Consider the following 60,948-nt stretch of genomic DNA (forward strand, 5'->3'; position numbering starts at 1 on the left):
GAAAAGAAAGAGCAAACTGATTTTTGGTCTGACAAGCAGCATCTGCAATTGCTCAGCCCATTCAGTAATGCCCCATGAGTCAGAATCACAGGTTGTCAAAATGGAACAGAAGCATGTCAGCGCAACGCATCAGGATGTAGCGGATGAAAGCAAAATCCGAGAAAACCGATGGGAGAATTCTATTCTGTATAGATTCTTGCACTGCAATCATCCCCGCAGTATATGAACACCTTCCGGTATTGCAGTTTGTGTTTTGAATTTTGTTTTTATACCTGCAGCTTTGTGTTTATATGGGAGAAGAAATGTACCATACAGTTGGAGCAAACTGTGGTGATGTTTGGGATGGTCTCTAGTTCCTGGAGGTGTTCATTCCACAGTCTCGGACCAGCCCCCAAGAAAGATCTATCTTCTGCACTTTTATTACAGAGAACACTCCTCTGGCACAGTGGCGTGAAGTCGTTGACTGTTGTCTATAGCTTTAGGAATCTCAGGCCCAGGCCATTTAGTGCCTTGAAAACAAGAACAGAGACCTTGAACTTTATGGGAAGCCAGCAGAGAGTGCATGAGAGGTCTTGTGCTCACGGTAGCCTGTGTTGCTGAGGAGACATGCTTCAGCCTTTAGTACTGGTTGAAGTTCCGTAAGTATTGCAGGTTTCATGCCCAGGTACATTGCTATAGTCCAGGCAAGAGGTGACAAAAAGGCATGAATAATTGAAGCCAGGTCTTCACACACCATGACAGGATGAAGTTTCCTGGTCGGCTGGAGGTAGTAGAAAATGATATTCGTGGATGCTGCTATGTTGCAGCCCCGCATCGGCAATGCAAGAGCACTCCTACACTACTGAACTGACTGACTGGGGGTGTGAACCTTCCACCAAAGGAGACTGCACTGTGGATGCAAGCTCATCAAGATGCTTTCCTCTGTCCACCAGCATCACTTCTGCCTTGCTCGAATTCAGCTTCGACCAGCTATTCTTCATCCATGAGCTGATCTCTTCCAAGCACTAGGCCATCTTGATGGTACTAGTGTAGTTGTATATGGTGAAGGATAGGGAGAGCCATGTGTCATCTGCATATTGCTGGCACTTGAGTCCATGTCATGTGACCTGTTCACCTAGTGGCTGCATGTGGATGTTGAAGAGGACCGGAGAAAAAATGGATCCTTGTGGAACCCCACAAGCAAGGGGTCTAGTGGTGAAGGTCAAGTTTCCCATCCAGGAAGGACTCAAAGCATTTTAGCATATTACTCTGGAAAAACTTGTGGCGATTGTGGGAGGTCCTGGACGATTGGAAAAAGGCTAATGTAGTGTCCATCTTTAAAAAAAGGAAGGAGGAGAATCCGGGGAAGTACAGACAAGTCAGCCTCACCACAGTCCCTGGAAAAAACCATGGAGCAGGTCCTCAAGGGAACCATTTTGAAGCACTTGGAGGAGAGGAAGTTGATCAGGAACAGTCAACATGGATTCACCAAGGGCAAGTCATGCCTGACCAACCTGATTGCCTTCTATGAGGCAATAACTGGCTCTGTGGATACAGGGAAAGCAGTGGATGTGATATATCTTGGCTTTAGCAAAGCTTTAGGTACGGTCTCCCACAGTATTCTTGCCAGCAAGTAAAAGACGTATGGGCTGGATGAATGGACTATAAGGTGGATAGAAAGCTGGCTGGATTGTCGGGCTCAACGGGTAGTGATCAACAGCCTGATGTCTAGTTGGCAGCCGGTATCAAGCAGAGTGTCCCAGTGGTCGGTTTTGTTCAATGTCTTCATTAATGATCGGGATGATGGGATTAATTGCACCCTCAGCAACTTCGCGGATGACACTAAGCTGTGGGGAGAGGTAGATATGTTGGAGGGTAGGGACAGGGTCCAGAGTGACCTAGACAAATTGGAGGATTGAACCAAAAAAAAAATCTGATGAGGTTTAACAAAGACAAGTGCAGAGTCCTGCACTTAGGACAGAAGAATCTCATGCACTGCTACAGGCTGAGGACCGACTGGCTAAGCAGCAGTTCTGCGGAAGAGGACTTGGGGATTACAGTGGATGAGAAGCTGGATATGAGTCAGCAGTGTGCCCTTGTTGCCAAGAAGGCTAACGCCATATTGGGCTGCATTAGTAAGAGCATTGCCAGCAGATCAAGGGAACTGATTATTCCCCTCTATTCAGCACTGGTTAGGCCACATCTGGAGTGTTGAGTCCAGTTTTGGGCCCCCCACTACAGAAAGGATGTGGGCAAATTAGAGAGTCCAGCGGAGCGCAATGAAAATGATTAGGGGGTTGGGGCACAGGACTTACAAGGAGAGGCTGAGGGACTGGGCTTGTTTAGGGAGGTGTGGGATTTGATAGCAGCCTTCAGCTACCTGAAGGGGGGTTTCAAAGAGGATGGAGCTAGGCAGTTCTCAGTGATAGCAGATGACAGAGCAAGGAACAATGGTCTCAAGTTGCAGTGGGGAAGGTCTAGGTGGGTTATTAGCAAACAATATTTCACTAGGAGGATGGTGAATACTGGAATGGGTTACCTAGGGAGATGGTGGAATCTCCATCCTTAGCAGTTTTTAAGGCCCGGTTTGACAAAGCCCTGGCTGGGATGATTTAGTTGGGGATTGGTCCTGCTTTGAGCAGGGGATTGGACTAGATGACCTCCTGAGGTTTCTTCCAACCCTAATCTTCTAGGATTCCCTGCCACCTCCTTTGCCCCCACACTTCCTTGTTTTGTCTCCCCACTGTGATACAGCATGGCCAGAGGGCAGCAGGAGAGTGTTAGAAGGGAGCCTTATTCCCTGTAGAGGGAAGAAAGTTTGCTATAAATTAAAGCACCTGAAGCCAGTCACATGATAAAACCCCTGCTTCAATCAGACAAGAGGAGGAGTTGAAGCAGAGTGGATTGGTGTTGGAGCAGAGAGCAGTTGGAGGGAAGCAGAGGAAAGTTTGGAGAAGTGCTGTGGTGGGCTAAGAAGACCAAGACCCTAGGTAAAGGGAAACCTGGTTTGTGCAGAGGGAGGGCAGGAAGCCCCACAAGCTGAAGGGAAGGAGAGGGAAGTAGCTCAGGGGAAGGAATCGCTAGTTCTAGAAGTTTACCGTTATCCCAGGGCCCGTGGCCTGGGTCCCTCCCTCTCCATGCCCCTCCTCTAGGACACTAGTGGGGCAGTTAATACCCTAGTTCAGGAGCAAGAAATCGTGCCCTGGAACCCTCCCTCAAAGAGGAGAAAGCGCGAGACCCATCATAGAAGTGCTGGCAATTTGCCACACCACTAATTCCCTACGTGTTGAGGATTGTTGCAAGATTTTGTCTCCTTCACAGGCATAGTTCCATGGACTCCACCCAACACCTCCCTAGTAGTGCTCTGCTAATCCAGGCCACCTCTTCCTCAAACCAAGTAGTAAGGGCAGGGACTGTACATTTTAAAACTAGATCTCAAATGAAAATACTAGTCTTGAAAACAGTAAAATGCACACGTTGTGCTCTTCCTGCACAGTTAATATTTACAAAACAGGGACAAGTGAGGACAAATGGCATCACCAGGGTGCTAGAAACGTGTGTCACTAGGCAGCCTGAAGAGTGTACGTTCCAGGGGGAAAACCCATTATTCAGACTTGAACTTAGGTGGACTAAAAAAGGAGCCAGAGTGGATGCAGGAGAGACACACACACAATGGGCATCCCTAAAGCAGACTGTAATGGATATACATCATAACAAACCTTGGAGCCACCAGGATTTCTAGGATGACTTGACTAAAGGGGCAAACCCCCAGAGACTTAGAGGTTTAGTTCAGATGCGATTCAAATGCTTCTCCAGAGTCAATCTGGAGTTGGAAATCTCTGCAGCACAGGGTGCCGTAACAGATTTCCAGGACCTCCTGCTTCTGTGCAAGCCAGAGATATGAGGAGATCAGGGTCTCTCACATGTTTTCTTATGCTCCTACTCCAGTCTGAAATCTGGAAATAGAGATGAAAAATAAATTGTTACCTCTATTGGCCTGAGAAATTAGCCAATATTCGGGATTCTGAAGGTTGTTTCCATAAGGAGAAATTGATAAGAGTCATGTATTTCTTTGATACAATCCTGTTTACAAAGAAAGCCCTATTTCTCAGAAGGAATCAAACGGAAGGCAGTTTCCTTGGTCATGGTTCCAAGACTCTCTTCATCCAGCACTCTGCCCAAAAAGCATGCTCTTGCTCTCCTTCATCAGTGCTACCCATGTCTCCCTTGCCTCTTTCGTTGGCTTTTCTGATGCCTTCTTTGTCTGCTTCTTTCTTCTTCTGCACGCACACACACACACGCAATCAAATCAGTCCCCCACCCCTGTGTTTGTTATCAGAGCCCCCACCCCGGAAACTCCTTGGACTGCATGCACAGCTATTGCCCACATTTGCCTGAGTTCTAGTGCTCGGGCAGTGGTTTTCCATAGTTTCAGCTATCACTAAACAAAGAGATATTTAAATTGTTTTCCCCCTTTCGCCTGAATAGAAAGCAGCCACAAGATTCCAATTTTGGATTTGTGTGATGCAGGAAAGCTTCAGGTAGGGGTGGCTTTTATTTTACTTTTACCAAATTACACATCAAGCCCTTTGCCACTGTTTGTGCAATTCTCATCCCGGTTTATGAAGCAGAATGTACAGTCCCTGTGGTACTTCCATGCATTTAATCAAAAAGGCATCAACTTATTTCAATTTCATGTAGTCAACAATAAAGGGAAAAAATTAGTATAATGAGGGGAATTGTCAAAAACAATGCGTGTTTCCTCCGTATGAAAGAGAAGCCTGCTAATTAAAAGAATGCCCTTGAAATATTCACCAAGGAAGAAGATGCACAAGACAGGGACGCTTAGTGACAGGTACCTTTGATGAATGATTTACTGTATTGTTTTATGAAAATTACCCTGGCACCATAGCAAGGAGACAAATTCAGTAGGCATGCTAGGTCGAATCTAGAGTAACATTTTCATCAAGAAACTTTTCATATTTCTATGATTGTGGCATCTAAGGCCCCAACCAAGAGTATGGCTCCATTGTACTAGGCACTGGACAGACACATAGTAAGAGAAAGTCCCTTCCCCAAAGAGCTTGAAGTCTAAATAATTAAGTCAGACAAAGGGTGGAGGGTAGCCAACTCTTGCAATTTTAGCATGAGTCTTGCAATATTTGATTTTTTACGAAGAGCCTTGAAGTCATGTGATGACACCAGAATCTCAGCTTTTGTTAAGAAAAAAATAAAATACCCCAATATGGACTTTAAAGAGATGGCTGTGGACATGATTAGATTTCAAACAGAGAGCCAGGGCTAGACAGCCACCCACTTGCTGGGACCAGGTTACCTGCACCTGACACTCGGGGCCCAGCCTGGGACTGTGGGACCATGAAGCCCCCTTAACTCTCCAGCCTTGGCTGGCTCTCACAATGCCTTGTGATTGACAAGCAGCAAACCCCTCCAGGACCTGTTATCACTCAGCACAACAGCATGTGGAGCCCCACACCCAGCTAGATTTCATGAGTGGCTCTGGGAGCATTCATGCATCACATAGAGAAAGGCATCAGCCAAATCCCCCCAGCTCCCAGCACTGTTCCTAAGGAATATACTGTCTTGCATTGCTCAAGATGAGCGATGCAAATGTATTAATTGGTTCACCACTTCATCAATGGAAAGTGAATATACATCAGCCTTTGTAACCTAAGCAGATTTACCACACACTTCAGGCAAACTCATCATCTCGGGCATTGGCACACTGACAGCAGGATTGTCTGGCTATGTAGACTCCCTGCTCAGGCCCTACGCTACCAGCACTCCCAGCTACCTTTGAGACACCACTGACTTCCTGAGGAAACTTCAATCCATCGGTGATCTTCCTGATAACACCATCCTGGCCACTATGGATGTAGAAGCCCATCACACCAACATTCCACACAAAGATGGACTACAAGCCGTCAAGAACACTATCCCCGATAATGTCACGGCTAACCTGGTGGCTGAACTTTGTGACTTTGTCCTTACCCATAACTATTTTACATTTGGGGACAATGTATACCTTCAGATCAGCGGCACTGCTATGGGTACCCGCATGGCCCCACAGTATGCCAACATTTTTATGGCTGATTTAGAACAACGCTTCCTCAGCTCTCATCCCCTAGAGCCCCCACTCTACTTGCGCTATATTGATGACATCATCATCTGGACCCATGGAAAAGAAGCCCTTGAGGAATTCCACCATGATTTCAACAATTTCCATCCCACCATCAACCTCAGCCTGGTCCAGTCCACACAAGAGATCCACTTCCTGGACACTACAGTGCTAATAAACAATGGTCACATAACCACCACCCTATACCGGAAACCTACTGACCGCTATTCCTCCCTGCATGCCTCCAGCTTTCACCCTGACCACACCACACGATCCATCGTCTACAGCCAAGCTCTGCGATACAACTGCATTTGCTCCAACCCCTCAGATAGAGACAAACATCTACAAGATCTCTATCAAGCTTTCTTACAACTACAATACCCACCTGCGGAAGTGAAGAAACAGATTGATAGAGCCAGAAGAGTTCCCAGAAGTCACCTACTACAGGACAGGCCTAACAAAGAAAATAACAGAACGCCACTAGCCGTCACCTTCAGCCCCCAACTAAAACCCCTCCAATGCATTATTAAGGATCTACAACCTATCCTGAAGGATGACCCAACACTCTCACAAATCTTGGGAGACAGGCCAGTCCTTGCCTACAGACAGCCCCGCAACCTGAAGCAAATACTCACCAACAACCACATACCACACAACAGAACCACTAACCCAGGAACCTATCCTTGCAACAGAGCCCGTTGCCAACTGTGCCCACATATCTATTCAGGGGACACCATCAAAGGGCCTAATAACATCAGCCACACAATCAGAGGCTTGTTCACCTGCACATCCACCAATGTGATATATGCCATCATGTGCCAGCAATGCCCCTCTGCCATTTACATTGGTCAAACTGGACAGTCTCTACGTAAAAGAATAAATGGACACAAATCAGATGTCAAGAATTATAACATTCATAAACCAGTCGGAGAACACTTCAATCTCTCTGGTCATGCAATCACAGACATGAAGGTCGCTATCTTACAACAAAAAAACTTCAAATCCAGACTCCAGCGAGAAACTGCTGAATTGGAATTCATTTGCAAATTGGATACTATTAATTTAGGCTTAGAATCATAGAATATAAGGGTTGGCAGGGACCCCAGAAGGTCATCTAGTCCAACCCCCTGCTCGAAGCAGGACCAATTCCCAGTTAAATCATCCCAGCCAGGGCTTTGTCAAGCCTGACCTTAAAAACCTCTAAGGAAGGAGATTCTACCACCTCCCTAGGTAACGCATTCCAGTGTTTCACCACCCTCTTAGTGAAAAAGTTTTTCCTAATATCCAATCTAAACCTCCCCCACTGCAGCTTGAGACCATTACTCCTCGTTCTGTCATCTGATACCATTGAGAACAGTCTAGAGCCATCCTCTTTGGAACCCCCTTTCAGGTAGTTGAAAGCAGCTATCAAATCCCCCCTCACTCTTCTCTTCTGCAGGCTAAACAATCCCAGCTCCCTCAGCCTCTCCTCATAACTCATGTGTTCCAGACCCCTAATCATTTTGGTTGCCCTTCGCTGGACTCTCTCCAATTTATCCACATCCTTCTTGAAGTGTGGGGCCCAAAACTGGACACAGTACTCCAGATGAGGCCTCACCAATGTCGAATAGAGGGGAACGATCACGTCCCTCGATCTGCTCGCTATGCCCCTACTTATACATCCCAAAATGCCATTGGCCTTCTTGGCAACAAGGGCACACTGCTGACTCATATCCAGCTTCTCGTCCACTGTCACCCCTAGGTCCTTTTCCGCAGAACTGCTGCCTAGCCATTCGGTCCCTAGTCTGTAGCTGTGCATTGGGTTCTTCTGTCCTAAGTGCAGGACCCTGCACTTATCCTTATTGAACCTCATCAGATTTCTTTTGGCCCAATCCTCCAATTTGTCTAGGTCCTTCTGTATCCTATCCCTCCCCTCCAGCGTATCTACCACTCCTCCCAGTTTAGTATCATTTAGTATTTAGCTTAAATAGAGACTGGGAGTGGCTAAGTCATTATGCAAGGTAGCCTATTTCCCCTTGTTTTTTCCTACCCCCCCCCCCCCAGACGTTCTGGTTAAACTTGGATTTAAACTTGGAGAGTGGTCAGTTTGGATGAGCTATTGCCAGCAGGAGAGTGAGTTTGTGTGTGTGTGTGTGTGTGTGTGTGTGTGTGTGTGTGTTTCCGGGGCGGGGTGAGAGCCTGGATTTGTGCTGGAAATGGCCCACCTTGATTACCATGCACATTGTAGGGAGAGTGGTCACTTTGGATAAGCTATTACCAGCAGGAGAGTGAGTTTGTGTGTGTGGGGGGGGCGGCGGCGGGTGAGAAAACCTGGATTTGTGCTGGAAATGGCCCAACTTGATGATCACTTTAGATAAGCTGTTACCAGCAGGACAGTGGGGTGGGAGGAGGTATTGTTTCATGGTCTCTGTGTGTATATAATGTCTTCTGCAGTTTCCACAGTATGCATCCGATGAAGTGAGCTGTAGCTCACGAAAGCTTATGCTCAAATAAATTGGTTAGTCTCTAAGGTGCCACAAGTACTCCTTTTCTTTTTGCGAATACAGATTAACACGGCTGTTACTCTGAAACCTGTCACTGGTAAAGATAAACAGTAACACAAATTTATTGATTACAAAATATAGCTTTAATGATTATAAGTGATAGGAAAAAAAAAAGTCAGAGTTTGTTACCAAAAGAAAATTAAATGTAAGCATGCAGTCTAAACACTCAACTCTATTAGACTATGCAACCTCTAGAGGCGTTACCATTTTTGGCCATCCTCACCAAAGTGGTCCAGGCAGCTGCCATCATCCCCTAGGCTTATGAGGAACCCCTGGAAGAGTCTGAAAAGGGGGAGGATCTCTGGGTTCACACCCAAGGCTGTGGCACTGTTATTCGGAGAGTATTGGTGATTATCCGGCAAGGCACTGGGCTTTCTGCCACAAATTTGAATGCTCTGCTCTCAGAAGTAACCCAGCTGCTGAAGCAGGGGGCCTATCTATGTGAGGAAGAGGGCACACTGGTATGCAAGACCTGAGATCTCAGGACTAATAAGGAAGTCACCCAGATGATGCTGCCCCAGATAGCTGCCAAGACAATGCTACAAGCCTACCATGATGCTTTGGGCCATGTTGGCCCCCAAAAGACGGAGATGAATGTCCACAGGAGGTTCTGCTGGGTGGAGATGGCCCAAGTCATGCAGGAGTGGTGCAACAGCTGCTCGGTCTGCACCTGCAGAAGAAACCCAGGGGTGGGGGACAGTGCCCCCCTCCAGCCAATAGAGACTAGCTCACCCTGGGAGCTGGTACCATCAGGCCACTTGAAGGTGGAACGAAGCCAAAGGACAGTTGCATACATTCTGACCATGGAGCATTACATCAAATTCCTGGTCACTACACCCCTCAGGGAGATCACAGCCAGAGCAACCACAGAAGCCTACTTTGTCCAGCCCTCTAGCTACCCTCCCTTTCCGCAAGGTGCTCATGGACCAAGGCACCCCCTTTGAGTGACAGATGTTTCAAGTGTTGTGCTCTATTTCTGGCAGGCATAAGCTTATGATGACAGCCTACTGCCCACAAGGCATCAGCCTCTGTGAGTGAGCCAGCTAGACATTGCTAGCGGGGCTGAGGACACATTCAGAGACACAGCAGAGAGACTGGCCTTCCAACCTGCCGGAGCTGACCTACATGTATAACATGGTGCACTCCTCCACAAAACACAAACCTATTTTCCAAGGTTCGGCAGGCATAGCCAGCTGCCAATAGACATGCTCCTAGGCATCTAACTGGGGACCCCAGAATGGGTCCATGAGCTTTGCCAATGCCTCCATGAGGCAGGCTGCGTTGTAGCCACTAACATGGGCCAAGCCCAAGACAGAGTGAAATGGAGCTATGACGCACATGCTGGTGCCAGCCCTGGGGAAATCGGGTCCTACTCAAGCAGCAGAGGTGCTCCAAATTGGATTCCGCCTAGGGCCCCCTAAAGTACATGGTCTGTTGGATCCTGTACCCCAAATGGCCAGTAAACAAGAGCCAAGCAGAGTCTGCGGACAGACTGGAGAAGGTGGTCCACCAGAGCATGCTCAGGCCTTGGCACTGAGCGTGAGCCGTGAAACAGTGTGGAAGAGGAGATCCTAATCCTAGGAGCCAGGAGGCATGGCCGAGAGGTGTCACTAGACTCCCATTAGTGGGTGGATAGTACTGGGGGGATCCCCTCTAGAAGCACCCGACCCTGGCACTGGCCCTGAGACAAGGGAAGAGCAGAGTGAGGAGGTTGAGGGACCCAGAGAGGAGGCACCCAAGTCTGGTCCTGAGGCAGGGGAGGAAGAACCTCAACATGGGGGTAGGGGGGAACAGAGCAACAAGGCAGGAGCACCCCAATGCTCTCAAAGGCCAAATAGGGGGACCCCCCCAACCTGACTGATACAGCAATGCTGAGAGTGGTCAAGCCCCAGAGCATGCCTGCTACCTGAGCACAGGTGTGTTGATGTGATGGTGTGCGTGGGGCTGAGCAGAAAGCTTCTCCCCCTCCCATCTTCCTGCTACTCTGCACAGACCTGATTGGCTGGGGGTGCGGGTGTTACTCCAAACCAAGGACACAGAATTAACTGTGACCCCTGGGAGGGTGTTTGAGCCAATGAGCAGATGAGGGTGGGACAGGGGATGAGCCTAGGAAAATTCAGAGAGGAAACAAGATGACACAGGTGCAGGAGCGCTGAGCTAGGGCAGAGACAGAAACTATACATATAAAATGATGGGGTCTAAATTAGCTGTATCTACTCAAAAAAGATCTTGGTGTCGTTGTGGATAGTTCTCTGAAAACATCCACTCAATGTGCAGCAGCAGTCAAAAAAGCAAACAGAATATTGGGATTCATTATGAAAGGGATAGATAATAAGACAGAAAATATCATATTTCCTCTATATAAATCCATGGTACGCTCACATAGAATATCAGGGTTGGAAGGGACCTCAGGAGGTCATCTAGTCCAACCCCCTGCTCAAAGCAGGGCCAATCCCCAACTAAATCATCCCAGCCAGGGCTTTCACAAGTCTGACCTTAAAAACCTCTAAGGAAGGAGATTCCACCACCTCCCTTGGTAGCCCATTTCAGTGCTTCTCCACTCTCCTAGTGAAAAAGTTTTTCCTAATATCCAACCTAAACCTCCCCCACTGCAACTTGAGACCATTACTCCTTGTTCTGTCATCTGCTACCCTGAGAACAGTCTAGATCAATCCTCTTTGGAACCCCCTTTCAGATAGTTGAAAGTAGCTATCAAATCTCCCCTCATTCTTCTCTTCTGCAGACTAAATAATCCCAGTTCCCTCAGCCTCTCCTCATAAGTCATGTGCTCCAACCCCCTGATCATTTGTTGCCCTCCACTGGACTCTCTCCAATTTTTCCACATCCTTCTTGTAGTGTGGCGCCCAAAACTGGACACACACTACTCCAGATGAGGCCTCACCAATGCCAAATAGAGGGGAATGATCACATCCCTTGATCTGCTGGCAATGCTCCTACTTATACAACCCAAAATGCCATTAGCCTTCTTGGCAACAAGGGCACACTGTTGACTCATATCCAGCTTCCCATCCACTGTAACCTGTAGGTCCTTTTCTGCAGAACTGCTGCCTAGCCACTCGGTCCCTAGTCTGTAGCTGTGCATGGGATTCTGCCTTCCTAAGTGCAGGACTCTGCACTTGTCTTTGTTGAACCTCATCAGATTTCTTTTGGCCCAGTCCTCTAATTTGTCTAGGGCCCTCTGTATCCTATCCCTACCCTCCAGCATACCTACCACTCCTCCCAGTTTAGTGTCATCAGCAAACTTGCTGAGGGTGCAATCCATGCCATCCTCCAGATCATTAATGAAGACATTGAACAAAACATCCTGAATACTATGTGTGGCTCTGGTCACCCCATCTCAAAAAAGATACATTGGAATTGGAAAAGTTACAGAAAAGAGCAACAAAAAATGATTAGGGGTATGGAACAGCTTCCTTAGGAGGAAAGATTAATAAGACTGGGACTTTTCAGCTTGGAAAAGAGACGATTCAGTGGGGATATGCTAGAGGTCTATAAAATCATGACTGGTGTGGAGAAAGTAAACAAGGAAGTGTTATTTACTCCTTCTCATAACACAACAACTAGGGGTCACCAAATTAAATCAATAGGCAGCAGGTTTAAAACAAACAAAAGGAAGTATTTCTTCACACAACACACTGTCAGTCTGTGGAATGCCTTGCCAGAGGGTGTTGTGAAGGCCAAGACTATAACAAGGTTCAAAAAGATCTAGATAAATTCATGGAGGATGGGTCCATCAATGGCTATTAGCCAGGATGGACAGGGATGGTGTCCCTAGCCTGTGTTTACTGGAAGCTGGGAATGGGCACCAGGGGATGGTTCACTTGATGATAACCTTTTCTGTTCATTCCCTCTGGGGCACCTGGCACTGGCCACCGTCGGAAGACAAGAGACTGGGCTAGATGGACGTTTGGTCTGACCCAGTCTGGCTGTTCTTATGTTCAGTGCTGCTTGGAGGAGAGCCAGCTGCTTGGAAAAGGGGGACTCTTGTAAATGCTTGGCCTGGAGCTGCAGGAGAGCTGAGACCGCACAACAGGACCCATCATTCTGAGATCACACTACACATCCACCTTGGAGTGCACACACAGGCTGGGCTGACCCAAAGGCAGGGAGGGGATTGCACTGGCATGGCGAAGAGAGTCAGTGTCTCTAGGCCAAGCATGGGGGGGGGGGCTGTGTGCTGTATGTTGCATCAAGGGAATGCGAGATTGCATAACCCCTGCTAGAGACCCTGACCTAGCTCTATCCTACCTGGGTTAGATAGAAGTATTGTTCTATAGTTAAGGGCGGTGCTTGTTTCAGGGGTTAACTCTGACACCCCTCTCCCCCTCAGAGGCAGGGTTGGTGTTTGTGCAGAGGTACATGGTTGGGACCCCACTCCCAGCCCTAGGAATCCCCCAGCTGCCATAAGGCAGAGAGGGGAAGTGACTTGCCCAAGATCATCCATCAAAAATGTGTTGAAGCTAGGAATGGAAGCCAGGTCCCCAGAGTGACAGTCCAGTACCTTTTCCACCAGACCAGCCTTCTTCTCGTAGTACAGAACATTCATTTACAGTTTGTTTTTTTTGGGGGGGAAGGGGTTTGCACATATTTACCTCCATTCCCAAGGTTTTATTCCAGATTTTAATATTGTTTTATTTTAATGCAAAAATATAATGGCATTTTTCTCCTGGAGTTGACAGTGAGCCAAAGGGAGAATAGTCCCATTTGTAGTCCTGTCTCTACTCCTAAATGCCATTAAGAAACAATATTTATGGGTTTTGAAATAAGTTCCTGTCCCAATCTGGCTTCAGGCCCATCCACTGCCTCAGTTTCTCCTCACAGGTTGGATCGCTGTACCTTCTAGTACAATGTGGTCACCACAGTGACTTGGCTCTCCACCTAAATCACATGGGGATGGATCAACATCAAGCCCAGCATCTTCTGCCCACCTTGCCAGGTACAGCTCTTCCCTCCTGAGCAGCTGTTTTCTCTTCCCTTGCCCTCAACTCATTCCCAGCCCATCCTTCCCAGCTCAAGTGCCAGCAACTCCTGGGCTTTAATCAGTGCAGCTTCCCCCTTATAAGAGGGATCACTACACCCCCGACCACAGGGTGGCAGTGTAAGGAGAATTCATGTACCTGTTCTGTGGGCTCCCAGCCCTGGCAACCCCAAAGAGTTGGGCTGTCTGCCCAAAACCATAGTTATTTTTAACAGCATATGCAGACAGAGTATTTTATGTTTTTATCCTTTCCAAAGGGTTGCAACATAACACTAGTTTATTTCTTAAAATCCAGTATCCTACACACAAGAACCAAAACCAGAGAGAGATAAAGAAGGCTGCTCCATGAGGCAGAGGCACACAACTCACCCCACCTTGTTCTAGGCTAGCACCAAGATTGCATGCTTCCTTACAGAGCCCCTTAGCCTGCAAGCAGAATCAGGAAAACCCTGATAAAATTATAAGCTATCACTTCAAATTAACAGAGTTTTCACACTAACCTGCCCTACGTCTCCTTCCCAGGGCCTCTTCCTAATTATCAGCCCTCCTGCTGTTTTATAGAGCATCAACATCCAGGGCTCCTCTCCCTAGAGCCATTCTCTGCTTGGCTCTCCCCCTCTGGAATCTCTCCCCTTTGGCTGATCCAACCTGCTCCTCATCACAGGGCCCATCACTTGACTTTACTCATTTCCTCCACTGGGGAGGTGAGCCAAGTTTGGCACAGGAGCAGTTGAGTCCCAACTCTCTTAAAGGGCCAGCTCATCCTGTGACAGTCCCAATCATAGATAGATTCATAGATCTCAAGGCCAGAAGCATTATCTAATCTGACCTCCTGTATAACCCAGGCCAGAGAACTTTCCCAAAATAACTTCTAGAGCAAATCTTTCAGAAAAACATCCAATCTTGATTTAAAAGATGTCACTGATGGAGAATCCACCACCCTCCTTGGTAAATTGTTCCAGTGGTTAATTACTCTCACCTAATAATGTATGCCTTATTTCCAGTCTGAATTTATGTAACTTCAGCTTCCACCCATTGGATTGTTGTAAAGGTGTGGGGCCATCTCTCACAGTCAGTCTCCGAGGGAGGCCACACCTCTTTGCTGTCACACCCCTGGAACAACAGTCTAAGACAAGCAGGAAAGTTAGAGTCTCAGGGCTCGATCCCTCCAGAGGGATAGAGCAGCGAATGAACCAGGGGCCCAAGCCCTCAGCCAGGGCAGGGTACCAAATAGTCTAAAGCCCAACCCTCAGGGAGGGTAAAGCCAGGTGTAGTCTGGGAAACCAGGCCCTCAGACTGGACAGGGTACCAAGCACAGGGCCCTGTGAACTATCTGGGGACCCCAGCCTGTAAGCAAGGGGGGGTATCAGCAGTCTAGGGCTCCAGCCCTCAGGCAGGGGCAAACACCCAACACAGTCGGGGGGGAGCAGAGAGCAGCAGTCAGTAGACTCCCACAGGCCTCCTGGCCAAAGGTGGAGAGGCTGCCACCCCAGGGGTGGCGGGGGACACAGGCCCACCCAACTCCCCCACATCCCAGTCCAGGCCCCTACCAGTGGGGGAGTCAGCAGGGGCACTGGGATCTAGCCACAACACACTGAACCGGTCTCAGGCAGCAACCCAGCCGGACCGTAGTTGGCTGTTCCTAGGCCACTTCCCAACCTTCCCTCTGGGTGTACCTGGATCTCTGGGATGTCCTCCGTCTCCCCTGGGTACATGGCAAGCGGCAATCCCAGCTACTCCCCAGCACCGGGTGCGTCTAGTAGCTCAGGCAGTTCGGCCAAGTCCTCGGGACAGCAAAAGTCCTCAGCGGGCTCTAGCTCCAGCAGCAGGGTGGAAGCATCTGCCTCCCTCAGCAGCTTCAGCCCAACTGAACTACAGGATCCACCTTTTATACTTCCTCTTCCTGCCCCGCCCCCTCTGCTTCCTGCATGGCTTTCCTGGTTCTGCCCACCAGGGGGCGTCTGGTCCTCCCTCGCTGTCCATCTCCGAGGGAAGCCACGCCTCTTTGCTACAATTGTGTTATACCTTTCTCTGCTAGACTGAGGAGTCCACTATTAAATATTTGTTCCCTGCGTAGATACTTACAGACCGTAACCAAGTGTGCCGTTAATCTTCTCTTTGTTAAGCTGAATAGATTGAGCTCTTTGAGTCTATCACTATAAGGCAGGTTTTCTAATCCTCTAATCATTCTTGTGGCTCTTCTCTGAACCTTCTCCAATGGATCAACATCATTCTAGAATTGTGGGCACCAGAACTGGACACAGCACTCCAGCAGTGGTCGCACCAGTGCCAAAGAACCTCTCTACTCTGACTCCATGTTCCCCCATTTATTAATCCAAGGATCACGTTAGCTCTGTGGTTAGATGTTCAGCTGCGTGTGTGTGTTCTGTGTTCTCCCTGTGTGCTGCCCAGCAGTGCTCAGACAGACAGCACAGCAGACCTTGAGCAAACTGTCCAATGACCAGGGGATCTGTTAAGGGACGAGGACACCCAGCCAGGTTTATTGTTGACGAAGCACGGTACTAGCATCCCGCAGACTCTATCAGACCACTAATACATAACAATGGACCTTTCCATTCCTCCCTAGGCTAGACATAAACACTCCCTCTGAGATACATCTTTATACCCTAATACAAACAAGTTATGTATTGTTCCTCTGACATAGTTAGTTATCACCCATCACCTTGTACATGTTGGTTCAATCAAAACATCTCTATTACATACTGTCATCCTGACCTTTTCTTTTAGGAGGAATCATCGTGTTCCTGTTATCCTTGGAGAATTTTTTTGTACCATCCTTGATATCAGGATGTGTTTGCATGAGTACTCTGTGCCTAGCACTTCTTAGGAATGTGTATTTCTGCAATATTAGCCCTGTTCTTGCCAGATTCTGTAAGCAGGTCCTGCCTCTTGCTCACAGCTTGTCTTTGCTTTAGATCAGTAAAGCTTTAACTACTACTTTAGCCCAGGCCTCAGGCCTCTGATACAAAAGCTTATGTCTCAGGCTCTCTTCCTACTACAAGCCCTTTAGCCACAGCGTTGCACTGGGAGCTCATGTTCAGCTGATCATCCACTGCCACCCCCAACCCTTTTTCACAGTCACTACTTCCTAGGAGAGAGACCCCCATCCTGTCAATATGGCCCACATTCATTGTTCCTAGATGTATACATTCAGGCATATTAAAACTCATATCATTTGCTTGTGGCCAGTTCAACAAGAGATCTGAATCACTCTGCATCAGTGTCCTGTCCTCTTCCTTATTTACCACACCCCCAATTTTTGCGCCATTTGCAAACTTTATCAGTGATAATTTTATATTTTCTTCCAGGTCATGAATAAAAAGGTTTAATAGTGGAAGGCCAAGAACCAATCCCTGCAGGACCCAACTGGAAACATACCCACTTGATGATGGTTCCATTTACAATTACCTTTTGAGACCTATCAGTTAGCCAGCTTTAAATCCTTTTAATGTGTGCCCTGTAAATTTTATATCTTTCTAGTTCTTTAGTCAAAATGTCATGCTTCTGTTAGAAATTCATCACCAGGACATGGGGAAAAGGGGGAGGAGGGAAGAGGAAAAATAGAGGAAACATTTGTAGGGATGCACAAGAAAAGGAGAAGGTTCCATATGAACTCTGCATAATAAGCTCTTCCATGGGCAAATCAGGATTATTTTCCTTTAGAAAACCATGACCCCATTACTTTCCCCACCTGCACAAATGTTTAATTCATTGATCAACCCACATGCCCAGTGTACTGTATATTTTCTAAGAACATTGCAGCTCAGAATAAAAATACCTGCACAGCAAGAAGCTATCCAATGCTATGATTTATTATCCGTATTGCAGTCACATCAACGAGCCCCAGTCATGGACCCGGGCCCATTTGGGCTAGGTGCTGTACAAACACAGAACAAAAATGGTCCCTGCTCCAAAGACCTTGCAATCCACACAAAAGGGCTGATTAATCTAGCAGACAAAAAAGTAGCAAGGTCCAATGGCTGGATGTTAAAGACAGAAAGCAGCAAATTGGAAATAAGGTACAAGTTTTTAACAGTAAGGATAGCTTAACTACTTGCACAGTTTACAATGGCTGTGGGACAGTGGTAGGCAACCTGCGGCACGCGAGCTGATTTTCAGTGGCACTCACGCTGCCCGGGTCCCGGCCACCAGTCCCGGGGGCTGTGCTGCTGGCCTGGGGTACTGGCCGCCTGCCCCCTTCCAGCCAGGGTTCCATCCGCCGGCCTCGCGCAGCCCGCTGCCGGCCCCAGGTCCTGGCCACCGATCCAGGCCACCGGTCCAGGGGGCTCTGCTGCCAGCCTGGGGTCCCAGCCGCCAGCCCGGGGCTCTGCAGCTGCCCCCAGCTATGGCCCACTGGCCCCAGCCTGGGGCAGTGAGGGGTGCAGACAGGGGCCAGAGGGGTCAGCTCAGCACCCCCACCTTAAAAATTGTTCCAGCACCACTGTGCTGGGATATTTTTAATTTGCTGCTTACATCACTATCACGCCACATGGAACAGCGTGCTGTGTTTGACATTGAGATTAGAATGAACGTGCAAGAACTGGAATCAGAATTTTCTGACAGATTTCAAGATTTCCAGCGATTTGCCCCAGTGCTTTCTTTTCTAATTAAACTTGAAAAGTTCAACAAACGTGACTTGGATTTGTCTGTATTTCAGTGGATGGGTGCTGAAGATTTCGAAATGCAGCTCATTCAGTTAAAAAGCTCAGAATTGCAGGCATCAAAGTTTGGAGATCTGCGGAGTGCAACTGAAGCAGCCGAGAGAGATCATGGGGCCTCTTTTCTGACCTACTGGACGTCCCTGCCAGTGAAATTTAACTGTTTGAAGAAAATTGCGTTTGCAATGCTTTCAGCATTTGGATCCACATACCTGTGTGAACAGGTATTTTCACACATGAAATCTGTCCCTCTTGGAGCTGGTTAACAACTGATCACTCAGAAGCCTGTGTGCAGCTTAAAGTATCCAAAGACGTGCCAGACGTTGGAAAACTCAGCAAGGAAAAGCAAGGGCAAGGATCACACTAAACTGATAAGATCTCCATTTTAATTTAATTTTAAATGAAGCTTCTTAAACATTTTAAAAACCTTATTCACTTTACATACCACAATAGTTTAGTTATAGATTATGGACTTATAGAAGGAGACCTTCTAAAAACGTTAAAATGTATTACTGGCACGCGAAACCTTAAATTAGAGTGAATAAATGAAGACTCGGCACACCTCTTCTGAAAGGTTGCCGACCCCGGCTGTGGGACATTTACTACCACTGGGAGTCTTTAATTGGAAACCAGATGCCTTGCTAAAAGAGATGCTCCAGGACAACCACAACTTGCTAGGCTTGTTGAAAGAACCATCAGGTGGAATTCTCTGTGTGCTGTGCTTGGAGGTCAGGCTAGATAGTCATGATAGAGGCTCCTGGGCCTTCAGATTTATCACTCTGGGGAAGTTAAGTGTACACTTAATTTGGAAAGTACAACTCTAGTCCAGGTAAAGGCATTTAAATGGACTATTTTAAAATATTTTCCCTGGCCTCATTTCTTGGATTCAACTTCACTTTCCAGGGAATTGGAATGGAAAGGCAGCCGACAGCCAATATCTAAGCTTGAGCAATTCTCCCTTGTCTCTTAATTTCTGGCTTCTTGCTGAGGGCTTTGTGAAAAAGCAGCTACACACTTCAGGAGCCAAGAGTGGCTGGAAGGGTTTCGCAATTAAAATAAATGAGTAAAAGAAATTAATGTGCCACATATTTTCCCCCTTGGAGGGGTTTAAAGTGCCTCCTGCACGGTTCTTGTAGGACACATTTGCTGCTGGTCACTGTCAGAGGCAGGACATTAGACTAGATGCATCACAGCTCTGATCCTGTCTGGCACTTCCTATGTTCCTAGTTGATTTCACTTCTGAAAACTCACATTTGACCTAGCCAGTTTAATGGGATGCCCGCATAGGTGGGCACTTGTAAGCCAGTTAGAATCCTCCTTTCATTATGCCCATTTCATTAGTACACATACGGCACATTTCAGATCACATCAACAGGAACTGTAACTGCAGTGGTTTGCTTTTCTCTGCAAGCAGAGCTTGGAAAACCTGGCTGGACAAAACAATATCCTGCTAGGGAATGATTTTGTGCTGGCAGAGGGATAGAGAAGATGCTCTAAGATTTATTCCTTTTACAGCCCTCTCCCCAGTTCAACTAGCACGGTAGGATATAGATATTCAGGCCTGTCTGTAAAGGCCTATACTCTAAGAATTTAGGTGTATTCTTATCACTTGGCTAGTTATAGAGGTATAAAAGAAAGAATCAAAATCACTGTCTGCCGGTGTAAGGTCCTTCTCCTACTGTGACAGTCTGAGGCCCTGTGCTTAAGCTAAGGCCTTTGGCTAAGCAGCAGAGGCAGCCATAAGCTGGGAAGCGACTGGTCACCTCCTCACATTCCAAACTAGTCACACTGAAATAAGGTGCTATTGGGCTGTTAGGAATACAAACCTGTCCTGATAATGCTATTGCCTCCAGAGAAAGGGAAGTGCCTAGAAAATGTAAAAGGAAACTTAGTTTGATAGCATCCTGTCTGGCAAGAACTCACTTATCAATAGCTGGGATGTGAAATCCTCATTTCTGTGTTTGTTCTATCACTGTAGGCCCCATTTCCCTATTGTTTGTCTGTATAATCTCTGTCTGGTTCTGGGATTGTTTCTGTCTGCTGTATAATTAGTTTTGCTGGGTGTAAACTAATTAAGGTGGTGGGATATAATTGGTTACATAATCATGTTACAATACATTAGGATGGGTTAGTTAAATTTCAGGAAAATGATTGGTTAAGGTATAGCAAAGCAGAACTCAAGTTTTACTATATAGTCGGCAGTCAATCAGGAAGTGTGTGTGGGGGGGGGAAATGGGAACAGGGAATGGGGGTGGGGAAATTGGAATCATGTTTGGCTAAGGGCAGGAATGGGAACAGGGACACAGGTAAGGCTCTGTGGTGTCAGAGCTGGGAAGGGGAACGCTAAGGAAGGAAACTGGAATCATGCTTGCTGGAAGTTCACCCCAATAAACATTGAATCGTTTGCACCTTTGGACTTCGGGTATTGTTGCTCTCTGTTCATGCGAGAAGGACCAGGGAAGTAAGTGGGTGAAGGAATAAACCCCTAACATAGCATAGACCCTGTGCAGAGCCCTGTGGATTTCTGCAGTGTCTAGGGGTCTATGCTAGTGTCATTAATGTTTGGAGGGATTGAAACTGTATTTTAGCCTCTGAAGGAATTCCACTCACTGCAGGTGCACCTCCTTGTCGCTGCGTCTGGGAATTAGCTTTGGCCTCCTCTGGCACCCCCTTCTGCCCGTCATTTGCACTGTAGCCCCTCTCTCCATAACTCAGGGTCCTCCCTTCTCACCATTTGGCCCTCCAGCCAGGTCACTATGTAATCCCCTTTTTCCAGGGTAACATCGTCCCACTGGACAAGCTGTCTAGATGCTATCTCAGATGGTCTCCAGGTCCTGTGCCACTTCCCAGTGCCTGGTAGGGGAACCTGGGTACATCCCCTATGCTGCGTTCCAGCCTAGGGACCCTGTGACTAGTAACCTACGTCTGCTCAGTCTCAGTCCTTCTTGCTGTTTCCCTGGGCTCCTTCCTAACCCAGCTCTCTATCTCCTTGCCTATCTCTGGATTTACTCCTGGAGATTCCTCTGCTCCCCATGGTTACTTCACCATTATCAGCCTCTTACCAGACTCCCCAGTCCAGGACAGGACCCCAGGATTCTCTTTCTTATTCCTGGCCAGCTCTCTTTTCCTCTCGGGAGTGACTGCAAATCTCATCTCTATGGCCTCTTTCTGCTCTCACTTCCTGGCTTATACTGTTAGCCCAGCTCCTTCCCCCATTAGGCCTTATCAAGCCCTGGTTCCCCTCCAGCTGCAGCATATAAGGTTAATTAATCCAGTCTGGCCCCCATTAACCCGCTCAGGGCTTGTGTAGGGTGGACGCCCCATCACGTAGCCATTGCATATTTAGCTGTCTCCCATGGGTCCAGCAACCTTCCCTTGCTAAATCCTTGGTGCAACGATCTGCTAACTGTGAAAGTTTCCTTTTTACTGACTTTCTGCAAATACAAAGTCACATCACTAATAATTTCATGTGCATTCTGCTCCGAGGTGCGTGTGCGCACAGCCCCTCCTTGCCACATGCATCCGAGGGCAGCATCAGAGCCTACATAAGTAGGAAGAGAAACACACAACAACCTGCCGCCTCAGTAAACCGTGATTTCATTACACAGGAAATCCAGAGCAGAACTGATTGACTAATATCCGTGGAAGCTTCTTTGACACATTTCTCTCATCAATTCCAAAACAATTTTTCCCCTTTTCAGCCAAGTTCTGCAATAGAGGGCTGGAAAATATTCTTCTAATGACATTTTTCCCATGCAGCTGGCCACTAAGATTTTCCTATTGTTTGACCACAGCTCTGATCAAGAAGATGCACGATATTTGCAGATGGAGTGAAGATGTGGACAAATTGGAGAGAGTCCAGCGGAGGGCAATGAAAATGATTAGGAGGCTGGGACACATGACTTACAAGGAGAGGCTGAGGGAACTGGGGTTATTTAGTCTGCAGAAGAGACAATTGAGTGGGTGGGGAGGGCTGGATTTGATAGCAGCCTTCAACTATCTGCAGGGGGGTTCCAAAGAGGATGGAGCTCGGCTGTTCTCTGTGGTAGATGACAGAACAAGGAGCAATGGTCTCAAGTTGCAGTGGGGGAGGTCTAGGTTGGATATTAGGAAATACTATTTCACTAGGGGGGTAGTGAAGCACTGGAATGGGTTCCCTAGAGAGGTGGTGGAGTCTCCATCCTCAAAGGGTTTTAAGGTCAGGCTTAACAAAGCCTTGGCTGGGATGATTTAGTTGGGGTTGGTGCTGCTTTGAGCAGGAGGTTGGACTAGATGACCTCCTGAGGTCTCTTCCAACCCTAATAGTCTGTGATTCTATGTGTGAACAGGAACAGGGGAAATTATGCCACGTAGGATATGCCTGCTGGCGCTGTAAATTTCAGCAACGGGAGACATACTTGTGCTAGCTCTGATCAAATTAGGATACTAAAATCAGAGTGTAGGCAGTGGGATGGGCTAGCAGCCCTGAGAACAGTCTTCTCTGAGACATGGGGTGTGTATTCAGGCAGCTAGCTACTCATGCTGCTGGGGCAAACCTATTTTTAGTGCACTAGCTCAATCAGAGCTAGCATGTGTGTGTCTCCTTGTGCTGGCAATTACACCTCCAGCTTTAAGTGTAGACCTAGCCTTAGTGAAAGACAGTTAGACAATAATACCAATAAAGCGTATCCATGCTCAGAGATGCCAGGGTGTCGTCCTGAGATAGTATTTGCATTACAATGGTACCTAGCAGCTCCAGTCATGTACCCCGTTGTGGTCAGCGCTGTACAAACACAGAACAGACAGACAGCCCCTTCTCCAAAGAACTAAGAATCTAAAGAGAAGTCATTTCACTCCCCACCTCTGGAACTGTTAGTCCTGCTGCTACAGTGGGTATTCTTGGCTGAACGCCCCTTCCCTGCAAGGAGCATGATGGGCTGGAATGAAACTAGGTCCCTCCCAGGGTGAGACTGCGATGACTTGAGGAAGATATAGGATTTGCAAACAAAGGCTGGGGGTAGGGGTGGGCGTTGGGGGTTGGGGGGAAGAAAAAGCAGCATGATCTTCATTTTCAAACCCCTGCCCCCCGGATAAAAACGAAACTCCCATCCATCCATTTTCTTTTTCTCCGCCCGAACGCGCCCCCACCACAGCCCACTTGTTTCTCCCCTTAGCGATTCTAAAGAGCTGGCTGGGGAGAGGAGGCAAACACTGCCTTTGCAGGTGCTGGCTGCTGCTGTGAAAAAGTACCTTCTCTCTCACACTAGAAGCGCTTTCTATATAAATATGGGTATAAACACGCTCTGGCCAATCGCTGTGCAGAACTCTCAGGCCCTCTGGAGTGCTCACAGCTTGCCCAGTGCCCGCCGTGTTCCCCAGTTCTTTGTAGTATTTTTAGCTCAGTTGGCACTGGCAAGGTGCAGACGAGAACAGCCCAGGCCTGATAAGAAGCATATAAAAGGGATCTGTGAACCACCAGCATTTGCCTGACCTTGGCAGACCGCAGCGAGACAGGGACACATAGCAACTAGGGAGGTAAGTAAAACCAACTATTGCTAAACCTCGGCTTCCACCTATGACTGCAGCACGCTTGCCCGTCCTCAGGGAGCAGGACGTGGCTATTTAGCACATAGTATTTGAAGAAAAACGGGCAGAGGCCAGACTTGGTCATGGTCATTGATTGAGCGTAAGGCTGGGCTCTCAGGCGCTGTTCTATATTTGTTTTCTAAGCTATGTTAGTCGGTGCTGTCATTCTGACACAAACTAATTCCCACGGCACAAGGGGCAGATGACTGCAGCTTGACGTTTCGCATTTCAGCTGCTTTCTTCATTGACCTATCACTCCACACACTAACCTCAAGTTCTCTGCATCCCAGTGGGTTTCTCTTCTGCTCACAGACTGGCCAAGGGCCTGCCCCATCCCAGAGCTCACCGGTACTCCACGGTCAGCCAGTCATCAAGAGATGGCAGGGGCTCTGCCTCCTTGCCTGAGCTATGGGAGTGTCTGAAGGTTTTTCCTTTGGCTATGTACATGTATAAGCTGTCTCAGCTATGACCCATTTTGTGACACAGAGCAAATACAGAAACAGCAAATACATCGAGTTGCCCCCTAGCTGCGAGGGGGTTGTTATAGGCTCTCTGAGTGATTTTCCAGGCATCGGACTGATTGTCCTGGGAACCGAGTCATAGAAATAGAAAAGATCTGTAGGTCCTCTCCCTTCTCCCTCAAGGTCCTGTTAACCCCCAGCTCAGGTACAGCGTGAGCAGCAGCAGTGCAAGCTTTCCCAGCAGGGCCCCAGGAACACAATTTGGTCCTGATTGCTGGGGGAAGAGTCATTGCTGTTTCCAGCCTCCTGGCAGGGCTGCCCGTAAGGGAGCCAGCTAGCGCTGCTTGGGGTGGTGAGTCTTTATGAGGTGGACAACTGTGCCCCTCCACACTGGCTAGATGCCCCAAGGCAAATCGCAAAGCCATTCTAGCTCTGTGATTCCTTTACCTACAAGCAAGGCTACTGCCTCCCCAGGCAGGAAACGGGAAAGCCCTGCCCGTGGTTTTTGAAGCTTCAAGACTGAGCCCCTGGCCATGAGCCAAAAGATAACGCAACCGGCTTTTCCTCCCTATTGAAGGGGAGGAGGTTTGCCAGAGTTATTTTTCAAATTCAAATAGCAGCCCATCCCCTTAGAACCCAGCCTTATCTCCAGAGCTGGGGACACGTCTCTATGCAACAGACTTCATATTCATACCAGTATTTCAGTGTTATTCCGTCCACAGCTGGAGCAGGAGAAAGGCCATTTGCAGTGACTGGTTAAACGGGCATCTGCAGTGGCTGGGTGTAGAAAGAGGTTATCCTGGAGAGAGTCCAGCGGAGGGCAACGAAAATAATTAGGGGGCTGGGGCACACGACTTTCGAGGAGAGGCTGAGGGAACTGGGCTTATTTAGTCCGCAGAAGAGAAAAGTGAGGGGGGATTTGATACAAAAGCCTTCAACTGCCTGAAAGGGGGGTTCCAAAGAGGATGGAGCTCGGCTGTTCTCAGTGGTAGCAGATGACGGAACAAGGAGCAATGGTCTCAAGTTGCAGTGGGGGAGGTCTAGGTTGGATATTAGGAAAAACTATTTCATTAGGAGGGTGGTGAAGCACTGGAATGGGTTACCTAGGAAGGTGGTGGAATCTCCATCCTTAGAGGTTTTTAAAGCCTGGCATGACAAAGCCCTGGCTGGGATGATTTAGTTGGGGTTGGTCCTGCTTTGAGCTGGGGATTGGACTAGATGACCTCCTGAGGTTTCTTCCAACCCTAATCCTCTATGATTCTATGGAGGCTGCCAGCCTGTCAAAGGCAACAGGGCTACAGCATGTCACTTGTCAAGAAGGAGGTTGCATGTCACTCTCCAACAGCCACTAACATAAATGATCCCACCACTGACAACAGTTTCTTGTATGTTGCTATGTGCTCGCTGGAACAAATGCTTTACGTGCAGCACATCACAGGCACCAGGACACTACATTCACCAGGAACCATGCTGAAGAATCAAAACAGCAGCTTGTCCCACTTCTGGGAACTCGAGCTGGCCTGGAATTTTTCAACTCAACTTTTTTTTTTTTATTATTTCGGTCAGAAAATGCAAATTTGTTGAAACCAAAACTTTTTGCAGAAATGTATCTGTTTGGGCGAAACTTTTGCTGGGAGAATTTCTGGTCAAAACAGAGAGACAGAGAGTGAGAGGGTTAGGGTACTTGCTGGGCTATTGTTGGATGAGAGGGTCTGTCTGTAGCTACAGAATTTTTGGTTCATAGGCTGAACTGAGGAATTGAAGGAAAAATTGGGGGGGTCAAACAAAACCTGTTTGGGGTTTTTTTTAAAACCTTTTTAAAATAAAAGTGAAGTTTGGAAAATTGGAACAAAGCGTTTGGCAACAATAATTTGAAAAGGGTTCAATTGAAATCTCTTCTCACTCTCACTTTTTTAAATTGAAACAATTAGTTACATTTGATTCAAATTTGTGAAATGGTTCAATCAATCTGAATCTGCCTTTTGGGGTGAATAAGTTCTGTTTAAAAATTTTGCAGCTCTAGGTCAATCTGTCAGTCTCTCGTGTTTTTTTCGCTTTTTTTTTGTTTTGTTTTTTTTAAAAGGTCTCATTTTTGTTCTGCATCGGAACAAAACCAAATTCTGAAATCTTCACATATTTTGCAAAACGGAATTCTTGTTTTCCAGCCGGCCCTATTGGGAACCGATGACAAAGCTGGTCCAAGACACAATTCACCTAACCATAAGGAATCCCCACAATTCTTGCTGCTGGCTCGCAGGCTGTACAAGTACAGAATGATATCATTTCACAATGACAGCACTCCAGCGTCTCCCAGGTCAGCCTAGTGACTGTACAAAGTAGATAAGAACAAGAGTGTTACTCATATAATTCTAATTCCCTCTTCTCAGGGGGAGTGATCTTGTGAAATGCTGAGTGTCCTCAGTGCCACCTGGTCTCAATGAGAGGTAAGGCTGCTCAGCACCTAATTGTTATTTATTATTTGTACTACCATAGCACCTAAAGGTCCCAACCCAAGATCAGGGCTCCATTGTTCCAAGCACCTCACAAATGCATAGTGAGAGAGAGAGAGAAAAAGACCTTGCTCTAAAGAGCTTATAGTCTAACCAGACAAGCCAAGATCATGCCGCAGGTCAGAGCTGGGATTGGAACCCAGTCTCCAGCTACCTAGGCCACTGCTTTACCCCCAAAACCACGCTGCCTCCTCTACCTTGTGGGAACTAGTACAGAGAGAGCAAGTTGAGAAAGATTGGGCTTATTTTGCTGTGAGTTCATTGCCAAGTTGACAACTGGTGATTGTCACTGTACCTGCTAGCTAGCCAAAGCCAAAGTTTCAGAACTGGACTCTCTGGCTCTCACTCATCAACCTGCATACCAACCTGTATTTCCAGGCGCTAGCTGGTGCATACAAACTGAACCACTAGCTGCTTCCGTTTACGCTACAAATGAGCGAACAGGTGGGCACGAAAAATTTGCCTGTGTACATTTAGAAGCTGGGCTGCAGCCAGCTTTAGATGCAGTCCTAAAGTAAATCTAGACCATGTGGTGTCTTCAGGCTGTGGGGTCAACCCATAAGCTGAATGGTTCTGCTCTTGGCAAACCCTCTATGAGAGGTTGCATCATAGAGAGCTCCTCAGAGCATCATACACTGAACCATTACTGTAAAGCACCTACATAGGGAAGAGTGCAACTAGCTAATAAAATGGCAGCTACTATGAAGGTAGTGGGGAAGTATCCTACTAACATGAAAGGGGATTCTCAATGGCTGAGATGCACATTGAAAAGGCTGAAAGAAGGTGTAAATCACACCCATTTGGGCTCCTCTGGGAGCTCACATTTGCTGCCCTTGGCCCAGTTCATGGGCAGGCAAATTAAGTGTAAGGGACAGCGTTGTATCCTTCAGGAGGGTATTAGATTATTATGTATATTGCACTAACACCTAGAACAGGTGTCTCTCATTCATGGTCTCCCCCATCTGGTGGTGGGATGCAGTCTGTGCACGCCCTGCGCACCAGAGCCGCAGAGTTCCAGACAGGGAGCATCCTGATTCTCTACCAGTGGAGCTAAGGGGAAGTCTCTCCTTGGCCAAACCAGCAGGAGCTGCACCATGCTTGTCTTGCATGCAAGACCCTCTTTGCAAGTCTTGCTGTGATGGCCAGCCACCTCACTCACCCACCAATGGAGCTGCCTCGGCAGGCCGGGGAAAGAATCACCCCTTTAAAGCAGACAGCAGGGTAGCACAGCGATGACTGCGTGCCATTTCATTGGAAGAGTCAGGCAAGAGTTCGAGTAGTTGCTGAAAATCCACTCTGCCTCTGCATGCAAGGAGCCGGAGGGATCCGGCGAGTGACACTTCTGGGCTGCACTGTGAGTGCTTCACAGCACGACATGCTTTTTGCATTTCACAAACAGTCACTTTGATATTAAAAACCAGAAACAAACCCAACCTAATAACAAGCAGCACTTGGCAGCCTTCCCCAGTCATGGAGGGAAGTAGAGCTGGGGCAAGAGGGGATTTTTCAGTTCACTGCCAAAGCCCCCCACACAAATGGTTTGGGGTCAAACTGGGAATGAAATTTTTCAGCAATTTTGGTGAATCGAAGAACTGGGAAAAAATAATGTGGGTCAAACTAAACCGTTGGATTCAGTTTTGTCAAAATGAAACCAGACAAAACATTTTGTTTCTATTCTGACCATTTTTAAAGGGTTTTGACGATTTTAATAAACCGGGAGGAAGGTTTGAAAGGGAAAGAATGGAAAAATCAAAAGGTTCCATTTCAAAAGTGTCAGAATTTGTTTCAGAATTTTTTTATTTTGTTTTTTTGTTGTTGTTTTGGTTGGGCTTTTTTTACACAAATTTGATGGACCTGACACGAAGTTGCAAAGTGTCTTGATGTCACTGCATGTTTCGCTGACACACACCCCCCCCAGCACCAGTGGGAAGGCTTAAAGCGCACAGGAACAAGTTCTGGGAGTGCTTTCCCATCTATGGGATTAACCCACTGTGACGAAGTGGGAATGTTCTTAATGGTTTCTCTGAACACTGTGTGGGTGCCTCAGTTTCCCCTAGGCATTTCTTCAGTATCTAGGTGGTGGGATAAGGGTGGTGTGATTGTTGCAGAGCCTGAGAGGGCCAGTGTGAAGCTGTCTGCACAGAGAATGGCTGACACCCTGTCTCCTGGCAACTGATGGTCTGGGCCCCTCCCCTGCAAAGGTGACAATTGAAGGGGTTGGAGAACAAAGAGATCAGGTGGCCTCCTGGACTGGGAAAGAGATAAAGGCCAGAGGAGGGGCTGGAGAGTTTCAGTTTGGAGCTGACTGGGGAAAGAGAGGGAGGTCCAGACCCGGTGTCTGGCCTCCCTGGCCCCAAGATAGACCTGACTGAGGGGTCCTGTTTCCCGTACCTACAAGCTCTGTTTTGGACTGTGTTCCTGTTGTCTAATAAACCTTCTGTTTTACTGGCTGGCTGAGAGTCATGTCTGTCTGCGGAGTTGGGGTGCAGGGCCCTCTGGCTTCCCCAGGAGCCCTGTCTGTGCAGACTCACAGCGGGAAGCGCACAGTGTAAAAAGCGGATGCTGAATGCTCCGAGGTCAGACCCAGGAAGGTCGAAGCCATGTAAGTTTCTTGCCCTGGAGACAGTCTTCTCACAGAGAGGAGGCATGCTCCCCCAGAGTCCTGACTGGCTTTGTATGGAGTAGTTCCAGAGCATTGCCCAGTGACTCCGTGACACCCACCAATCCTGTAAGTCTGGGGTCAGGCCTTTCATTCCACTCCCCAACCCACACCCCTGTCCCCCTTCCAGCCATAAGCAGTAACAGAAAACAAAACCGCTATATTAAACCAAAATGTGATGGAGCAAGAGGTAATGCTGTTCTACAGATACCAAGTAGCTTAATGAAACTGAAGGCATCAAATAAACTTTTGTGGGATAATTTTCACACCTGGGTGCCAAAATACCCATTTCAGGCACTCAAGTGTTAATTGCATGGAGTACTGGCTTGGCTCAGCCCGGCTCTAACATAGGGGGATGTACCAAATTGTTATTCTAATATTACAGAGGGGAAACTGAGACACGACTATGCCCAAGAACACATACGGAGGCACTGTTAGAGCCAAGAACAGATCCCAGCCCTGGATGGGAGCAACAACACCCAATAAGCTTAAATACCTCTATCAATTTCCCTTTGACTCTTTCTTCCCAGCTAAATTTCCCTGGTTTGACATCCTTAAAAATTCTCCTGTGCCTGGAAATGGCTTTGCAATAGACTGTGGGGTGATTCCAGCTCACCTTTGCTCTTCTCTTACCGGCGGGAACCTTCAGTGCTGTGGGTTGCAGCTCCAAAGCATCAAATACAGAGTGACTCTACTTACACAGGCTGGTGATGCAGAGTAAATATTTCCTTTGAACAGGAATCATAGAATCATAGAATATCAGGGTTGGAAGGGACCTCAGGAGGTCATCTAGTCCAACCCCCTGCTCAAAGCAGGACCGATCCCCAATTAAATCATCCCAGCCAGGGCTTTGTCAAGCCTGACTTTAAAAACTTCTATGGAAGGAGATTCCACCACCACCCTAGGTAACGCATTCCAGTGTTTCACCACCCTCCTAGTGAAAAAGTTTTTCCTAATATCCAACCTAAATCTCCCCCACTGCAACTTGAGACCATTACTCCTTGTCCTGTCATCCACTACCACTGAGAATAGTCTAGATCCATCCTCTTTGGAACCACCTTTCAGGTAGTTGAAAGCAGCTATCAAATCTCCCCTCATTCTTCTCTTCTGTAGACTAAACAATCCCAGTTCCCTCAGCCTCTCTTCGTAAGTCATGTGTTCCAGTCCCCTAATCATTTTTGTTTCTACCTTTTCTTCACAGACCTTCACAGTTACTCCACCGAACTGCCATCTGGACAAATGAAGATGGACTGCGACTCTGGCAAGTCATTCAAACCCCAGGGTGTCAAAGTGAGCAAATCTATGTCTACCATTTGCTCTTCCTCAAGTAATGCCAACTGCCATGAAAGCCACCCCATCCAAGGCCCTGCGAGGCAAGCTCAGGGTAGGAACCACAGTGAAAAACTGTCCCCGTCCCCAGATATCATGTCAGCTGCCGCTAGAGAGAGTCAAATATCAGACTTCTATAATGGCAATGTGGCCCTGGGGTGCCCCTCTGACACCTCGGAGAAGTTCCACCAAAGGGTTGCCAAGGAGAGCAGATGGAATGGGGAGACCACTCCGAAGGAAATCATGGCAACAAAGAGAATAGCCAATGCCCCCAAGGATTCTCCCATCAAGCATACTTTCCTGTTTGGGGAAAACAAAATTGACAACGGCAGCAAGATGTCCCTGAAGAAATCTACTGTCCATAAGCTGCCTGAGAAGGGTTGTTCTCCGCTAGCTGTTTCCAGAGAAGGGCCGGATGGCTTGAGAGGAGAGACACAGGCATGGTCCAGCGTGACCCAGAGAAAGAAAAGGCGAGACCTTTTCCCAGACTCAAAGGTTTTCAGCCACATAGACGCTCATGTTCTGCGTGTGAGCGAGCAGGTAGGTACTGTAGGCACAAGCTTCCTCCAAGGTCTATATTGATATTGTTAATGAGAAACCAGCCTTTTAATGCTTTGGCTAATGATGAGCCAGCTTTCTGCCTTATGAGTTGAGAGAAAAATCACAACGGGAGGCTGCTGTTGGCATGAACAAATGGCTTTCCTCGCCAGCAGAATTAAAAGAAGGGCCAAGGCGTGTGGCCTTGGGTCAGCCTAAGATGCAAACACACTTATTGTTCGTAACAGGTTCTTTTGCTGAGACAGCTACATAAGAAATTGTATTGAGTTGGTGAAGTATGCACAGATGTATGAGCTTTGATTAGTACAGACAAGTACAATTGAAATCGTAAGCAAAGATTACACAAAGAGTAGAATAAATATAACCCCCTGGATCATACATATGTACAGATAATTCCCCCCCAGTCGATATATTTACAGCCATGTGCATACTTACAACTTTATGGTGGCCATTAGAGACAAATGTGAACAAAATAGGAAATGGAGATCACCACAAGAGGGCTTGTTCGTATTCCGCCATTCAGTTGTCCCTGGTGTCCCAACCAGGTGTTGGTCTGACCGTCTTTTCCTTATATCCCTCCCACATCTGGGAGAATATTTGGTTTAGGTCTCAGCCCTTTGCCCAGGTTTAGTATTGCGGGACCATAATCAGGGATATGGCTGCTAACAAAAGCTATTTGTGTCACTTCATTTCCAACAGTTTTGATACGTGAATGTGGTTTCTCTGTGGTTACATGTACCAAAAAAAAAACCCCAAGAAACCCCTAGAGGTCTGTTATTTCAAGCTTAAGCTGCCCTTTTGTGGTTTACTTGATTATCACAAGATGCCTATTGCTAACTGTTATAATGCACTTCAAGCTAACTGTCTAGGCCTCATGCTTTGCAAATCCTTTCACAAAGCTTTTTACATTTGCTTTCCATGTTAAAATGGGTTAAGATAGTAAAATTAGTAGAGCTGTAATTTAATATGCATTAACACAGGCTATAATTTAAGTTTGCACCCTAAAATCAGGTCGGGGTTAGCAGTCAACAGGTGACTAGTTGGCTGGGGTGCCCACCTGAGACACCTCAGATGGGCCTATTCTCCAGAAAAAACACTGAGTACTCTAAAAACCAGGTCCCTTTTAAGGTGTCAGGTAAGGCACCCAAAACCAGCCACATCTGGAAATCTTGGTCCCAGTTGACTTGAGCTAAGAAGAGTCTCCATTAGAGACTTGTAGTCAGGCTCATACTGTATTGAGTAGTTCATGCCATGACTGTTAAGTCTGGGCCAAAGCTTAAGGAGATCCCATGTGATAAGATGAGGCAGCAAATAGTTGTGCTTAGGTAATTGGGGCTAGAGAGCCAGTGTCTTTCTTGTCCAGAAAAGAGAGAGCGAGAGAGAGCACCAGAAACAACCCCAGGTTTCAGAGGAACAGCCGTGTTAGTCTGTATTCGCAAAAAGAAAAGGAGTACTTGTGGCACCTTAGAGACTAACCAATTTATTTGAGCATGAGCTTTCGTGAGCTACAGCTCACTTCATCGGATGTATACCGTGGAAACTGCAGCAGACTTTATATATACACAGAGAATATGAAACAATACCTCCTCCCACCCCACTGTCCTGCTGGTAATAGCTTATTATCTAAGCTATTACCAGCAGGACAGTGGGGTGGGAGGAGGTATTGTTTCATATTCTCTGTGTATATATAAAGTCTGCTGCAGTTTCCACGGTATACATCCGATGAAGTGAGCTGTAGCTCACGAAAGCTCATGCTCAAATAAATTGGTTAGTCTCTAAGGTGCCACAAGTACTCCTTTTCTTTTTGAGAAACAACCCCAGGGTCTGTCTGTGTCCAGCAGCTGCAATACAGAATCCCTTTTCTATCCAATACACCTAAGTCCTGCTCATTCTCAACCATGAGGCATTCTACTGGATCCTCTTTCCAGGCCGACCACTGGACAGACAATCAGAAGCTCATAAACTCTAAACTGGGTGTAAGTTTCAAACCAGCTCCCTGACACATTTCACCACATGAGGTTTGGAGAATGGGGCTCCATAAGGTCTAAACTTTAACTGCAGTTGTGGAATGATACATGTTTGACTGTGTAAGAGGTCCAGGGATTGTCACACAAACAATTACCTACGCTAAACACCACCAGGTTAGCCTCAAGACCTCCATAATGTGTCAAAGATCCAACAGTTTAATTGGCAACCTTTTGTTACTTACGCACCAAATGTTAAGTAGAGAGAAGGCAAAAGTTCAATTATTTACTCGGCACTGAAAGTAATTGCTCTCCCTGTTCTGTAGAAATCTGTCATTCATACCCAGCCGCAGGCTAACATCGCTTGGGATTTGGAGGCAATTAGTTTTGTCTCCATGCAAGCTTTGCTTCAGGACCATGGAGATTACCTCATATGCTACAACGGAGCTTGGGAGAGACGGAGGCAACAGCAAAAAACACAGTAAAGGCACCCCTGGGAATAGAGAGCTGTACAAACCACCCACCTGCTTATTTAAAATACTGAATGTACTGCAATCTGGTGCACTTTGTCATTTTCCCCTCTCCGCAGTTATTATTGTGAATGCTGACAACAGTAAAGCAACTATCTGCATTGCAGATGTGCGTGGGTCCAGTGCATTCTGCCAGTGAGGGATCACCGCTGTTCAGTGGCCCAGGTCTTCTCTGGGGTCAGGAACTGCCTCCACCTCTCCCCACATGCCAACCTAGAGGACAGCTCTCCAGAACGAGCTTCTCTCCGCAAGAGACCCAACAGGGAGCCCTTGAACGTTAGACTCAAAGCTAAATCAGGCCTTAAGCCAGCTGGGAGCAGTGCCATTGACCTCAGTGGGGCTATTTGCATATAGGGTTTCTCCTGTGAGTCAGGCTTTGTGTGTGGAGGGGGGAGTTTGGGAGGAGGGAACCCAGTCACTCAATCCAGAGTGGTCAAGTGGAGCCACTGGACCTGTTTACCTAGCACCTAGAAACCGTGGCCCAGATTCTCAGCTGTGTCCAGTAACTACAGAAATGATCAGAAGCAGGGACTGCCTAGGAGCTGCTTGGAGATGCCCATTTCTGGGATCTGTTCTAGCCAGCTCTGGCCCAAGTGGAGTTTAGAGCAACCTTAGGGCTGCTCCATGCCGCATGATGACTCACTCATGCTGTGTGAATCCCCAGCTAGCAAGTTCTAGCCATGTTCTGACCCTTTTACACCAGGGGACGATGCAAAGGAACCAGCACTACAAGTGAGTCTGGCCCTACCGTGAGCACCATACAAAAGGACAGACATTAATGCATGTTGTGGCTCGTGATACACATTCAAGTTGCTCACATAAAATCCTGTCCTTGCCAGATAAAATCAAAGCCGGCTTTGCCGTCAGTCCAGACCATTGTTCAGCTGATTACTGATGAGGCCCAAAGCAAACTGGAGACCGTGCGAGCAATATGGATATGGCTATGTCACAATATCCGTGAGTACGTTTTTCATTTCAGCTCGACCCATAGTAGGGTGATTTGTCTAGATTGAGGAGGATGGTCATTAGGAACTAGCCTAGGCCTTGGGAGCCCCAGGCTTGATTCACCAGAAAATTTGCTAGTGGTACCCCAATTTACACCAGCTGAGGATCTGTCCCCAAGGCTCTTTACCAATTCTTCTTTCATTTGGGGAGTTGCCAGGGCCTCTGGATAATGGTTGTGGTTTCATTTCCTCCTCCTAGGATATGATGTGGATGGCTTCTTAGGGTTATCTCAGAAGATCCATACCCCAGAACAGGTCCGGCAAACTGGAAGAGGCGTGTGCTCCGGTTATGCCCATTTATGCCGAGAAATGTGCAGGTATAAATTAACCGTGGTCTTACCATCCCACCAACACAGTGAGAGTGGCTGGCACTGCTGGACAAAACATGTTATGTGTTTATTTCCATACTACATTACATCCGTTCACAGGGTGCCCTGCTCTCTCCTGGAGACTTGACTTTTGTTCTTTCTTGTTTTTGTCATGCTCTTATTCCAAAATAAAAGTCATTCTGTCTGAATGAACCGTGACCTACGCAAAGAACAAAGAAAGAATTGGGAAGGTCATTGCTGATCCTCAGAGCTAGCAAGCTCCACTAAGGGGCTATTAAAGCAATGGAGGTGCAGGCCCTGAGCTCAACAGCAACCATATGACCATAAACATCCTGGAAAGGAGACTACAGAAGTCTGAGCTATCATGTCATCTGAGTGGCCAGCAGTTAATTAAGCACCAACTCTGAGTGGTTTCCAGCCTAATCTGTGCTTTCCTACCATGAATGTTCCCATCCTTACAGGGAGGCAGGTGTGAGCTGCATTGAAGTGTCGGGCTACGGGAGAGGTACCGGATACCAACAAGGGCAAAATTGCCAACAAAAGAAATCCAACCACATGTGGAATGCAGTTCAGCTGGAAGGACAGTGGTACCTGCTGGATGCATGCTGGGGTGCAGGCACTGTGGATGCAGAGAAGAGATTGTTTATACCCAGGTGAGACACTGACCCCTCCATAACCTCTCGTTTCTCATTTCCAAACATAAAGAAAGCCACTTATTTTGGATGTGACTAAATTAGCCATTCTCAGCCTTTCCATACTGTGACTCCATGTTACAACAGAAAAAAGGTCCAGGGTCCCCACCCTCCCTCTCATCTAGTCCTCAAGAAAGGGATGGTAACTGCAAATCCCTGAAACCTGAACACAGACCTTACCCCCAGCGATCACCAGGCCCCCCCCGGTTGACACCCCATGGCCTAGAACACTGGAGAGACACTTTTATTTAATACTGTACATGTAAATCAGTAAGTCCTATACATCAACCACCTGGGCTCATTCTACGGTGATCTGTGGATCACAGCAGGAAATTAGGAATCAGTATTTCTGGATGCTATCCCTGCCTCACCCTGCCCATATAACTTCCCACAGCATTCCGCATAGAGAATCATGAGCTAGATCCCACAGCATTCAAAACAATGGATGTTTTGCAATTGACTTGAACAGAAGGAGAATCAAACCCTATATGGGGATGGACAGGGATGGCATATATAGAGGTGGATTCATTTTGGAATCCATCTCTAAGCCACTAAAGAAGATGAAGCTAGTTTCCTCCTTCCACCCACAAATCATTCTAAAATAGATGCTGCTATGTATGGATTTGCACTCCGTGGTTGGAGTGCCTTGTGGACCTAAAGATTTGATCCAAAGCCTATTAAAATTGCCACACTGATTTCAATGAGATTTGGATCAAGCCATAGGTGGGAACCTAACCAAATACTACAACCCACTTTGAAACACAATATTGGGTATCTGGCAGGTGAAAATCTGAAAAGTTAGGACCAGAATGCATGTTTTTATTTAAAATGCAGTTTTGAAAGTCATGCTTTTGTAAATACAGATTTTTAAAGAATAGTCAAATAATACCTTTTCTCCCACCCTGAGTTTTTGATTAAAAATGTGTCAGCATGTAAGTAATTAATCTCCAGTTCCACAGCCATTTTATTATTATGAGGCTCTAGACAGAATTGCTGGCGGTTTCTCAGCCCATTCTGACGAGGTAAATAATGACTGAGTCAAAATTATTTATCAAATCTGATAATATTCCATTAGACATTAGAAACTTGACTTTTTTTTTACTCTACTGCTGCATAATGAAAGCATTGGCCATTGGCAATTCTTTTCCTTGGAACAACTTCTGAATAGTATCAGCTTGTTTGGGTTGTTTTTGAAGAGTGGAGAGGGAAAGAGTGGAACAGACAGCTATTGTCTCAGGGAACAGGCAAATGATAACTGCTCCCTCTGGGTTCAGTCCAAAGCTCACTGGAAGTAGTAGGCATTGGTCCAGTTGGTTAAGTCCTGATGAACCTATCCTGTATGGTGATGAGTGCCCTCAACGCCTGTTGAAGTCAATGGAAGTAGAGGGCCCTCAGCAAATCACAGGATCAGACCCTAACTTGAGCGCTAGGCCCGCTCTGCTTTTTAATACTGATTCCAAATCTCCTGCCATGACTCAAAGGTCACAGTAGAATGAGTCAAGTTGGATGATGTACAGGCGTTATTTGTTCATTTGGTTCTGCTTCTACAAAGGCATAACAGTGAGGACGATCAACCGTTGGAGTGACTTAAAACCAAGCCGGGACGTCTTACTAAAATATCTGATCAAGCTCAACCATAAGTAGTGGGGCTTGTTGCAGGTATCAGTGGATAAAATTCAATGCCCTGTATTGTGCCGAAGGTCAGAATGGATGATCATAAATGGTCTCTTCTGGCCTTGGAATCTAGGCATTCTGCTTTCAGCACTAGGCATCTCAATATGCGTATAATTATCCATGAATAAATTTAGGCTGCAAGTCAGAAGAAGGTTTCTAACCATCAGAAGAGTGAGGTTCTGGAGCAGCCCCCCAGTAGGAGGAATGCAGGCAAGAAATCTAAGTGCTTAAAGATGGAGCTTGGTAAATTTATGAATGAGATAATGTGAAGGGATTGCTTGCATAGCAGGGGACTGGACTCAGTGGGCCAGGAGGTCCCTTCCAATCCCATGTTCTTAGTACTAGAAAGATACAGACAAAACTTGTGTTGGAAGAGCACTAAGCGGCCAGAAGAACTGGTTTGTGAGGAAAAATTAAAGGAACAAAACATATATAGTGTGGTTGAGTGACAACAATTAAGCAGGAGGATTAAGATAACTGCTTCAATACCTGAAGGGAGATAAAACCCTAAATGGAGAGGAATTGTTTAAGGTAGTTCATGGAGGTATGGGAAAAAAACTTCTGGACAGTGAGATCTTATGGATTGTGGAAGAAAATATCATAGAAGCCCCCCCAAGTCCCACTGTACTGTCCAAGGGAACTGAACAAGATGACTTCATGAGCCCATAGGTGACTCTCTCACATGTATGATTCCATGGTATTATACTTAGCCAAGGTACAAAAAAGATTTTATTGGGGGCCTGCAAAGATTTTTCAGAGTTAATGTACCAGATGGGTGTGAAAGGCAATCTGCAGCTGAGGCCGAAGGTCACAAATTCTAGTGGGGCCTCTGGAGAGAACTTATGGAGAAAATGGGTTCAGAATGATGAGGCGATGAAAGGCCAAAGCCCTGGATTCTGAATTTAAGCCCAGAAAGCAGCATGATCCTACACACGTTCCAAATGACGTTACATGTCTGTGCGCTAAACCTGAGGCCGCATTCACCCCTTGTTTAAGCAGATCCAACTCTGCTGAAGTCCATGGTGCTGTATCCTCAGACTTCAGTGCTGAAGGAGGGGGCTGGGATATGAACGTTTGCAGTGTCCTCATGCTGTGGCCTGGTTTCCCTACTCTTGCAGGTATGATGACTTCTTCTTTCTAACCGACCCTGAGCATTTCATTGAGACCCACTGGCCTGATGAGCCAGAATGGCAGCTTGTGCAGCCGCGTGTCTCGCTGGAAGACTTTGAACAGAGAGTTTTTAAAACGTCGGAGTTTTTTAAACTGCAGCTCTCCCTTCTTTCTCCAAACCACTCCCTTCTCAAAACAGGTAAATGCAAAGCAAGGACCTCCGTTTACAGCCATTGACTCCTAGGTCCTGATTATAAGGTGATATCTTTTTGCAGATATAGGCCCCAATTCAGGAACAGGGCTTAACTTTAAGCACATGCATGTGTCACATTGAAGCCAATGGGCCTTAAGCGTGGGCTTAAGTGCTTTCCTGAATCGGAGCCATTGTTCAGTACAGTGACTGGAGAACCAGGAGTGAAGATGCCTGAATTGTACTTAATCTGGGCAAGTCACTTAAGCCCTTCTGTGCCTCAGTTTCCCCATCCCTAAAGTAGGTACAATACTACTTCCCTATCTCACAGTACAAATAGCTGTAAGATCCCTGAAACATCTTTTCACAAAGCACTCTGCTAGAGGCAGCCGCATAACAAAAAAGTGGGACATGAGTTTTCTTTCTTCTAATATTGCTGGGATTGCAGCGAGATTACAATATAAAGCATGATTGAAACATTCCTGTCCTATTTCCTGAGGAAGAAGGGTTTTTCCCCAATCAGTGGTAGTTTTATAGCTTTCTGGGTCAGAAACAATATGACCTTTACCTGCTTGAGAATCATTTTTGCAGCTAGTTAGTTTCCCCAATGTTCATCCTCCTTGGCAGTCAGTCAGGTTTTTCTGCCATTTATTTTATCAGAAGGGAAGGCTTCTAGGGAAAAGTAATCTTATAAATTATTACAAGGCTTAAGAAACCGTTCTGAAGAATCAGTGGATTGCTAACAAAGCACAGCGGAAAGCTTTTGATAGAGAGGAGCCATTTAACCGGAAATCCAAGTCATGCCATATTTCAGGAGGTCTGGGCTTTGCTGATAGTGTTGAGCATATACCTTGACTCAAAGATGGAAGATATAGCCCTCCTCCCCCCAACCCTCACAGTGCTCTACAAGTAATGAATCCTTACGACATCCCTGTGGGGTAGGCATGTGTTTGGCCAAGGCATATACATATACATGTCGGTTCTGGGAGGGAGTTTGAGTGTGGGAGGAGGTTTTGACCTGGGGTAGGGGGGTTGGGAGTGGGCTCTGGGAGGGAGTTTGGGTGTAGGAGGCAGCTCAGGGCTGGGGCAGGGGATTGGGGTGTGGGAGGGGATTTGGGGTGTAGGCTCTGACTGGGCAGTGCTTATCTCAGGCAGCTCCTGGAAGCAGCAGCGTGTCCAGTAGCGGCTCCTAGTCTTACAGGCGACCAGGTTGCTCTTCGCATTGCCCCTGCCTGCAAGCAGCACTCCTGCAGCTCCCATTGGCCACGGTTTCCCGTTCCCATCCAATGGGAGCTGCGGAGTCAGCACTCGGGGTGGGGGCAGCACACAGAGACCCTCTGGCTGTGCCTCCTCCTAGGAGCTGCTGCTGGACACGTCGCTGCTTCCGGGAGCAGCGCGGAGCCAGGGCAGGTAGGGAGCCTGCCTTAGCCCCTCTGTGCCACCGGACATTCAGTGTCCTAAAATCTCCCGGATTGGCTTCAGTAACCTCCAGGAGATCTAGCCCTATTCTGGGAGACTCATGGCCAATCCGGGAGGGTTGGCAACCCTATTTGTGAGGCGGTAGCAGGAAATAAATTCAGCAGGACACAGCCCATCTGGCCAATAGTTGATGCAAGCAGGAAGACAAAAGTGCTTTCACTCAAAGTTTCTGTTTATTCAGTCTCCAGCACTTACACATGTTGCAATGGGTTAGTAGAGCCCCCCACATTAACCCCAGATTAATATTTACCCAAGGACTTGAAGAGGTCTTGGGTGGATGTCTGTAGACTTCCAGTGGCCAGCCTTCCGTCTGCAGGGGAACTTGAGAGGTGTCCAAGAAATGGTCAAGGTGTTCCAAGTGTTCATGTGTCCACCAACCTCATCTCTTTTCCTTTTTTAATACCCAAATTGTTAGTATTACATAGGTTAGCCATCAGATAAACTGCTGAGCAGAAACTAAGTTAAGTGTGGAGTTTTCCAACCTGGCAGGCAGAGAATTTTCTATCAGTTAACCAGCTGTATTGCACAGAGCAATAGTCATTATAGACTGACCTCACCCTTGGTAAGGCAACTCCCATCTTTTCATGCATTTATACCAGCTCCTGTATTTTCCACTCCATGCATCTGATGAAGTGGGTTCTAGCCCATGAAAGCTTATGCCCACATAAATGTGGGAGTCTCTAAGGTGCCACAAGGACTCCTCATTGTTATTGCCCGACTTTCCATCTTGCACAACTGTATTCTTCAGCTCAAGTCAGAAGGCACAGGGTCATGTTTACACCTCATGGTCACTAACTTCCCTCTCCCCTCCTGGTGTGTTAGCTGTGCTAAAGTTTCAGAAATGGCCTTTCTAGCTGCTTTCAGCAATGAGTATAACAATTGGTATTCCAGCTGCAGGCAGTGGTCTAGGCATGTTATTAGGCTCTGGCCTATCAAAAAAATTCCCCCCTCCTAAGGTAAGATATGGAATTAAAATACATATATGCAGAAACTGCTTTGGAACTCATCTGTGGTTTCACCTACCTTCTCCTATATACAGGAATCTTCAGAATACAGATGGAATAAATTCAGTATTCCCCAGATATGTTTATAATGTATCCTTTAATTATCTTTTAGAGTTTCCCTCCCAAAGCAGAACGTGTTGTTCTCCATATCTCACCATCTTCAGCTTGGTTGAATACAATGTTCTTTTCTTTCTGTCTGTTTAAAGATCCTAATATGATGCAGCCAGCCAGGGCAGCAGCTTAGGAAACGGACGTTGGCCGAATTTAATAACAAGCAAACCTGCAGTTAATAAATTCTGTCATCTGTAAGGTCTCCGGTGGAGACTTGCCAGAGGATTATTGTTTGTACTTACTGCATGAGCCAAGTCACAACTTTAACAAATCAAGGCAAAAAAACCAAAACAAAAACCCCAGCCACTTCACACTAATGTTGGGTGTTTGTGACAAATACCAAAACTCAGGATTTGCACTGAAAATTTCCATTAATTATTTTGATAACGAAACGCTTCCTTTCATATGAAAAGCCTCTGAACCTAAGGCAGATCTACACTATGTTATATTTATATTGCTAGAATGCCCTGAACATCAACAATTTCGTACTTACGTTTCACTAACTTCAAAGATGTAGTAAATTCTGATGGGGGCAGCAGCTGCCCTGAGGCAGCTGCATTTAACAGTGGGTTGAATAGTCCCTGGGTACGCGGAACAGCATCTTCAGCATCTGTTTAACTTTATTCACAGGCTTAAATCCCTTTGAGGCCAGTGGAAGGTAAGCATGTGTTTCAGCACCTTGCTGATCCAAGGTCACAGGTTTTAGAGCACCTTGGTAGCCTTCAGGAGTTAGAGAGACTTTATAGCCTTCCTTCTCTCCAGCCTTTCATCTTGGCTCATAATTTACACCTATGCAGAGATGGGGGGTGCAAAATGCAATTAAACCAGGATGTCTGTGTTTAACTGCACAGGGGTCAAGAACAGCTGATGGAGTGAGGGGACTTGCCAGTTGCTGGAGGGACCCTGAGTAGTGTGTTACATCAGCAAACTCAAATATAACATAAAACAGAGCAGGGGGACTATCAATGAGTGCATCTTGAATTACCTTATGGAACTCTCACACTTCTAAGCCTCAGGAACATCCAGATGCCATCATCCCACACTTCCAAACCAAGAAAATGGATCCTCTTATCCTACAGTGATGGCCAAAGTGTTAAATGCCTTTATTGTTTTAGGTTTCAGAGTAACAGCCGTGTTAGTCTGTATTCGCAAAAAAAAAAAGGGGTACTAGAGGCACCTTAGAGACTAACCAAATTATTTGAGCATAAGCTTTCGTGAGCTACAGAAGTGAGCTGTAGCTCACGAAAGCTTGTGCTCAAATAATTTAGTTAGTCTCTAAGGTGCCACTAGTACTCCTTTTCTTTTATTGTTTTTCACCAAAAAGATTAGCCATGATCAGACAACTTACATCTTTGTAAATGGGATAAGCTCCGAGACTGAAATAGAGAAAGAACATGTTAAGAATTACTTAGACAACTTAGATATCTTCAAGTCAGCTGGGCCTGACAAAATACATTTTAGAATACTTAAGGAATGCTCTGAAGAGATCTCTGAGCTATTATCTTTAAGGACTCATGGAGGATGGGAGAGATCCCAGAGAACTGGAAAAGGGCAAATAGAGTGCCAACCTATAAAAAGAGGAATAAGGACAACCCAGGGAATTATAACCCGGTCAGCTTAACATTGGTACCCAGAAAGATAATGGAGCAAATAATAAGTTTGTAAGCACCTAGCAGATAAGGTGATAAGTAACAGTCAACATGGATTTGTCAAGAACAAATCATGTCAAACCAACCCAATAGCCTTCTTTCATAGTGTAACAAACGTTGTGGTTGCAGGGTGGGGAGCAGTAGATGTGATATAGCTCAACTTTGTTAAGGCTTTTGATACAGTCTCACATGACCTTCTCATAAGAAAACTAGGGAAATATAGCTTAGATGAACCTGCTATAACGTGGGTGCATAACTGGTTGGAAAACCGTTCCCAGAGAGTAATTATCAGAGACCCACAATCAAGCTGGAAGGGCACTGAGTGGGGCCCTGCAGGAATCTGTCCTGGGTCTGGTTCTGTTCAATGATTTGGATAGTGGCATAGAGAGTACACTTATAAAGTCCGAGGATGATACCAAGCTGGGGTTGCAAGCAATTTGGAGAACAGGCTGAGTATTCAAAATGATCTTAAACTGGCAAAATGGTCTGAAATAAATAGCATGAAATTCAATAAACACAAATGCAAAGTACTACACTTAGGAAGAAATAATCAATGGAACAAATACAGAATGGAAAATGACCGGCTAGAAAGGAGTGTTGTTGTAGCCATGTTGGTCCTAATATATTAGAGCCACAAGGTGGGTTTGGTAATATCTTTTATTGGACTGACTTCTCTTGGTGAAAGAGACAAGCTTTCGAGCTTACACAGAGCTCTTCTGGTCTGGGAACTGTACTCAAAGTGTCACAGCTAAACATAAGGTGGAACAGATTGTTTAGCATAAGTAGTTAACATGTATCCTAAGGGACCATTCAAGGTAATGTGGCCTATTAACAGCCCTGCAGTCATGGCGCAAAAAAGGGGGGTTAATGGGTTTCAGATTGTGATAATAAGCTATAAAGCTAGTGTCTTTATTAAGCCCATGATTTTTAATGTCTAGCAAAGTTATGTGTTTCCTTTAAGAAGGAGGACTGAGAGGTCAGATATGGAGTGATCATTTCGTGGCAAGCGTTCGCCCACAGGTGACGAGGTTTTTCTGTTTTTGTTTTTTGTCTTTTATCACTTTTCTGTGAGATTTCATTCGAGCGCATAGTGATTGACTGGTTTCACCCACACAGTCGTTATTGGGGCATTTACTGCACTGGATAAGGTACACCATTGTTGTGACAGGCATGTGTAGGATCCAGGGGTCTTGAAAGGTGTGTCGTTGTGTGGTGGCATTTATCATTGTAGCAGTGGAGATACGTCTGCAGGTTTGGCATCCGTTGTTCTGGCAGGGTCTGGTGCTGTTTTGAATTGGTGCATCCTAGTCTGTGGGGAGCTTGCTTCTGATGGCGAGCTTGGTGAGGTTGGGGGGTTGTTTGAAGGCCAGAAGAGAGGGAATGGGAAAGATTTCTTTCAGGATGTGGTCCCCATTGAGTATCACTTGTAATTGTTTCGTCATACACCACCTTGTGTGTTCCAGTATGAGGTGGTAGGTAACAGCTAGGGGTGTATGGTCAGAGGGTTGGAGTTTGTTTTTTTCCTGTATTGAGGGAGTTTCACTCTGGATATTGGGTGGCCCATTGCATGATCCGATCTACTTCTCAGATCCAGTTACCACCCCAAACACACTGAGAAATTGGTTATCTACAAGCCCTCAGACACCACAGAACATGCTGCTTAACACACTTAAAACCGCCTTCACCAAACAAGGACACTCCACCAGAAAAGTAGATTGCATCATGCAACAGCAGGATGTTCTTAGTGGCCTAGTGTATCAGGCAGGCCCAGTGTTTCCAGGACCGGAAAATGGGGGCTGGCATGGGGCATACGTAAACCCACCCAAAGAGTAAAAATGCCAGCAGCTGGGAATACTCTGTACCCTACCCCGCCCCCCAACCAAAGGAACATTCACACACAACTTTGCTGCTTCCTTGAACAGAGGAACAGAGTAAAGTATCCAAGATGTTTCAGGCACATCACAGATATCCCAGCTGCCTGGATAGCTATAATTATATGTTTGTATTGCTGTAGTGTCTTGGAGCCCCAGCATGGACCAGTACTCCATGGCGCTAGGTGCTGTACAAACATATACACTATCCATCCTCCTAAAGATCTTTTCCTCGTGTAATAATGTGTAATTCTCTTAAAAGATATTCTGCCTCTGCCTTAAAATACAAGATATGCGCACATATCTGTGTCAAAAGAAAGTTAAAAAGCCAAACAAGAAAGGCTCAAAAAAGGAAAAGGGACTCAGAGGTGTAAATTGCCTCAGGCAATCTAATACATTTGCACAACTCCTCTGTGCTGTGTAGCTGAGCTCTAAGCTGTATAATCAAACAGAATGTTACCCAGGTCATTCATCAGGTACACTCTGTGAAACTCCTGCATTTCCCCTCCTCCTGGTTTAGAGCTGCCTCCCAGACAACAGCACACTGAATTTTTCTATTTAAGGTGACACCTCCCCCCGCAAAAAAAAAAGGGGTGGGGGGGAACTTGTCTGACTACAGTCTGGCTGACTGCTGTGGAATTTCCTCCCAGCTGTGCTGCAATCCTCTGAGCTTCTCAGCTGCTATGATAGCAGCACGTCAGATCTGCACCTCCGGTTCCTGCATCCAGTGGGAGAGCTACTATTAAAGTAATGCTCTGGATGGGACACGGGGTTTGCCACATAAGTCTAATAAGTTCAGGAAACAGCTCCCATTGACAATGGTCACTCTGGAAAGCGACTTAATAACGCTAAAAGCACTTTCCATGTGTAGATCTCGAAGTGCTTTACGAGGGAAAGGCAATTTCATCACTCCCATCTAACTGGTGTGGAAACAGGGCGCACTAAGAGGAGAAGTGACTTACCTCTGGCCACTCAGCTGGTCAGTAAGGGCTGGGTGTAGAACCCAGATTTCCTGACTCCCAGTCCAGTGGTATATATCCAGACTGCTTCCTATTATGTCTGCAAACCTGCCTTTTACTGATGTTACGAAAGAGTGAGGCTTTGGGCTGAGAATTAAGTTTACTGTGATCCTCACACTGAACTGTGATCTTAAGTGTTTCACCCCTTCCCCTTCCTACAGAACACGGGGAAGCAACAGTGTCTCTGAGGAGCACACATCCAGCAGAATTTAGCTACCATCTCTCCAAGCTCTGTGGCAACGTTAGCAAAGAAGCTTTAGGCACGACTCATGGGATGCTGACAGTGTCTGAGAAGAGCATGACTCTCAAAGTTCTCCCCCCTACGGAGGGCTTGTTTGAGCTGATGATCTTCGCGCGGCCGGCGGACACTCAGAACCCCTATAGCTGGGTGTGTTCCTATCAGATCAAGTGCCTGGAGTCACACAAGAAAGAACTGCCTGAAAACCCCTTTCATTTCTGGGGCCTCCATCCGAAGGGGAAAGACTTTGGGATCGAGGAGAGCAACTGCGGCGAGGACCTGATTGTTGTTGCAACAGGAACTTTGCTGTTGACGCTACAGACATCTAGACCCTTGCTGGCCACGTACCAGCTGGTGAATAAAGATCTAGACACCTCCCTGAGCATGAAGTGCCTGGCCTCTCAAGCAGAGGAGGAGAAGCTGAGTTGCCACGTGTTGTGTCCTTTTCTGGGTTACTACAGACTCTCTGTGTTTGTGAAAGATTTAGGAGGTGACCTGTTCAAAAATGCAGCCAACTTCCTCATTCGTTGCTCTGGTCCCATCAACCAGAACGAGCTCTTCCCATCTGGCCTCAGCATGCACTGTGGGACAGGGATCAGCACTGGCTGTAGGGGCTTTTCTAACCCCAGCCACCCTGCCCCCATCATCAACACCAACCAGGGTAAGTGCAACATCACGTTCCACACCCGGTCGGACACCGAAGTGGCCGCCATCCTGAGTAAGGACAAAGTGACCAACACCAAGTACCCCATGGAGAGATACGTCCTGCTCACCCATCTGGGAAACAAGGTCAGTGTCTGTATCCTGCTTCCTGAATCAGGCCTCTACAAAGTGGGGCTCTTCAGCAGGAACAAGGACCACAAGGATTTTGCTCATGTCTGTGACTACGTTGTCCGCTGCTTTTCCGAGCCACGGTGTCTTCCATTCCCCCGAGTGTACAGCATGTGGAGGAAAGGCTGCATCTTGCTACAGCCCAGGACGGGGGTGCTCCAGGAACGAAGCTGGATTAAGTTCAGAGTCAAGCTGCCAAAAGCCTATAGAGCTCTCGTGGTCGGGCAATCCAGGACTGAACTGCAGCCAACTTGCAGCAAGATCTGGGAGGGGGAGGTGTACACCGGGCTCGCTCGGACTGTGCTCAAGCTGGCAGTGAAGTTCAGTCAGCATTCCACCAGCATGGATGTCATCCTGTCATTTGATGTGGAAGGCAGCTCCCCCAGTTCAGAGGGGTCTTCAGGGTAAATGATCCAGAGATATGGGGAAGCTGGAAATGATCAGGAGAGTGATGGAAGCAAGCAAGAAGCTCTCAAAATTGAGGTGCTTTGATAAGAGACATAAATAAGTCCAATGTAGGAGCATGTCAGGTGGAGGTGCAGAATTGTACATTGCATATCATTTTCTGCAAGATATCCTGAGGTGCCTAGAGATGATGCAGCAATTTAATCAGAACCAGAACGCTGAAAACTCCTAATAGTCTACATGTAACGGGGGAAACCGTTGTTTGACACCTCTCCAGGAAGATTGTTTAACTGCTTATTACCAGATTGAATAATTGTTCAGCATGTTTTAGTTAAAAGAAAAGGAGGACTTGTGGCACCTTAGAGACTAACCAATTTATTTGAGCATGAGCTTTCGTGAGCTACAGCTCACTTCAAATAAATTGGTTAGTCTCTAAGGTGCCACAAGTACTCCTTTTCTTTTTGCGAATACAGACTAACACGGCTGTTACTCTGAAACCATGTTTTAGTTGACATTTCTTCAAGATCTTGGGAATTAACAGGGTTTTTTTCCTCCTCAGAGCAAAAAAAAAAAAAAAAAACAAACCTGGAGCCAAAAGCATCAGGTGGTAGCAATATTTTTAAAAACATAAATATGTATAAAGGAAGTTAATCATTTCCTGATGGAGTCCATGCTAGCGAGGGAGAATGTGTGTCATTTTTAACTGCCGCTTTAAAATTTCTCCCAGGATCTGAAGAATGGAGTCTACCAGTCCTTCACTAGCCAGCTTGATGCGTAAGTGCACTGTACATGTGTGTGCTGATGATCTGGAGCGAGAGCTGGGAGTGGGTACAGCCGGCAGGAAAGCAGTTCCTTGGCCTAGATACACCATATAAATAATAGAAAAGCCTGGTCAGAGAAGCAATTATAACCTGACACATGCTAAAAGGCAGCCTTGTAGCAGAGATAAGAACACTGAACGGGCAGCTTGCTACATATAACAGCATGGATTCTACTAGTCATATATTCTTCCAGAACGTGTGTATAATTTATAAAAACACGGACACAAAGAGTAATTACATTGCCAACCACCAAAACGCAGCCACCTCTGGGGTGGTGCTAGACAACTGAATGTTGCACAGCAATATTATGTGACAGTTTAGGATAGGAAGAGCTGGTTACTATCTCCAACTGCACCGCCAAAAGGAATCTTTACAACAGGGTTTAGCTCAGCATTTCCACCTTGTTTGGAACATATGAACTGCCCCTCTTTTAGAAGCTGCTGTCACTGCTGGGGGACTAGAGAGGGCAAGAGCAAAGAAGTGGGTATCTGTACAACATCCAGTGAAACCATCTCCACACCCGCTCCACACTGATGTTTTAAATGGAAATTCTGGCTGCAATACCTTTGAATGAGGTCTAGGGTTATTTTTGGATGCTTTTAAAGAAACAGACGGGGCACTGTCCACTGTTATTCAGAGGCAGCCTATTGTGTTTGATGTACTGAAGAAGTTGGATAAAAATGGCTTTTACTTAACTTCAGCCGGCTTTTCCAGGGCATGGAAAATAATCAAACATCTGAGCTGCTACACTGGTGAAGGCCAAGGGCCCCATTTTACAGGAGCTGAAGAACTAATTGGGAAAGCACAAAAGTCCTGGAATAATAGGGAGAAAATCCTGCCAGGAACATGATACAAGGATAATTCAGAACCAAGATGGATCTGCCTGGGAAGCGTACACATTGCCAACAAGCTAGAAGCACAGAGCACCTGGCAAGGAGGGAGGTGTGACTGTGATTACAAGTATCTGTCAATAAAGTGTGTCTCCCAAGATGCACCTGGGCATTTGTTACACATTTAAGTTTCTTTTTCAAAAAGATAAGGATCAAGGACAGACACTGCTCACACTTACACACAACCCCACTGACTCTCAGTTCAGTGGGCTTGTAGGGATAGACTGAGAACAGAATTGGGTCCAGTGTGCTAAAGATTTAGCTCAAGGAAGGTAGGAAACCATGTTCCCCAAAAGGGAGAACAGTCAGAGTACCACAAATACAGGACAGCCTATAAATAAATGGGTAGGGAAGTGAATCGTCAGTGGAGAAGGGGATGTTTGAGACCGTGATGGTTTCTCAACAGGTGCATCCTCTCAAGAATATCTTCCTTTTCCTTTTGTTTTGAAACAATGGACCAGATTCTCAGCTGGCGTAAATGCATTGAAGTCCGAACTGGGCAGTACTGCCTAGGGGCAATACTCTGGGCTGGGTCAGCCGGTGGCGGGAGTCAATGGCTGGGAGTAGGGAAGCCTGGGTCCTTCCTGCTCCACCGGGTTCCAAGCCAGGGCCCAATAAATAGTACTTCAAACCATGCAGCCTATGGGATGGGCACCCCTACGCCTGCTCCCTGGGCTACTTCCTACCCTGAATTCGGTTCCTCTGGGGGTGCCACTTGTTTACTCCTTAGTCCTCTCTGGTCACACTCCAGAGGGGCTTCCTCTCCCAGTCACAGCTCCTCGTCATTGACCTCCACAGCTGAAGGGCCTGCAGCAGCTTGGCAGTAGCACCTGATCCCGGCTGCATGGGGCCTTAGTGGCTTCTTGGCAGGAGCCTGCACTACACAGCTACTCTCCTGCTCCGTCCACCTAGACTGAACTGAACTGCTCCCTGCCTCCACTGTGAGCATGCCCAGCAGGGGCAGCTGGGCAAGGTTTTCTAGGCCCAGAGCTGCTCCTTAACCCTTCACAGCACACCTTGATTAAACTGAACAGGACGGTGCCACTTTATACCAGCTGTGGATCAGGGCCAATATTTCCCCTCTTTCCCCCAAAAAATCAATTGAAGAGGGAAAGGAGCTGCCCAGCAGGCCAGACAAGGTGATCATAAAGGTCCCTTTTGGCCTTAAAAATCTATGAGTCACCAAGGAAATTTGGTGTGTGTCATGTTCATGCACTCCTCTGTCTAAAGGAGATCTGTCATCTCCTTTGTGCACCAAACCTATATGGTATTACCCTTCACATGTAAGGCTTTCCCTTCTGCTCAGATCCCTTTTTGTGGGAGTCACTTGCCTGAAATGTCACCATTTATTCCAACGGTCTCTCTCACAAAGATTATTTTAAAGCGTTAAAGTGCTTAAAATTGGATGGTTAGAGGGGAGGACAGAACTGGAGTAAAAGAGCAACAGAAAAAGGGGTATCTAGCCAGAAAAAGAAATGATCTCATCGGCTCCAATCCTGCAAACAGATCTACACAGGCAGAGATGGCTCAAGAGGCAACATAGCCTAGAGCTCAGAGTACCGCCCTGTGAGTCAAGTAGGCTGGGTAGATCCAGCTCTCCTATTTAACTGGTGCGTGACCTGGGGCAAGTCCCTTCATCTTCCTGTGCCTCTGTTTTCCCTCCCCCTTTTGTCTTGTCAATTTCATAGACTTTAAGGCCAGAAGGGACCATTAGATCATTTAACCTGACCTCCCGTAGAGCACAAGCCATTCCATTTCACCCAGGCAGCCCAGCATTGAGCTCAATCACTGGTAGGTTTGACTAAAGCACGTCTTGGGGTTGGCTAAAGCGCATCTTCCAGAAAGACATCCAGTCGCCATAGATGGGGAATTCGCCACTTCCTGTGGTAGTCTGTTTCAGTGGTGATTCACCCTCACTGTTAAAAAGATGTGCTAATTTCTAGTTTGAATTTGTCTGGCTTCAGCTTCCAGCCACTAGTTCTTGTGCTGCCTTTCTCTGCTTGACTAGAGAACTCTTTTGTGCCTGGTATTTTCTCCCTGTGAAGGTACTTTGACACTGTAATCAAGCCATTTCTCAAGCTTCTTTTTGATAAACCAAACACACTGAGCGCAAAGTCTCTTACTAAAAAACCTTTTCTCTAACCCTCCAGTCATTTTTGAGGCTCTTTTCTGTATCCTCTCCAATTTTTCAATGTCCTCTTTAAAATGTGGACACTGGAAATGTACACAGTATTTGTGATGTTGGCAGACCAGGTGCCAGCTCATGCCTAGGCCCCTAGGCCTCTGAACCCTGACAAAAGCACAGCTGGAAACCAGACTGGCTCACCCGTGTGTTAGTGTTGTTAAAATGGTATTTGATTTATAAAAAAATGTGTTTAAACTTTATGAAATGCTTGTAAGTTGCTGCATGCATTAATCTCATTTATAGTCTTTTTACCCCATGTTATAAGGTACTATTTAAATGTTTTCTCTATAACTATCAGTGTTTGTAATGAAACTGGAAACCCCTGCAGACTAAAGAGAAGCATTACCAAGTTTGAAATATTAGTTTACCACAAGAGATGTCATCTCCTGCCCAACAAAAGAAGGCCTATAGACATCAGACAAGCCACTGTGGACCATCGGTGGACAAAAGACTATGTTGATTGCTCCCTCCACATCCATGAAGAGGAGACATGCACAAACGCTCATCCCATCAGCTTGAGCTCTGGGGAAAGCGAATAAAAATCCCGGTCAAGAAAAAATGTTTATCCTTGTGCTGCTTGGACTTCAGGGAGAGGGCAAGACTTCTAAGCATAAGCAAGGGATCCCCAGCTGTTTAGCTTGGGTAAGCCCTAAAGGACTCTCTCAGCTTGCACATTACAGCAGCTTCGATCGTTTTTTGGAATCTAAGGCCTTGTCTACACTGCAGAGTTGTGTCTCCAAAAGGCAGCTTTGGACACACTACAGTGCCACTTTGGGCGACAAAACTCTTCACTTTCAATGACAAAATAAAACCTCCTTGACGAGAGGCATAAAGCTTCTTGCGTCAAAGTTAAAACAACAAAGTCTCAGTGTAGACACTCTCGTTCATTATGTCACAAGAACTGGCCTCCCCCAGTATCCCAAAATGCCTGCCCTGACCCTTCCGCGAACTGTTTTGAACTCAGCAGCCCTGCGCCCCTCCCCTTTCAAAGCTCCATGCAGACAGCTGAGCATGGTGCTCGGCTCCAAGCAGCCAGGAGCAAACCACTTACATGGAACGCTCCTGCTCTCTCCCACGCTAGGAACAGAGGCAGGCAGGGACAGATGTGTGTGTGAGAAAGAGAGACTGCTGTGCTGTGCAGAGCCAGGGGCTGATGCTGGGGGTGTCCCCCTCCCCCAGGACTGGTTGTTTCCGGCAGCTGTCTGAACTTACAAGACAGTGTGTCGACACACTCACGCTCTTACAACACAGACGCCCCCAACACACACTGTCTCTCACATACACCCTCCCGCTCTCTCACACACTGCCCCAACATACACGGTCTCCCCTGCACACACCCATACACACTCCCTGTCGCGCACACTCCTCCCCACCTCACCCCTTGCACGTTTCAGTTGAAAAGCGGCTGGCAGTCTAGTAGGATGCCCATGGAACAAGGGGACAAACTTTGACAAACTTGCATCATGTGATGCCGCACCTGCCCCATGAGGCATTGCAAACCCTTCCCAAAGCTCCCTGCGGCCAGTCGCACAGTGCACCGCTCTCTGTGTTGATGCAAGAGCTCCTAGTGTGGACGCTCCCCGCCGGCGCAAGGAGCATAGTGTGGACTTGCAACAGCGCTTTAATTAAAATGGCATAACTTTTGGCGACAAAACTCTGCAGTGTAGACATACACACACAAATGTTACAGTTTTAGGCTATGTTGACCTGCTTTAACCTTGTAAATAACTTTTATTTCTTTCCCCTAGTTAATAAACCTTTAGTTAGTTTATTATAGGATTGGCTACAAGCATTGTCTTTGGTGTGAGTTCTAAGGTGCAACTGACCTGGGTTAAGTGACTGGTCCTTTGGGATTGGGAGTAACCTGAATATTGTTGTGATTTTTTTGGTGTAATGGACCATCTATCACAAAGGCAGGCTTGTCTGGGTGGCAAGAAAGACCGGGGTGCTCAAGGGGACTGTCTATGACTCCATGTTAAGGCTCTTATAGTGCTTGAGGAGTTCCCATTTGATACTTAGTTGATGAAATCTAACCATAGAACCCACACCCAGTTTGGGGCTCGTGCCTTGGTTTGCCGATTTCCAGGAGACAGCTCCCCCATTCTGTAGGTTTAAGCAAAACTGCTCAAAGCCAGTCTTATTTTGGAACAAGAGTGGTCACGCAGGGCGTGACAGCAGTATAACTATAGCAACTTAATTAGACCAGTATAACTTTCAGGCCAGACAAGCCTTAAATGATTTGCTATTATCCCCATTACACAGATGGGGAGCTGAGGCACAAAGAGAATAAAAGGCCAGATTTTTAAAGATATCTAGGCACCTAAAGCTACAGACAGACACCTAGTGGGATTTTCAGAAAGCATATATGCGCCCAATTTCCATTGACATCAATGGGACCATACTAAGTAGATGTAGGCATTGCATACACCTATTCTTCATTTTGTTTTTATTTAGATTTAGACACCTCAAAGCGCTTGCCCAAGACTCTAGATGCTTTGACAAAGCTTGTAAACACGACTTGCCCAAAAATAACAAAGCCAGAGCAAACTCCACCCCACGTGAAAAAATAAAATCCAGTCAGCGAGAGATCAAATCCTCACCTCTACAGAGGTCCCCACCCCCGCACTAGGATCAAGTTACGTAACTATAAATTACAGCATGTACTTGCAGTTAAGAAACACGCATTGTTCTCTGCCATTTCTATTCAATATGTTCGTTAATGACTGGGATAAGGGAGTGGAGCGCACTCTTACAACATTTCAAGGCAACGCCAAGCTGGAAGGGGTTGCGAGAACTTTGAAGACGGGATTAGAATTCAAAACAACCTTGAGAAATTGGAGAATCGGTCTGAAATCAACAAGATGAAATTCAAGAAAGACAACTACAAAGTACTCGACTTCCGAAGGAAAAATCAAAACTACAATGAGGCAGTAGTACTGCTGAAAAAGGATCTGGGGTTAGGGTAGATCACAAATTGAATGTGTCTCAGCAACGTGATGCAGTTGTGAAAAAGATTAATGTCATTCGGGGGTTTATTAACAGGAGCGTCATCCGTAAGACATGAGAGGTAATTGTCCTGCTCTTCTTGGCACTAATTATCAGAGGGGTAGCTGTGTTAGTCTGTATCCACAAAAACAATGAGGAGTCCGGTGGCACCTTAAAGACTAGCAGATTTATTTGGGCACTAACTCCTCATGGTCTTGGCACTAATGAGGCCTCAGCTGGTCCAGTTATGGGTGCCACACCTTAAGGAAGATGTGGACAAATTGGAGAGAGGGCAGAGGAGAGCAACAAAAATGCCAAAGGTTTAGAAAACCTGACCTCTGAGGAAAGGTTAAAAAAATGGGTATGTTTAGTCTTGAGAAAAGAAGACTGGCGGTCTTCAGATAGGTTACAGGCTGTTATCAAGAGGAGGGTGATCAATTGTTCTCCATGTCCCCTGAATGTAGGACAAGAAGTCATGGGCTTAAACTACAGCAAGGGAGATTTAGGTTGGATAGTAGGAAAAACTTTCTAACTTTAAGAATAGTTAAGGGCTAAAATAAGCTTCCAAGGGAGGTTGTGGAATCCCCATCATTGGAGGTTTTTAAGAACTGGTTAGACAAGCACCTGTCAGCGATGGTGTAGGTATACTTGGTCCTGCCCCAGTGAAGGGGACTGGCCTCTCAAAGTCCTTTCCAGCCCAACGTTTCTATGATTGTAGTTCAAGAAGTCCCTAGCAAGATTCCGTATGCACATGAGTGAGCCAAATCAGTCAAAGAGGGGTCAAAAAGAAGCAACCTTATAATCAGTATGGGGCAAGACAACTATATTATCCCCAGCTCCAGGCTTGTCATGGTGCCATCTTAGACATGCCCCTCTTTTTGATTCAAAGTCCAAACTTTGGGTCACTAGCAGGGATTGAACCCAGGACTTTCAGTGCTAAAAGTAAAGGGGGTGTAAACTAAAGGAGTAACTCCATTAGCTAGTAACAGTAGTATGTGCTTATCCTCCTGTGTAGAGCAGCCAGCAGAGGGGGACTTGGACTGAAGTGGTATAGAGAATCTTCTTTCTAGATGTCTGGCTGATGTGTATTGCTCATATGCTCAGGGTCAAACTGATAGCCAGTTTGGGGTTGGGGAGGAATCTCCCCCCATGTCAGAATGGCAGGGAACTTGGCGGTTTACCTTCTTTTGCAGCATGAGGTGTGGTTCACCTGTTGGGATTATCTGGGCACGTCTCACCTAGTCAGTTCCCTGCCGTTGGTAGCACCTCGGCCTCTCCTGTTCTCTGCCTGTGGCACACAACTGTTTAGTCTCCTGAGGATTGAAATCCTTTGGTCTAACCCAAGTCGCTGGGCTCAGTGTAGAGTGTGACTGGGTGAAACTTAGTGGCCACTGATAACCAGGGAATCAGAGTAGATGATCTAACAATCCCTTGTGGCCTTAAACTCTATGAATCTATGAAACACCCACTGAATCAGAGATCCCCTAGTATCTTTGGGGCAGGCACTATAAGTGAGTACCGTAGCAATGAGCATGTTGAGCAGGATTTGACTGTATTCTTTTGGGGAACAAAATACCTTCAAATAACCTCTCTAAGTTTTTATCATCAGACACAAGCTCCACACAGACCAGGACCCGCCAACTCAAAGTGGCACCGGACCCTACCAGAACAGATGTAAAATCTGTAGCCATATCTCCACTACTATGATGATCAATACCCCTCACAACACACCTTTCAAGATCTGTGGGTCCTACACATGCCTATCACAATGTACCTTGTCCAGTGCATTAAATGCCCCAACAGCAACTGTGTGGGTGAGATGAGACAGACAATCACTACACCTTCGAATGAATTCACACAGAAAAGTGATAAAAGACAAAAATACTCCCTCACCTGTGGGCAAACACTCGAAGCAATCATTCCCCATCTAACCTCTCAGTCGTCATCCTCAAAGCAAACCTGCAAAAACCTTTAAAAGATGAGCCTAGGAGCTTAAATTCATAACTTTGCTAGACACTAAATATCATGGGCTTAATAAAGACACTGAATTTATGGTTTATTATAACAATCTGTAACCCACTAACCCCCAGTTTTTGTCATATGACTACAGGGATGTTAACTGGCCACTTCACCTCAAATGGTTTCTTAGAACGTGTTAACTCCTTATGCTGAACAATCTATTCCACCTTGTATTTAGCTGTGACAGGCTGGTTACCTTTCCCAGACCTGAAGAAGAGCTCTGTGTAGCTCGAAAACGTCTCTCTTTTACCAACAGAAACTGGTCCAGTAAAAAATATTACCTCGCCCACCTCGTCTCTTTAATATCCTGGGACCAACACGGCTATAACACTGCACACATTCAAATATGCACGTCGTAGGTCTGAAATGCAGACTGAGGAGGTGTGAAGGAGACATCTATGAGATTCTGGGTGCTTTTATTGGCTCATTGGGTAATACTTCCTTATTTAAGCATTAATACAACCTGAAACACTGAATCGCTCTTAGCCGAGTTTTTGACAGATGTAATTGTATATATTTCCCTCAGAATGATGGTGTTAATGGGCTGCAGGGCAGGAAATATGGAGCAAGCGTCTGTGGATTGGCTCTCTCAAAATGACTCAGTCCAGAAGTGCAACCCTGTCCAGCAATGTGGCTTTCTATGCCATGAGATCATGTTGGGAGCATGAGAGGTAAGGTGACTGCACAAATAAAATAAAGCTTGCAGGCTGCCAGTTCTTCCAACGGTAGACCATTTAAGGGATGGATACACACTGCTGAGAAATCTTTGCTGCTTTTAATTGCTGGAGTCTTTGGCACCAGGTTCTTTTTTTTTCCACTCCCCACTTCAACATAATATAACAAATTGTTATATATTATTTACAGTAGCACGGAGAGCCCCTCCCCTGAGATTGGGGCTTCATTGTTCTAAACAGTATGCATACACATCATCTGTATTGCACCTCGGAACGCCAGTCTTGAAGCAGAACCCGCTGGTCTAGGTGCTGTATGAGACACAGAACAAAAAGACAGTCCCTGCCCCCAAACGTTTATAATCCATGTACAAGACAACAGCTGGATACAGACAGATCGACACGGGAGCACCAGCAAATAACGTGACAATACTGGTCAGCATGACAAGCCGCCGTCTCAGCACACGAAGCAGCCTAACCGTTATAATTAGCGTAGAGAGTTCCTACCCCATGGACAGTACAAAGTAAATAGACAAGACAGACAAAGGAAGTATTACTACCCCAGCGGTACAGGAAGGGAACTGAGGCACAGAGAGATTAAGGGCACGTCTACATTGCAATTTAAAACCCATGGCTGGTCCGTGCCAGCTGACTCAGGCTCACAGGGCTCAGGCCAAGGAGCTGTGTAATGGCAGTGTAGATGTTTGGGGTCAGGCTGGAGCCCAGACTCAGGATAATCCCAGAGTTCAAGCTGCAGCGCGAGGCCTGATGTCTACACCACAGTTAAACAGCCCCTTAGCCCGAGCCCAAGTCAGCTGGCACAGGCCAGCTACAGGTGTCTAGTTGCAGTGTAGACATACCCAATGTGACTTGCACCAGATTACATGCTGCAGCAGAGCCAGGAACTGATCCCAGAGCTCCTGAGTCCCATCTGAATGTCTTAAACACAAGATCATTCTTCATCTCCAGCAACAACCCTCTGGACCTCCACAACAAAGATTTGCAGATACCCATGAGGCAGGTATTTTGGAATTTAGCATTACCTGGTGTTTAAATACCACTAAAAGAATGACTATTTACTATTTACTGGTCAACCAAATAAGGAAATATCCCCTCCCCCAAATAATCCATGGGTTGTGAAAACATGGAAAGAGAAATGGGGAAACATCTAGCACTTGCAAAGGATATTTCAAAACTTACCCCATTTATAATAGCCCAGAAGTTATACTTTATTTCACAAAAGATTGGGGAGAGAAATAAGTAGGATTAAAATATGTAAGAAATGTTATCTGTTAAAACAGAGCTAAACTCTTTCACATACTGCGAGAGCCACATAAATCTAAAAGACAAGAATTTTATTTGGAGTTTCCATCAGAGATTTGGGCGGGGGAGTTGGAGAAGTTCTCTGGTCTGTGGAATGCAGGTCAGACTAGACCAGGGGTTCTCAAATTTCATTGCACCATGACCCCCTTCTGAGAACAAACATTTACTACATGACCCAGGATGGGGGACTGAAGCCGGAGCCTGCCGGAGCCCCCTCCGCCTTGGGTGCGGGGACCAAAGCCTGAGCCCAAAAGCTTCAGCCCCAGACAGGGGCCCTGTAACCTGAACCACACCACCCAGGGGCCAGGGCTGAAGCCCTTGGGCTTCCGCTTCGGCCCCAGGCAGTGGGGCTCGGGCTTCAGCACCAGGCCGCAGCAAATCTAAGACCGCCCTGGCAACCCCATTAAAACAGGGTCCCGACCTACAGTTTGAGAACTGCTGGACCAGACAATCAAAATGGTCCCTTCTGGCTTTGGAATCCCTAGGAAGTGACTATGTAAGGAAATATCTACATAATCAAATCTCTGGTAAAAACAAACCAACAGATGCACTCCCCTTCCCCGACTCCCATCCCAAACTGTACGGCAATTTTGACAATGTGAGGCGAAGTGGAAAAGATGATTCAGAAAATCTCTGCAGAGTATTGGATGGATATAATGCCAGCTCCTGCCACAAGCGGTGGAAGTTCACCCCCTTGTGAAGAGAATACCAGGGGAGAATGATGATCAGGTATTTTTGCACATAAACTTTGCAAAACCAGGTACACAAAATTCACAGCCAAATGCTTGAGGAAGTGCTGTGATATATGGAACAATCCCCTGGGATGATAATGAAGAGTTATCATTGGTATAACGGTAGAGACCAGAGACCCAATTGAGATCAGGTTCCCATTAAGGTAAGCGGTATGCAAAAATGTCTCCCAAATTCCAGTGACTATGATGTAAGATAATAACCCAATTTGCAAAATTAACCAAACACAGACGCCTCTTTAGCATTCTCGCAACTGCAGCCAACACATGTGTTTCGTCACTATGGCTACAAAACCAAATAGCTACAGAAAGGTGGTTGACAAGAATAAGAGAGAAATGAAAGAACTTCCAGACTGTGTTAAACTAACAGCTGAACTATTCGATGTGAGATGATGGGCCAAATGGGCTGAACTGGTAACAGAACCTTGACATAGCCGACACTGCTAGCTCTGTTGTCTTCCCTTATCGTGTATGGCTGTCAACCTCTCAAGACTTACTAGGAAAGTAGCTTGCAGAAAGCTACCACCGTTTGGTTTATCTTCAATAATAGCTCAGTAACTAGGGATAGCTGGATTTTGCTCTTGAGTTTGTGTTGCCCTAGGAAAGGACATTTTCCCTCCATCCCACCCTGCATGAATTATTTATATTGCAGTAGCGCCGAGAAGCCCCATAGAGGTAAGGGCCACATTGTGCTAAACACTGTACATAATGGAGATGGACCCTGCCCCAAAGACCTTACAGTAAGATGAGAGATACAAGATGGATGTAGTTAACGGGAGGAGCACAAGTTAACAGTGAGATAATCGTGACCAGTGAGATAAGCAGGCCACCACATCTTCTTCCTCTATGGCATGGTTGGCACTGCCTTAACCACATTTGCCCCTGGGTGTCGCAGCCAGATGATGACATTCCCAGAAGCCCTGAAGCAAAAGTGATAGAATTTCCAGGAATGAGGGTCTGGTCTACACCGCAGATCTATGCTGGTAAAACTGTGTCACTTGGGGGGTGGATTTTTCCACACCCCTAAGCAGCATAGCTAGACTGACCTAGCCCCCCATGTAGACAGCACTATGTTGCTTGGAGAGCTTCTCCCGCCAACACAGCTATCGCCTCTCAGGGAGGTGCATTAACTACACCGAAGGGAGAGGTCTCTCCTGTCAGGGTAAGAGCATCTGCCCTTAAGTGTTAGAGAGGGGCAGCTGCATCAATGCAGTGTTTTAAGCGTAGGCCTGCCCTTGGTTACTGCGCTGGGAACGCAGATGCAGTATCTCCCAGGAACAGCACTCACCAAAGGAAGTGGGCAAGGTGTTACTCGATAATGCCACATATTAATCAGCAGACCCCGGGGGGGGGGGGGTCTCTTAAGGAGTCTTCTATCCAAGTTTTGACTAGGCCCAATCCTGCTTAGCTTATAAAACCTGACAACATCCCAGACTGGGGTACTTTGGTTGTTGTTACAGGTCAGTCCAAATAAGCTTCTAATAACTGAGGTGCTCCCTGGTGCTTAGAACTATAGGAACTGATTCAGCATTGCACCACTCCAGTGCATAACCAGCAATTGCTGATTGATTAATCAAGGTGGTTTTATGGAAACTAAGTCTTGTCAAAACACTCCTGATTTCATTCTTTGATGAAATTACAAGTTTGACTGATAAAGTTAACTGTGTAGATGTAAAATATGAGAGAAGATGGGTGAGATAATATCTTTTATTGGACCAACTTCTGTTGGTGGAAGAGACAAGCTTTCGAGGCCCACAGAGCTCTTCTTCAGGTCTGGGAAAGGTACT

At 46.6% G+C, this 60,948-nt stretch overlaps 1 protein-coding gene across 7 annotated transcripts; it reads left to right on the forward strand.

Annotated features, from left to right (window-relative positions):
- Positions 1-23,750: 23,750 nt before the first annotated feature.
- On the forward strand, positions 23,751-53,190 carry LOC125635129 (kyphoscoliosis peptidase-like). 7 transcript variants are annotated; one of them, XM_075128145.1, is made up of 9 exons: positions 23,751-23,850; positions 26,750-26,806; positions 27,954-28,136; positions 30,733-31,400; positions 34,752-34,869; positions 35,116-35,233; positions 35,707-35,898; positions 38,730-38,920; positions 46,206-53,190. In XM_075128145.1, the coding sequence occupies exons 4-9, from the start codon at positions 30,771-30,773 to the stop codon at positions 47,519-47,521; spliced, it is 2,565 nt and encodes an 854-aa protein (XP_074984246.1). In that variant the 5' UTR covers positions 23,751-23,850; positions 26,750-26,806; positions 27,954-28,136; positions 30,733-30,770; the 3' UTR covers positions 47,522-53,190. The 7 variants fall into 7 exon arrangements, with proteins under 7 accessions (XP_074984246.1, XP_074984247.1, XP_074984243.1 ...); XM_075128146.1 differs by having other exon boundaries at positions 27,957-28,136; XM_075128142.1 differs by lacking the exon at positions 27,954-28,136 and adding an exon at positions 29,333-29,474.
- Positions 53,191-60,948: the final 7,758 nt, after the last annotated feature.

This window comes from Caretta caretta, chromosome 4 (assembly GCF_965140235.1).
Source record: "Caretta caretta isolate rCarCar2 chromosome 4, rCarCar1.hap1, whole genome shotgun sequence".
NCBI lineage: Eukaryota > Metazoa > Chordata > Testudines > Cheloniidae > Caretta > Caretta caretta.

Bases quoted from the DNA above. Each gene is read 5' to 3' on its own strand.
- LOC125635129 (XM_075128142.1), top strand. From the start codon at position 29,432: ATGCTGAATGCTCCGAGGTCAGACCCAGGAAGGTCGAAGCCAT. The intron at 34,870-35,115 runs GTGAGTACGTTT...TCCTCCTCCTAG, and splicing joins ATGGCTATGTCACAATATCC to GATATGATGTGGATGGCTTC. The intron at 35,899-38,729 runs GTGAGACACTGA...CTACTCTTGCAG, and splicing joins AAGAGATTGTTTATACCCAG to GTATGATGACTTCTTCTTTC.